General features: G+C 47.6%; 3 protein-coding genes and 2 long non-coding RNA genes across 15 annotated transcripts in view; 2 read left to right on the top strand and 3 right to left on the bottom strand.

The window, feature by feature from the left end:
• The window catches only part of Calb2 (calbindin 2), a 27010-nt gene extending 21102 nt beyond the window's left edge, over nucleotides 1-5908 (top strand). The window contains exons 8-11 of the mRNA NM_053988.2: nucleotides 61-100; nucleotides 369-422; nucleotides 2141-2212; nucleotides 5222-5908. Of these exons, the coding sequence (NP_446440.1) occupies nucleotides 61-100; nucleotides 369-422; nucleotides 2141-2212; nucleotides 5222-5338 (283 nt within the window). The 3' untranslated portion in view covers nucleotides 5339-5908. The remainder of the gene's footprint in view (nucleotides 1-60; nucleotides 101-368; nucleotides 423-2140; nucleotides 2213-5221) is intronic.
• A 17725-nt stretch (nucleotides 5909-23633) lies between these two features.
• Nucleotides 23634-30771, bottom strand: LOC102553877 (uncharacterized). The gene is made up of 3 exons (XR_361838.5): nucleotides 30600-30771; nucleotides 29594-29839; nucleotides 23634-24626 (listed from the first exon to the last, which is right to left on the bottom strand). It is a non-coding gene; the product is annotated as an uncharacterized LOC102553877 (long non-coding RNA).
• A 4899-nt stretch (nucleotides 30772-35670) lies between these two features.
• Tle7 (TLE family member 7) lies at nucleotides 35671-47458 on the bottom strand. 2 transcript variants are annotated; one of them, XM_003751880.6, is made up of 10 exons: nucleotides 47291-47458; nucleotides 38595-38704; nucleotides 38461-38483; nucleotides 38245-38303; nucleotides 37697-37909; nucleotides 37365-37606; nucleotides 37032-37173; nucleotides 36734-36887; nucleotides 36313-36386; nucleotides 35671-36025 (listed from the first exon to the last, which is right to left on the bottom strand). In XM_003751880.6, the coding sequence occupies exons 1-10, from the start codon at nucleotides 47456-47458 to the stop codon at nucleotides 35921-35923; spliced, it is 1290 nt and encodes a 429-aa protein (XP_003751928.1). In that variant the 3' UTR covers nucleotides 35671-35920. The 2 variants fall into 2 exon arrangements, with proteins under 2 accessions (XP_003751928.1, XP_017456929.1); XM_017601440.3 differs by lacking the exon at nucleotides 47291-47458 and having other exon boundaries at nucleotides 38595-39470.
• Nucleotides 47459-47871: 413 nt separating this feature from the next.
• Nucleotides 47872-50709, top strand: LOC120098624 (uncharacterized). Its single transcript, XR_005497020.2, has 3 exons — nucleotides 47872-48006; nucleotides 48192-48594; nucleotides 50580-50709. It is a non-coding gene; the product is annotated as an uncharacterized LOC120098624 (long non-coding RNA).
• A 2159-nt stretch (nucleotides 50710-52868) lies between these two features.
• Nucleotides 52869-66357, bottom strand: Zfp612 (zinc finger protein 612). Of its 10 annotated transcripts, none has more exons than XM_063278056.1 (6): nucleotides 66067-66357; nucleotides 64018-64210; nucleotides 62840-63007; nucleotides 61927-62053; nucleotides 61275-61382; nucleotides 52869-57208 (listed from the first exon to the last, which is right to left on the bottom strand). In XM_063278056.1, the coding sequence occupies exons 3-6, from the start codon at nucleotides 62855-62857 to the stop codon at nucleotides 55449-55451; spliced, it is 2013 nt and encodes a 670-aa protein (XP_063134126.1). In that variant the 5' UTR covers nucleotides 62858-63007; nucleotides 64018-64210; nucleotides 66067-66357; the 3' UTR covers nucleotides 52869-55448. The 10 variants fall into 10 exon arrangements, with proteins under 10 accessions (XP_063134126.1, XP_038953682.1, XP_063134125.1 ...); XM_039097754.2 differs by having other exon boundaries at nucleotides 62943-63007; XM_063278055.1 differs by having other exon boundaries at nucleotides 64018-64197.
• Nucleotides 66358-70612: the final 4255 nt, after the last annotated feature.

Raw genomic sequence — 70612 nt, 5'->3', positions numbered from 1 at the left:
GATGCTTCCTCTAGACCCATGGCATATCCTCTTATCTCTGTTCTAATATTTTCTTTCCAGACTCTTGCCTGTACAAGAAAACTTCCTGCTGAAATTTCAGGTACAAACGTCGCTTTGCTTTCTTTTGGCTCTCTCCATACCCCCTCATCTCATGGAGCTTCAGCCTCTGCGCGCACACACACACACACACACACACACACACACACACACACACACACACACACACAGGCATACACACACACACACACACACGCACGCATGTACCCACCGAAAGTCATGCAGACTTATACGGTTCCTTACACATTTACCCTCTCTCCCCCTCATTTATACTTTGGGGCTTCATTTCTTTAACTCTTTGGCCTTTCCAGGGTATGAAGCTGACCTCAGAAGAGTTCAATGCCATCTTCACATTCTATGACAAGGTGAGAGGGAACAGTGTGGTGGGAAGGAAGGAGCCCTGTCACCTGTGGTGACAATGGCCAGAGTTGCTTGGTCTGTAGGAAGAGGCCAGCTTTCCAGAAGGGGCACCCAGGGCCTGCAGTTTCTTTCTTCTGCTGTGTGAGAAAACAAATGGTGATCTTTGATTCCTGACCTACAGAGGCCCACAGGTTTTGCTCAGAGACATAAGTGTACATGATGGAGCCGGGTCATGATACAGCAGTAGGAACGGTCTTTTGTTTGGTTTTCTTTCCTTCTTTCTTTCCCTTCCTTCCTTCTTTTCCCTCCCTCCCTCCCTCCCTTCCTTCCTTCCTTTCCTTCCCTCCCTCCCTCCTTCCTTCCCTCCCTCCCTCCTTCCTTCCCTCCCTCCCTCCTTCCCTCCCTTCCTTCCTTCCTTTCTTTGGTTTCGGTTTTGAGACAGGTCTTGCTATGCAGCCTTAGATGCTATCAAATTCTTCACCCTCTGGTCTTGGCCTCTGGAGTGGGGGGACAACTGGCTTATGGTTCTTTATAGTGCCACACACAGCTCAGTCACTTGTTTTCTGGGTCTTTGGAAGTGAGACTCATATCCCAGCCCCACCCCAGTCTTAGCTGTCCCCTGCCTGTGTGGCTCAGACGGTCTCCTTTATAATGAAAGGGCTGGAGGTGGACCTAACAGCTATACTCAGTTACCACCAAGCTTCTGCAACCTCATTTATGTTTGTAATGCAAATAAGAAACAGCACAGGAAGGAAGCCAATTTGTACTGGAATGTCCGGTATTCACTGCTGTCGACAGAATTAAGTGCACTATTCTGTCCTACTATGGTCTGAACACTTCTCTTTGCACAGAAATGGAAAGGTTAGATCTTCCTTCTAAGCACACATGCACATACATAGGTGCACTCACACACATACATACACACACACACAAATACATATACTCTCTCACATACATACACACACACACTCACACATACACTTACACACATGCGTACACACTCATACACACAAATATTACATACTCACTCACACTCATACACATACATACAAATTCTCATACACACTCATACATTCACACACTCACACAACTAACACACACGTATACACTCACACACATACATATACATACTCACACTCACACATACACACACATGCATACACACTCATATTCACACACAAATCTTACATACACATACACACTCACATATACTCATACACATACATACACTCAATACACACACATATACACACATGCATACACACACATGCATACACACTGACACACACATAATATACTTAAACATACACCCACACTCACAAACATGCATACATATACATTCTCACATACACAACTCACACACTCCCATATATATATTTACACACACTCTCTCATACTCACACATACACATACACAGACATATACATAAACTGTCTTGCACACACAGGCACACACAGTCTCACACACATACATACACACTCATATACACACATACTCACAAACATACATACACATCTCGTGTCCACAACACTCTCTCTCTCTCTCTCTCTCTCTCTCTCTCTCTCTCACACACACACACACACACACACACACACACACACACACACACACACACACACACACCAGAGCTCTTGAAATTAGGTGGTTTAAAGAGCTCTGGTCAGGATGACTGGGGTCTGAATTCAAGAGCACTGCGCTGACGACTCTCTGCTGCCACCTTCAGGATGGAAGCGGCTACATCGATGAGAACGAGCTGGACGCCCTCCTGAAGGATCTGTATGAGAAGAACAAGAAGGTGAGGGTTGAGCCCAGGAGTGGGTTAGGGTCTCGGGGCTGGGAGAGGTGAGCACACTCAAAGAGAAAAAGAGGGGGAATGGATTCTTTTTTTCCCCCGATCTGCAACGACAACACAGTTGCAATTTGTGGGGTGGGTGTCTTTTTTGAGTTGACTTGAAATACGCATAACAAAATGTGTCATTGTAAAAGAATATGCCCTAGGGGTGTGGAACATATTCATCACACTGTGTAAGCACCGCCATCTCCACAAGTCTTGCCCTGAGAAGCTGAAACCTAATACCCTCCATCCCAGCTCGCCCATCTTCTTGTTCTGCAACCTTGCATCTAAATTCACTACTTCAGGTGCCGTGTAGAAGGGGAATTACGTGACCACTTCATGGTTGGTTAATTTCTCTCGGCATGCTGAACTCAAGGCTCATCCATGTTAGAGCATGATGGAATTCTCCTTTCAGAGCTGAATGGCAGTCGCCTTCCTGTGTAAACCGTCCTGTCCACCCACGCCGCCTTGTGTTGGCTGTTGTGAAAGGCGGTGAATAAGGTGATGTTGATATAGCCCATTCCAGAGGTGTGCCTGCCAAGTGGTCCTCATGAAAGACTTTTAACACAAAGAGAGATTTGGGAGGGTAGGAGCCGAGAGGGGTAAAGATTGTTCCAAATCCATTAACTGAAGAATCTAGGGCTGGGGAAGAGGCTGGAAGGGAATCATTGGTGAACCTGTTTCTTTCAAAGGCCAAGAAAACCAGCAATTTTGTGCCAGGTACTGCTTCTTGGGAATGTCCTCCCTTCCACATGCATGAGTGTGCGTGCATGCACGAACACACACACACACACACACACACACACACACACACACACACCCCTCAGTACCCTCAGTAGGATGGCGACCAGAAGACAGCATTTGCAGCTGTCTTCCTTCACCTGCCAGAAGATAGCTTTCACTGAGAAAATGACTGCTGCTTTCTTTAATTAAATAGCAAATGCTCTGTGACTTCTAGAGCTGTCTAACCGCCTTGGCTGCCAAAGAAGAACTAAATTTAATGCTCAATTTCAGGAGAAAAAAAATCGCTGCAGCCTCTGGGTCCATTTGTCTCTCTTTTCCAGGACTTTCTGGTCTTCCTGGCTTCACCCTGAGTATCAGCCTTCATTGATTAGAACCTACATTTACATTTTAATGTTACCTAACCTGTGCTTTGGATAAGATGGGTCTGGGAGTAATTGATAAGGATTCAAACAGTTCCTAGGAAGAAGAAAGCCTTTGGCAGAGCCAGTATTAGAACTCAGTAAACCTTTTTCCTGACACTGTATCCCAACAGAGAATCATTTATATAGCCATGTGTGCTCAAATGAATATTAGGGAGCTGAAAGGAAAATCATCACTGACTTGCATTGCATGAGTGAGGCATAATTAGTCTTTATAAGGCTGTGCCTAACACTTGGAGTTGGTTATGTCTGCACACATGCATACACTAAACCAGAGTGACCTGCATGTCCTGGTCATCAACTCACTGGGCTCTTTCTTAGTTGATATGAAGAACAGAGACTAGAGCTGTGCAGGTCAGCCCTGGGATGTGCATACAAAGGCAAGGGCTAGGATTCGGAGGTAACCCTGAAGGTTGAGGAACAGGGTTTTTACAAGGCTCTTTACATGGGAGCCTTCCACATGTGCCAGGCTCCAGACTTGACACGTGGGCATTAAGAGAGTGAATCAGCAAATGAAAAGAGTCCAGGTTTCTAAGCAGATTATTACTGGAGGCTCCTGAAGGGATGGGCTGATGGAACTGGACATCAGTAGTTCCCAACGTCTCTAAGGCTTTGGTAGATCCCTAAGGCCTTTCCCAAGTTTTGAACAGAATTCCAAAATATAAAATTAGGCTTTCTCTGCCACACTTCCCCCTAGAAATTTTTTTCAAGCTTGGGGTTGATATGACACTCTCCCCACCAAAGGAAGTCTTTTCCTTGGTTACATGTGAATGGTGCACAGTTAGGCTCATATCCTTCCCCAGTGTGTACAAATTATACGACCTTTTCAGGAATGTTACAACATTAGGAAAGATGTTCCTCAATGTTTGCAAAATGCCTTTGGGTGGGGACCCTGACATAAACCTAAGAATGACTGGTTTGAGAGGTTGTCTCCAAACTGTATTAAGAAAAACATTTGACAGTTGGGCCCTGGGGGGAAAAGGTGGGCCAGGTAACTAGGGGAAGTTTGGGGCTCTGGGGACAGAAGATATTTTTGATGAGGTAATCCTTTAAGTGGCTTAGCCTTTAGCCTCTGTTTTCTCATTGGAGTAATTGAGATAAGGAACCATCAACCTGAAAGGGGAAGCATATTTTTAGATATCTATCAATGTTTATCACAAGAAGAAGTAGAGGGGGAGGAAGAGGAGGAGGAGGGGGAGGGGGAAGAAGAAGAGGAGGAGGGGAGGGGGAGGAGGAAGAGGAGGAGGAGAGGAGGGAGAAGAGGAGGGGAGGGGGAGGAGGAAGAAAAGGAGGAGGGGAGGGAAGAGGAAGAGGAGGAGGAAGGGGGGAGGAAGAAGAGGAGGAGAGAGGGGAGGAGGGAGAAGAGGAGGGGAGGGGAGGAGGAGGGGAGGAGGAAGAGGAAGAGGGAGGAGGAAGAGGAGGAGATGGAGTTCTTGAAAGGTGGAGGAGTAGATTTGAGTCTTATAAAGACCACAACTGTCAACACAGTAGTCCCGAATCTTTAGACCGATGGCCACCACCACGCCTCCATGAAACAAGGGTTATCGATGCTCCCATTTTCAGCTAAGGCTGCTGAGCCCCAGAAAAGTTGACTGCTTTCCTCAAAATGATTCAACCAGCCAGTGAGAGGATTTTAACCCAGCTCTACCTGACTGTAAAACCCATGCCTTTTGTCCATCTAGACTCCTTACCTTAGGATCGGTTGAAAGGAAGGTTCCTTCAGTGTGTTCATGATTGTGTTGGGGCAGGAGACTCTTTTGGGCCAGGCCATGAGCTAAGCCCACCCTCACCTCCTTCTCCCTCCTAGGAGATGAATATCCAGCAGCTCACCACCTACAGGAAGAGCGTCATGTCCTTGGCCGAGGCAGGGAAACTCTACAGAAAGGACCTGGAGATTGTGCTTTGCAGTGAGCCCCCCATGTAAAGGGGTGAAGGGACAGGGGCTGCTTCTGCACCTCCCCTAAACCCTGCCCCCCACTGCCCTGACTCTCTTGAAACTCCTTCCCAGACCTCTCCACCCCTGCAACCTGCACACACCAGCCTGTGGGGCAGGAAAGGAGAGATGGAAAGAGGGTGGCTGGTAGCATTCCTTTGAGCTGCACCAGCCCAACCCTGGCCTGACAGACAGCTGTGCCTGTGGTGGGTGGGTCACACGGTTGGTGGGTAGGGGCACAGGTGGGGCTTCCCTAGTCTCTTTGCTGTGATGCATGAGCTCCTTCGCTGTATGATTTAGGCTTCCGAGTCCAACAGAGTGCACTCCTTCCTCTTGCTGCACCAGCCTCCTTCTCCCCAGGCCCCCCACTGACCCCCGCAATTTCCAGGTTCTGTCCACCGGCTTGCTAATGATATAACTGTCTTCTCAGAGCTACTGTGGAGGGTCATTGCCCTCTTCTTGTGTTCTTGACTTGTGTGTTCCTTTTATTTTGGGGTTTCCCTGTCTTCTCGTTTACCAAAGAAGAGTTTACAGAGAATAAAGTGGAAATGTCCTGCCGTGGACGCTTACCCATTTCTTGTCTCGGGCAATGTTTCTCTGTGACAAAGGGTGGGCTTTCCATAGGGACGGGAGGGCACCGAGGCTATGTGACTGGGGTTCAGGACACCCCACCCCAAGATTTCACTGGCATGTGCCTCACGGCCGGAGGAACACAACAGGATCCTTGGATATGCTGAGTTTGAGGCTAAGCCCCAAAACAGAAAGGAGGCTCTGGTGGTGAGGGCCCAGTTGGCAAAGCACTTGCCTTGCAAGCACAAGGACCTGCGAGTAACCCCAGAACCTGTGTCAAAATGGCGGGTGCTCAAGACTGCATCACAAGGGAGACAGACGGGAGGATCCCTGTGGGGTTGTGGTTAGCTACTCCAGACCAATCAGAGAGCCTGTCTAGAATGTAGTGGATGGCGTTTCTGAAGATGACACTTGAGGTTGTCCTCTGGCTCCATTGACACAGGGACACACACACACACACACACACACACACACACACACACAACCACACACAACCACACACACACAACCACACACACACAACCACACACACACTTGCACACCCAGGAACTTAAAAAAAGAGACTTCAAAACACTATGACTTTCATTTACTATCCCAGTTTGCTTTACTGTGATAAACACCACAACTAAAATCGACTTGGGGAGGAAATAGTTTGTTTGGATTGTATGTTACAGTTGAGGGAAGTCATGACAGGAACTCGAGGCGAGGGAACTGAAGGCAGGAACCGGAGGCAGGAACTGAAGCAGAGTTGCTAGGCTGCTTTTTATAGCTTGTTCAGCTGTAGTTCTCACACAGCCCAGGAGCACCTGCCCAGGGGTGACACCACCCACAGTGACCTGGCCCTTCCCACATTAATTTGTTTGTTCGCTCTGTGTTTTGTTGGTTTCTCTGTGTAGCTTTAGCTCAACTGGAGCTCGATTTGTAGACGAGCCTGGACCCAAACGCACACAGAGTAGATCCACCTGCCTCTTGGCCTCCCGGGTGCTGGGACTGAAGGCATGTACCGCCTGCAGCCCCACATCAATAATTAACCAGGGAAATGCCACAGGATTGCCCACGGGCCATTCTGATGGAGTCTCCCCGGGTGTCTCTAGTGTGTGTCAAGCTGACAGACACTAACCAGCATGCTTGGCATGGCTTGCTTGTTCCTGCAACGAGCTGAGTCATGGCTTGTTTTGTTCTGTGTTTGCTTTGTTTCTCTACCTCAGTTTCATGGAAGGATTTCTGAACTCTGGGTTATTATACAGAATGGGTTACTTGGACATCCCCCTTCATCCTTTAAGAGATGCTAGGATTCTAGGCTACAGTCAGGGCACCTGAAGAAGGGTACTAAGTGCTGAGTTTTACAGAGCCAGGGTGCGACTCTTAACAACCCGGACTCACACTCTAAAGCCTGCCTCCATACATACTGTGGTATTGTGGTAGAGATACCATAGTATGTGGCAAAGAATTTACCTCCCTCATCAAAGTGAGAATTGCCCAGCAACACTTCATCAGATGCCCCTACTGTAAGGGGGGATTGGCCTTGGGGTCCAAAGAGCTGTCAGAGATCCTAGAATAGAGAGAAAACTAATTTTTAAGACTATTATTGTTTTCCTAAAAGACTCACTTTAATATCGCTGCTTTATTTAATTCCCAACAATTCTGTGAGACAGATAATAGCAGATGAGCACATTAAGGCGCAAAGACACTGCCTCACTTGCTCAGGGCTCCTCAGCGGCAGTTAGAACAGACACTTGACTGATCATCTGTGGAAATGTCCTTCTGCCTAATGTCCGGAGAGCCCGTCTGGAGCAATAGACAAAGATTCTACCCATGCGAATCAGACAGAACACTCGTTTCTTTCTCAGCCATCCCCATTTCTGAGACAACCCAACCCTGCTTACAGGGCAGATGGCCCAGGGCTGTGCCACCTGACTTCTGCCCCCTTCCCGGTACCAGACTGGGCTTGGGCAGACATCTGATCCAAGCTGCTAGAATTGGAAGCTGAAACCCACGCTGCCAGGCAGGAGATGTCATCCTGAGCTTGACAAGTGTGTGGCTTTGAGACTAGAGCTGGTGCTGTGTTGGGTTTGGATGCTGGGAAGAACAGAAACTCAAACCTCAGGAATGGGGTGGAGTGTGGTGGTGGTGGGGATGTTGTGTCAGTCAGTTAAAAGTGAAGAAAAGAGTCGAGGAAGCCAAGGTGGGAAACCAAAGGCCAGAGACAGATGAAAGGGGAGAAAAAAACTGGAGGGAGGAGGGGGAAGGTGATGGAATGGAAAGAGGAGGGAAGAAGAGGGAGGGAGGTATAGAGAAGGAGAAGAAGAAGAGGGAGGAAGGGGAAGGAGGGAGGAAGAGGAAGGGAAGGAGGGAGGAAGGGCAGGAAGAAGATGGGGAAAGGAGGAAGGGAGAGAGAGGGAGAGAGGAATAGAGAAAGAGGGGAAGGAAAGAGGGAGGGAGGGAAGGAAAGAGGGAGGAAGGGAGGGAAAGAGAGAGAGAAGAAGGGAGGGAGGGAAGGAAAGAGAGGGAGGAAGGGAGGGAAGGAGAGAGAGGGAGGGAAGGAGAGAGGGAGGGTGGGAGGGACAGAGGGAGGGAAGGAAAGAAGAACATGGCATGAGGCAAGCTAGCGAACACTACCTGTACCCCTCTGATCTTCTGCTACTTTCTCCATGGATGAGAAGCCTCCACACTGTGACCTCAAGCACTCTTCACTCTGAGCTTCCGACCAAAACCCCAACCCTGGGCCAGATGATTAGAGCAGAAGCCATAGCATAGGATCTACGGGGCATAGAGCCGGGTCCTGTCCATTTGGCTGATGCACCTGGTTACTGGAGCCCTTTCCCTGGGCCTGCATTCTCCCCGGTCAGAGGGAAAAGCTGTGTGTGCTCTCCTGATGCTATGGTCTTTCTGAAATGAACTCTGTTGGTTAACCCTGTGCATCAGGACAAAAAAGAGGGGCAAGAAATCTCGCAGACACCCAGTGCCATCCACAGTGGTCTTCAGTCTCTTCTGTGTGGGGAAAACCACATCAAATGAACAGGGTCTGGGCTGGGATTCATTCGGACCATTTCTCTCCTTCCATGGCTGCCTGTCAGAAATCCTAGCTAATCCCCGCATCCTGGAAAGGCAACATCGCCACAGCCCTGCTCTAGAAGCTTCAAACCCCATATAGGAAATCGGCAGTAAGGAAGCCACTTTCAAACTCAGCCTTAAAGAAATCTCTCTCAGCAAGTCCCCCCTTTGAAAGCTTTTCAAAAGCCAGGCAGGCGCTGCTCCATATAACCCTATCACAGAGGGGAGCCCTAGAAGCAGGGCTCACCCTGGGACTCTCCCAGCCCCTGGGGCACTAAGGTTCTCTGGAATTGAGGGCAGAGCTCAGTAGCAGAGCAGCATATATTATAATGAGACCTTAGATCAATCCTCAGACAGGGATGGAACTGTGTGAGGGATGGTGGAGGGAAGGGGGGAGAGAGAGAGAGAGAGGAGAGAGAGAGAGAGAGAGAGAGAGAGAGAGAGAGAGAGAGAGAGGGAGAGAACAAACATTTTCCTATGTTTGGGGTGTGTGCCCCGGAACAGCTAATGTATTTACAGCAATGGTATTTTGAGGGAGGGTCTTCAGAGGTAATTAGGCTCACATAAAGCCATGAAAATGGAGCTGTGCTATCCAAGAAGAGGACAGAGGATGAGAGGGGTTAGGGTGATGGCTCAGTTGGTAAAATGTGACCCCACATGCATGAGATCCTGAGTTTGGACCTCCGACACCTATGCCAAAAGCCAAGCTCAAGTCTATAATCGGTGCTGGGGATGTGGAGACAGGCTGCCCCTTCAGGCTTGCTGGCCAGTCAGTCTAACTGAATTGACTCTGTCTCAAAAAATTAAGGTGGAGAGCAGTCAAGAAAATCAACCAATATTAATCTCTGACCTCCATGTGCACATACATGTTTACGCACATGAGTATATACGCCCCATATGTTAAAAAAAAAACCAAAATAAGCAAAAACTTACACAAAAAAGCCTAAGTTGGGATACTTGTGTCTCACCATTTGGAGCCCTCCACCATGTTATACAGTAAGGAGTCCTCCTCACCAGGTGCCTGCAGAGTCTCCAGTGGAATAAACCTTTTTTTCTTTATGAATTACCTAGTTAGTCTGTGGCATTCAGTTATAGCAACAGAAAATGGACTTAAATGTTTTCTAACGTCAACCAACTCCCAACTGCTCCCACTTCTAACACAGAAAGCAGGAGAAACCCCTTCCTAGGGGAAAGAAAAGAACCCAGATGCTCTGACTCTATTTAGGAAGGGAGGGAGGGAGGGAGGAAGGGAGGGAAAAGGAGGGAGAGGAAGAAGAAGAGAAGGAGGAGGAGGAGGGGAGGAGGAAGAGGAGGAAGACGATGAGAATAGTGCCTAGAATATCCCACGATTAGCTGAAGCTAGTTGCATCCTGTGGCACTCAAGACCAGGATGGGAGTGTTGCGAGAGGAAGCTGGTCCATTCACCTCATGCCAAATCATCAAAAACAATCCCCAGGATATGAATTCCACTGTAGTTCTTTGAAGAAAATGCTAACGATCTATTTCTCCGATGTGCTTTTGACCATGGGGAGATGGCAAGAAGACAAAGATATGGGGACAGGTCTTGTAGCTTGGAAAGCAAGGCTCTGAGCAGTCACGTCAGATGACCCTGTACTTAGGACCTCCGTTGATATGCTCTAGTGCCCTTGGATGTGTGGCCCATTGGCATGGGACACCACCACTTCCTCTGGGAACCCCACGCTGGCATTAGCAGTGTCTGGGTTGGGACATGCTTTATATATTTTGCTCCACTGCCATCATTCAATGAATCTTTATTGAGTCTCTTAGTGACGTCTATACTCAGAGACAGAATGGCTGGGAAGAATATGATAAAAACAAATAGGAGCCATAGGGTTTCAAGGAAAAGGTAAAATGGAAACAGGGGTGCTCTTTCTCTGTAAAGGGGAACATTAAAGATTCAAGCAGACACCTAACCAACATGAGGTTTGGCTCGGCAACGATATGGAAGCAAAGCAGCAGGAGGCACAGTGGTGCTGAGGTGGAGGACTTCTGTGTGTGCAGGAAGCTTGCTAGGTTGGTGAGATGAAGGGGAGGATGTGGAGGAGGAGGGAAAAATGGACACTAGATCACACTGTGGGAAACAGGCAAGGCCAGCTCGTGTGGCACCTTGGGGATGATGAAGAATGTCATCGGAAATGCCAAGGGCAGACAATGTCAGAGGTGGGGCAACTTATTTTGAGGGATGCTATGATTTCAGGAGGCCAGAGAGAAAACAGGGAGAGCAGGTAGAAATGAGGCTTTAGTACAGTCCTGTACTAGGTGCCAAGCCACCAGGAAAGGCTGATGACCTGAACCAACAAGATGGTAGAGGAAGTCACCGCAAACACCAGCTGCCTGGGACCAGAAGGATGACGGAGGGGTTCAGAGCTGGCACTGCTCTTACTGGAGACCCGCGTTCAGTCCCAGCACCCACATCCGGAGGCTCATGACCACTTTTAACTTTAGCTCCAGGGGAATCTAATGATGTCTTCTAGCCTCCGCCAGCACATGCACTTATCCACAGACATAGGCATATACAAATACTCATATTTCAAAATAAGGTAAGTTTTAAATACCAGCGACTGTCGCTGTATACGGTTGAATTGGAAGCACTTGCTAGGCAGAGGCTAGGAGAAAGACACAAATCTATGCTGAATGGAGGGCTGTCGACTTGAGTAACTGGGAGCCTATCACAGAGCCCAGCCTTGGAGGACACCTGGCTCAATGAAACAAGGAAAGGAATTCAGATTTAGAACATGCTGCCTAGCCTCCTGTTGACTCCCTCAGGAGTACAGACAGCAACCAGGTAGCACCTTTGCATTCGGGTGATTTGGGGAGGACACTTCCTTTACAGGGAACTATTTCCCAAGTGTGGGTGTGGCCTGGAGGCACCATATAGTGCAGGAACCAGGACCACTGCTAAGGAGGGCTGGTTCCCACATGTGGCACTGAGAAATAGGAAAAGGCTAACTCTGGCGGTAAAGTAGATAGGACTCAAGAGAAAATGATTCAAATGCCTCTTCCTTCTCTGTGTCTGCCTATACCTTCCTACCTTGTATATAAAGGAGGACTACTCTTCCTACAGTGTAGGTGTGGGGATTTGCCTCTGCAGTTGTTCAGGTCTAGTTCCCTCATTTTAGGCTTTGAAGAAAGGGTAAAAAAAAAGCTGGGCATTGTGGCTTATGACTTTAATCCCAGTACTCAGGAGGCAGAGGCAGGCAAATCTCTGAGTTCAAAGTCAGCCTGGTCTACAGAGCAAGTTCCAGGATGGCCAGAGCTACATAGAGAAACCCTGACTTGAAAACAAACAAACAACTGCCCTCCCCCAAAGAAAGGGTAAATAGGAAGTTTCACTTCAGTCATCTCTGCCCTTTGTCCCCTGGGAGATAAGAGTCCCTCTGAAACTATCCTAGATGGCTACTTCTCCCTGTGTTCTGAAATCCCTGTACTTTGAAAATTCTTTTTCCTTTGTGTGCTCTGTGAAGAATCCAGGTGACTCCAAAATCTTTAAACCCCCTTTTGTCACCATAGAAACCGTGGGTCGCAACCATTTGAAATCTGTTTTCCTTTCTACCTGCCTATTATTGCTGTCACCACTGCTGATAATTTTCTCTGCAGTTGTGATTGTCCCTGCCTGCAGTGGAGAATCCATGTTCCATTTCCCTCTGTCCTTCTTGAATAATGAATTGACCCAATCCCAGAATATTCAGGTTATTTCCCAGGGCCCGTCTCCAGTGACAATTACTAATTCAGCTCAGGTCCCATGAGACAACAGATGGTGTCTTCAAACTGCATCATTCAAGGGGGATTTGTTACAAAGGTCTTTTACAAACATGTGGATGAAATACAAGGGACTCATGAGGACCGTGAAGAACTGGGAACCATAACAATGGATTTGGCTGCTAGCCTTTTAGGCCACAGGGAGTAAGAATAAGAAGCAACCTGGAACAGGAGGGACTAGTCCTATAGAGCATGTCACATGTTTGGTTCAGACACAGTCCCCAGTTAAACTCTGTTTGAGGCAGCGGTCAAATCCTGGGTCCCTCCTGTGTTAGCAAGCATTCTACCACTATGTAACATCTCCCCCCACCCCCAAGTTAACTCTGTTAGGATAAATATTATATTCTCAGCCTACTGGTTCCCATCCATCTCCTTTTAAGTTATACATTTAGAACTGAATATTGAACACAAACCCTAACCAGTAGATGATGACAGGGGGATGGGAGGAGGGAGACAAGGAGAGGAAGAAGAGGAAGAGGAGAAAGAGGAGGAGGAGGAAGGGGAGGAGGAGAAGGAGAAGAAGGAGGAGGAGGAGGAAGAGAAGAAGAAGAAGAAGAAGAAGAAGAAGAAGAAGAAGAAGAAGAAGAAGAAGAAGAAGAAGAAGAAGAAGAAGAAGACGACGACGACAGGGGCCTATTGTGAAGTCCATACTCACCCAGCCTCAAGGACAAAAGGCAAGGCTGGGAAGGGCAGAGACCAAAGAAAACAGGACTTGGAAAATGGCTAGCACATTCGGACAAAGACAAGTATCCATGGGTACCTGGGTTATGGATTCAGAGGTCTGGAAGGAAATTGAGATGGGGATGAAAATCTGACAAACATCTGTGGGAAGATGGAGTCAGGGAGATAAGAATGCAAGGGAAGTCACAGGAGGGAAGTCAAAGACAGTTTCACTTGGCCTCTGTGACTTGAGAACTAGAAAAGAGTAGGGTTGGCTGGTGAGTGGAGAGAAACCAAGAACGATGGCTCGCTGAGAGGTTACCAAATGAGTGTCTAATAGAAAGTCTTAAATCTTGCTGAGACGAAAGGGATGAGACTGTAAGAGGCTCTCATTTCCTTGTCACATCCCCCAAAAGGTAACGGGAGCTCCTTGGAGTAGGGGGTGGGTCCTTAGGGTAGCAAATGGTGGTCACAAGAGTCAATGAGTGAATGAGTAAGACCATCTTCAGGTGAGAGGTCACCTGAGCCAGCCTGAGCTTAACTTGGAAAGTGCTTGTGGGAAATGATCCAAATGAGGCTCCAGCAGCCCCTGAGGCATCTGCCTCTCAGGGAGCTTTGAGGTGGGTCTTTGAGTGGTTCACGGACATTCAAGTCTTTCACCAACTCAGGCAAAACAAAGAGAATTGCTGGCCAAAAGCTACACTACTTTATCTAGCCTGGAGCTCTCCCAGGACACCCCGAACTGGCAATGGGTGCTCTTCCTGTCTCTTGTTTCTGCTCTAATTGGATAGCTTGATTTTTCTCAGACTAATACTCTCCATGCAGTAGGGAACATGTCCTCTACTGGCTGTATCCCCAGGGTCTAGACCATGCCAACACATAGCAGATACCCAATCAGCATTTGTTGACGGAACCAATGGGCTCCAAATAGGAAGAGACACGTTTCCTGCAGTTACAGACCAAAATGTCAAAGGTTTGACTTTTCTTAGATGCCAGTCGGCCATGGCCAGCAGGTTGTGATCCTCGCTGAACCCGAATGGATGGGATGAGAAAGGAATTTCCAAAGGAAGATTGAGAGAGTCCAGAGGAAGAAACCACAGGGGTCAGAATCACCCAGCAAATCCCCATATTGAAAAATATATTTTATGACTGCATTGATTTAAAAAGACATACCACCATCACCACCACCACCACCACCACCACCACCACCACCACCACCACCACCACCACCATCATCTACTGGTTAGAGTTTTCTTTCAATGTTCAGAAGTGGGCTTTAAGGGAGTGATTGGAACATGGGGGGATGCTAACGTAATCAATAGGTTCTCCCACTGATAGTCATGGTTGGTCTACTGGAAGCAGGTGGAAACTGAGGAAGATGGTGCCTGAGTGGAAGAAGGTTGTTTCTGGATGAGTAATTTGTCTCTGGTCCCCTCTCCTTTCTGCTTCTTGGCTACCTATGAAGTTAGTGGCTTTGCTCTACCACACATACCCTGCCATGCTCAGCTACAACAGGAGCCCATGGGGATGGGGCCAACTGGTCCAAAATGAACCCTTCCACCTGTTTCCCCCAGGTATTTTGTCATGACCTGTGGCATTCTGGCATGACATTAAAACATTTTCTTCAGCCTAAAAGATCCATCAGTTTTGTTCTTCAGATTTAAAACAAACTTCAGTCCTGCCCTAGTTGGCTTTCCGTTGCTGTGATGAAACACTGACCAGAAGCAACTTGGGGAGGAAAGGGTTGATTTCATCTTCCAGGCCCAGGCAACAGTTCATTACTAAGGGAAGTCAGGGCAGGAATTCAAGGTAGGTCCCCGGAAGGAACAACTGAAGCAGAGGTCATGGAGAAGTGCCGCTTACTGGCTTGCTCCTTGTGACTTGCTCAGTCTGCTTTGTTATAGAACCCAGGACTAGGACCTGACCAGAGATGGCCCTGCCCTCGTTATTAATCAGTAAAATGCCCCCCGGAGACATGTCCACAGGCCAAGCTGAGAGAGGCAATTTCTCCATTGAGAGCCACTCTTCCCTGATGATCCTAGTTAGTGTCAAACTAGGATCTAGTTTTTATACTAGGTTCTAGTTTGAGTTAAATTGACAAATGCTACCCAGTACATGGCAGTTTGGGGCCTTAAAGTAACCTGAGTCCTGGAGAAGAGGAGTAAGTGGTTGCCACTGGTGCTGTAGGATCTAACTCAGAGCTACACGGAGGCAGGGCCTCTTGGCATGCTGAAGGTATGTTGGAGAGGAGTGTCCCAGTGGCCGATCAGGAAAGCCACACAGGGCACAGAACATGACAGCACCGGGTACCATGAAACCTTCTAGAAGAAAGCCTTTAAAACTCACTCCAACCAAAGCCCTTCATAACCGGAAACCTTTTAACACAACCTCGAATATACAAAATAGACAGGCAAAGCAAAGCATTTGCTAGAAATGTAAGTTTTATGTTTAAACAGCTCTTTGGTATACATATTACCATTTATTAAAACTGAAAATTTGCCGTGCTGATGGGCGTGTTTAACGGCATACAATCAAAGGAATATTATTTAGGTACGTGCTGAGAAGTGACGGTTGGAAAATATTAAAAGTCTTGTTTCCCATATGTAAACTATCATGCTTCTTTTAGAGCAGATATCTTCATGGATGCAGTAAAAACAATACAATCTATAGCTTTCAGGAAGCTCAGATCTGAGCAGAGTTGCTTCAGGCGGGTTGGCTGGTGTTTCCTGGTGTGGCAGCATGTACAGTACAAAATAAAGTGTGTTCTATTATTTTTGTTTGGTTTTTGATCTTTTGAGACAGGGTCTCACCATGTAACCCTGCCTGGAGTGGAACTCACTACGTAGACCAGGCTGGCCTCAAACTCAGGGAGAAGTGCCTGTCTCTGCCTCTCTACCTCCCTGCCTCCCTGCCTCTCTCTGCCTCTCTGCCTCTCTGCCTCTCTCTGCCTCTCTCTGCCTCTCTCTGCCTCTCCCTGCCTCTCCCTGCCTCTCCCTGCCTCTCCCTGCCTCTCCCTGCCTCTCCCTGCCTCTCCCTGCCTCTCCCTGCCTCTCCTCCTCTCTCTCACCAGCCCATGTTACAGTTGATAATCCAAGTTTCACTGAAGACACCAGTCCTCCAGGACGTGATTACCTCGTACTAGGCCACAGCTCTTAAAGGCTCCAGCATCGCTCTGGGGAGCAACCTCCCTGTTACATGAACCTTTGGACCTTTGAGGGGCACACACACCTCACCTCAGAGGAGCCATAGCACTCCTGCTTAGAATATGGGGCTCCTCCTCCAAACCTGGCACGCTCCAAGAGCACACGTGTGTCTTTCAGGGTGGTGAACCTGAATGCACACACCCATCTGTGGTGAGCGCAATAGGGATGCTGAAGAGGGGCGGGCGGGGCCGAGGAGTTGCCCCAAGGCCTGCCTTTGTGTGCCAAGTCCCCCCACATCCGCCTTTCACTTCCATGCTAACACCATGCTCCTCTAGTCAGGCTTTCTTTCCTGGACCTCGAGTTCCCAACCCCACCACAGGACCCTTCAAAGTGCCATACCCTGACACGTCACTAAAGAGTACGTGAGGGTGACTTGCCATGAGAGGTGAGTGACACCCTGGACGCTGGGGAGAAGCAAGGTGAAACACACACTGAGACACACCCGTGCACACCCATGGAAAGCAATGACTTGCAAATGTTTTATTTCAGTTTACAGAAGCAGAGTCTGTTCATCACTGAAGTTTGCAGAGGACCAAACAGGGGGCCCGGGGGTGTGGAGTTCCCCCGAGGTAGCCTAAAACAAATAGGACATCAACAGTAGTTTAAATAAGAGACCTCACCCACACTCTATTACGTCATACAGTCCTCTGTACTGCTCAGCCTGCTGCGCTGTGTCACCTGCTTCTGGGATCAGTAAAGGTCATGGGATGATGAGGGAGATGCTCTTGTCAGTCTGAGGAACCTCACTAGGGGGTTGAATATCCTTTCTAATGAAAGTTACAGAGCAGAGCCACCTGCTGGCAGAGACCTCACAGGCTGTAGTGACATTCTTACCATCACCAACCATATCAGAAAGGGAGAGATGGGCAAAGAGACACAAGGAAGTCCCTTGGCACAGCACTGGGGAGTCTTGGCAAACACACACGATCCAAATGGGTTTCTTCACACCATTTTGTCTTCATAAGTGGTGCCTGAGGAACCCTGAGCAGATCCTCTTTGGACCTGGCAACTCTCCTTGTACAAATTTTATAGTGAGAGAACAAACTCTCTTTGCCTTTATAAGCCCCACCCCACCCTGGAAAATCCCCCAACATGAGTAGGTGCAAAAGACATACCAAGCCAGTCTCTCCCTGCTTAGTTTGGGAAGGCGAGAACTAGAGCGCCGTCCCAGCAAAGTTGGGGGCTAATACGTGGTCGCAGGAGCCTGGGAAGCAAGCTATGGTCATTCAAAAGCAAACAGAGCCAAGAGTGTCGAAGATGTGCGTCCACATAAAAACTCACGCAACAGGCATTTACAACCTCGTTTGTCACGGCTCTGAAGTGGAAGCAATATTAAATAGCCACCTGCGGTGAACAGGGAAACTGAATGCCTCCTATATCTCTATGGCGGAGGGCAATTCAGTCACAAATAAGCAGGGAGCCTGGCTGCAGGCACTGACACAGGGGAACCTCTAACTCAGCCTGCAGTGCGAAAGACACCAATCAGAAGGGGCCACACATACTGAAAAAAAATCAAATTTACACAAAACATCAAAAATAGGCAAATCCATACAGAAAGATGTAGAAAGAATATGAAGTCTCACTCTGGAAAATAAAGTCTCAGAATTAAAATAAGAGATAAGGTAGCAGTAATATTTAGCCACCTCAATAGTGTGCTAAAAACCATCAGCCTGCACTCTTTAGTGAGGCAGACTATCTCAGGATTTTTATAACAGCCTATGTGGTAAGAATTGCAAAATAAATAGTCAAATGAACATTTACCATTTTAAAATGGGGTGGGTTGTGTGGGACACTACAAACCCCACCTTCCCCCACCAGGAAGTATTTTGATAAGGCCCAGAACATCTGCTAAGCAGCATGGCCTCTTCAGTACAAGCAATGGTGTCGCTCAGAAGCTGAGGGTTTAGACCCATCAATCCTAAGCAGAGTTTGCTAAAATTTAATCCACCCCATGGCTTCTTTTCCAGCACATGTATTATAAGACCATGCAAACCAAACTCACTTTCTAAGTTTCCGTCCCTCATGGGGCCCCTTCACACTGAGGAACAAACTGTCATCTACCTAAAAGGGGGAGTCTGCTGGGACAAACCCATTTTCATTGCAACGCCAAAACATTGTCTGCATTAACGCACAGGGCGTTTCTCATTACGCTTTTCAAATGAGTCCGTGCATAGTTCAAGTGCCTCTGCTTTAGGCCTTAAGTATGGTGGCTGTCAATAGCTTTAACCCACATAAACAAAAGCTCTTTGGGTCATCTCAGAAAGTTTTCAGTGCGTGGAGAGACAGGCACATCTTAAAAACCCACTGCTGAGTAAGACGGGAGATGCGGACCTGTGTAAGACCTGTGTCTATTAAAGGCACTGGCACACAAAGGGAGGTCCTGTGATAAAGCACTGATTAGCCGCAGAGTGGCTAGCATTCCACGGGTGGGTAAGGCATAGCACTGAGAAACCCCACTCAAAGGTAAAAATCACAAGAGTAAGTCCTAGCTTAAACCATTGATGGTGAACTGCCAGGGACTGAAGCACATGCTCATTTCCGCCCCTCTGCACTAGAGCTCCCATGCCCTGGACCAAAGGGAAACACCATCAGCTCCTGATCCTGCTGTAGTTGCAGGTGACCATGGCAACAGTGACGCCAAGGACTACTCCTGGACCCCTAGCAACCTCACCTTCCTCAAGATGCCTGCCCTGCAGGATCTTCTCCAACAGATCCACCCAACGTGAGACATCAAGGGCAGTTGGCCTCGTTGACAAATGGACACAGAGGAAAATGAGACTTGGCAGAGATGCAAAGAATCCTGGGGTTGGGGCGGGGTCAGAAGCTTACAGGTAAGTGCCCAGTAGGAAGTTCAACCAGACCCAGAAGGTGGCTGGACCGACAAAGTGCTTGTATGACAAGCATGAGGACCTGAGTTTAATCCCTAGAACTCCCATAACAAAGCCAAACACAGAGGCATGCTCTTGAAATCCATCTCAGCACTGGGAAGGCAGAACCAGGTGGATCCCTGGTACTAACTCACCAACCAGCTTCACCTAAAGGATGAAGTCCAGGCCAGTAAGGGACCCCGTCTCAAAAGGACAACGACAACAACAACAAGGATGATGACAGCTCCTGAGGAACACTGTCTGACATTAACCTCTGGCCTCGATGATGCCACCTGGCCAACTGACTTCTACTCCCCTCCCTCAGGGGGGCGGGGTCTCAGAAAACCCGCTGCTTGTCAGAGAGACACACCACACATGCACTCAGAGTGAAGGTAGTAGCTGTTTGACAGGTATGCTGGGACTGTGTTTCAGGCTATGTATAGTAAGGCCAAGGACTGGGGTGGCCCTGCTATACAGATCTGTCTCACAAGCAGGCAGACCATCCTAATGGGGGGGGGGGTTCTCTTTTCCTGAATTCCCTATAATTCCCAGACTTGTTCCTCCTGTTTAGAAAGCCTTTCAGTCTTCCAACCCTGTCCTTTCTCCTCACCCTTCAATACCAGCCTCTAGCTGCCCGTCCCCTCCACTCAGGAGCCTTCTATGGGCACACCTCCACTCTGACACCAGCACACTTCCTTCTCTGACCTGACCCTTCTTCAGAACTGTGGGACTGATCTGTAGAGCCCAGTGCTAAAAAGCCAACTATTTCAAAAAGTTATCAAGAACTTCAAGATGGCAAGAACAGGGCCCTAAGCCAAACCCAAGGTCACGTGTGAGCACACTGGCACTGGCACACAAGCAGGCCCTTTGGACCAACTCCTCTTAAATACAGAGGGAAAAAGAAGCCTTCAACAGAGCCTGGGCCAGAGAGCATGGGCCATGTCACCTCCCAAGTGGTTGGGGAAGAACACAAAGTCTCACCGTCTTCTTGGTTGATCACTACAATCGTCCAGAGCACAAAAATGCAAACTGGTGGAAGGTTAAAGAACAAGAGGATTTCCAAATACTCACCTTAAAAACTAAAGTCACGTTTCTTAAGAGCCCTTCCCGAGCACAAAACCAAGCTCTGTCATAGTCACCCACGCCACCCCATCCACCCCACTCACCTCACCCACCCCCTCACTCCCTGGGGTGGGTGACTGCAGCCGTGGAAGACCTGGAGGCTTGGGAGCTCAAGGCAGGTATCATAAGGGTATATAGGGACTCCCTGTTGTTAGAAAGGCAAGAGGGTGTGAACCGCTGAGGAATCCCTTTCCAGTGTGACTTCCTTCAGCCCCTGGTTTCATGAGTCACTAAAGTCAAGTTCCTCAGATGACGGGAGGCGTCACTAAAGGCAGAAGGTGAAATCAGATCATTGGGAAGGAGCCAAGAGCCACAGGCAAAGGGTGTGGGGGCAGGAGGGAGAGGTAGACAGATAGATGGATGGACAGACAGATATGGATGGATGGATGGATAGATGGATGGATGGATGGATGGATGGATGGATGCCCAGAGTGAGGGATGGAGGGGCAGAGGGACAGAGGAACAGAGGAAAAAAATATCCAAAAGATTTGACACCACAAGTCCTGGAGTGTTGGGCCTTCCTCCCAGGGTGTTCCTGCAGGAGTTACACAAATGCCATAACTTCTTGGTGTCATTTGCCTTACATGTCTCGTGCCAGCCCAGCCGCATGCTAACCACCCACCCTTAGTATCCGTCCGATGCCCCAAGAGTCAGAAAGTTGCTGAATCCCACGGTGACAACCCAGAGACTCAGAGAAGCCAGAGCGTGATCTCCATTACAAAAGACTGCCGACCAGTCAAAAGGGGGAAAGGGGGTCACCAAAATGGCTCTGGAGGGTCAGGGAGGAACCTTCCGAAGGCTAGTGGCAGCAAGTTGCAGCTCTGCCGCCACCACCGTCAAAGTCAGGAAGAAAGAGGGTGGTTTGCGGGGGCGGGGTGGGGGGAGGAATCATCTGGAAGAGCAGGACAAGGGGCCCCAAATTCCCCGCACTTCTAGAAAATGAAGGCAAAAACCATGGGCAGCCCTCTCTGGGGGCAGCGGTGGCGGCGGTGGCAATGCTACGGAGACAGCTGATCAAAAAGGAGGAAGAGAAGAAGCTGCTTGAGGAGGTGAACACGAACCAACACCAAATCAAAGACCTGGATAAAAATCTAAAGACACAGGATGACCTTGGCAAAGGCCTGCCAGTCTGCAGACAAGCCTTCCTCCTAAGCCTAGAGGTTGAAAGAGTGCTTCCTGAATAGGAGTGGGAATCTGCCAGCCAGAAGCACAATCTCCTAATAGATATATATGGGGGGGGGGGCGGAGAGCGAGAGCGAGAGCGAGAGCGAGAGCGAGAGAGAGAGAGAGAGAGAGAGAGAGAAGCTCTTCAAACAGCTCAGAGCAGCAGCAATCAGCAGAGACGTCCTGAAGAGGCCACCCACCACCACGGAGCTCTCCTGACCACTGGAACGGGGCAATACTGTGTCACAAACAGCCTCCAACACCATATCCTAAGGTCACTGGAAGCCTTGCCATATCCTACAGTCACCGGAAGCCTCAGGCATGCACAGCACACAGCCTCTCCCTAACTTGGTCCAAGGTCCCCCACCACACACACACATCACACCACAGACATCCAACAAGTACAAGAGCCCATCTCTCCTGAAGAGCTAGCTACAGGACACAAGTAACTGGTGACTTCTGTGATAAAGAGGCCAACCCCACCAAGGAGGCCACCACTCTAGCCAGCAAGCATCTCTCTGAGCCCCACCAATGCTTGTTCCCTTGTTCTCCTTGAGAAGACATAACTTAAACTACATCTTTGTCCAAAAAGATGTGACAAATGCCATAATCCGAGGCTACCCTTTGACCTGCCGAGAAATACCCTTCAAAATTCTGATTCTTCCAACTGCCAGCAATGAGCCAAACTGCTTTGCCCATCCCAACACCTCTCCACCCACCTGACACTGGCAACTTCAGCCCTGCCTGAGGGTTGCCTGTTCAGGAAACACTATACCTTGTCCCCACCCGAAAGCTTCCCTAATCTTGGATCTGTGCTTGGATGGAAACCTTTCCTTCTTCAGGAAAGTGCAAAGGAACCACAACGTAAACGTGTCGAGGAGGGACATCCCCCTTTTCCTGAAATGGTGGAAACAACACCAGACCGTGAGAGGGGGGCACCAGATCCTGAGCTTCTTTGGTCCCCCAGCGTCCGCCAGACTCTTAGAGCCAGCGCCTGAGACGGCAAACAAGAAGCAGGCCACACCCCCTGCCTATGGATGGCAAATAAAAGGGCAGCCATCAAGGGCACCACAGGCTTTCGTCACAGTACTAAGTCCAGAACAGGGGTCTCCTCCGGGGATTTAGAAAGACCTAAATAACAGATTCCAGATGCTTCCATCCCGACTCCCATCCAACAGGTCAAAAGAGCATACATACTATTTGTTCTGATGCCTACCTGGAGGAGGAACAATGGGCTCTCAAGTTTGTGGTTAATAAAAAAGAGAACTATGTCCATCTACAAGAAGATCAGGTGTTTCTGTTCCCCGTACAGCACTCACTGTTTAACCTCGACCAATGTTTTACCCAGCAGGGAAGGACTGAAGACAGCTGTGCAGGCGCTTCAAACCTTTAGGTGTAAAGCAACAGGCACCACAAGAACCCAGCAGCAGGTGATCTGCTGTCGAGATCAGGACCCAGCCATTTGTTTCAAATACTGGGGCCGGGGATTCGGAAAGTCTCCAGTCCTTCAACTTTGAAAACACCTCCAGTCAGTGTGCAGACTCAGTTGGGGACCAGCAAGATTAAGAAATCTCAACAAACAACAACGCAGCTGGCTATAACCAGTTATAGACGTTCACCCCCAAAGGGAACATAGAAACGCTGTGGTTCTCTACCAGGGTGACCATTCATCACGGTCTAAAGACGGTTTCCTTTGTTAACACTGGGACAAGACGGGATGGAAGGTGCTTCTGGCATCTAATGAGTAGACAGTGCCAATCATCCTACAATGCATAAGACAGCCAGCACCCCCCTCGCCCTGTTGCCCCCTCCAAGCCCCATCACCCCCCCCACACACACACACACTACCACAAACAAATAATTCAGTTCCAATGTCAATAGTGCTGAGGCTGAGGAGGTCTGCCCTAAATACAGGCAAGTGAACCCCACACCAGGCATCCAATCGTAGCCAGGCCCTCTCTGAGCACCCAAACTAAAGCTGTAGGCGCCACTGCCGGGAACAAACAGTGTAGACTCTAGAAATGCAGGCACAAGACACGGAGAACCCCGGGGCTTGTGGGGGATCGGGCCCAGCAGCCCCTCATGCCCACTGACGAGCCCACCCGTCATAACCAAATGCTCAGCTATCAAGGTCGGGTACTCTTTTCTTTTCAAGTAATTCGACCTTTTAAAAGAGCCTTGGTAACTGAAAGGAAGGCTGCTTGAATGAATCGCTTCTACACACGACCTCATTTAAACCTCTCAGGTATCCGATCGGGACCATTATCACCATATGACAGAAAAGAGGACTGGGGGACAAAGATTTAGACAAGGTTCCTGTGATGACACAGCTGGTAAGTGGCAAAGCCGCAGCCATGCCCCGCCCCCCCGGAACTCTGAGTTCGGAGCCCATTTGTGGACCCCCCGAGGTGGGAATCCAGGCGCCCCGGGTTCCCTTCCGCTCTCCATCTGGCTCACACATGAAACATGAACGCTGAGACTAGCGAACCAAAAGACGTCATTTCAAGCAGATGACGTACTAAGGTCTGACGCGATGCAGCCGCGGAGGTGGATTCCAGGCATTAATCTTTGATGCTTATGGGAAGCTGGACAGCTCGCTGCTTCCCTAGTCTCTCCATGGGGCATGGTGGGCGGAGCAGGTGTCTCCAGGTTCAGCTCTAGCCAGCTCTCTGCTCCCAATATGATGCCTCGAGGACTCAGTTCCTTCTCTGCCCTGTCTTGGTAGATCAACAGCGCTGCTGGCTGATTTGTGACATTAGCAAACCAGCTCCAGGATTTACTTACTATCCCTGACTTGCCTGCTCACAGGCTACCAGGACTTTTTCTGTGCTCCGTCCAAGGCCGGAAATCTGCCATTCTCTAGAAATAACGAAAAGAAAATAACCATTAGTCCCAAGGTCGCCTTATTTATCTTTGCTGCTGCTACTGGGGTCCCTTGGCGCCTCTCTGCTTCTGTTTCATAGCAGAAGGCCATGCAGGTGACAGATTATGCGACAACCTTATCACACCAGGAATTGGTATTGAGCATGAGAATCCCAGCCCAAGGAGCTGGACCTTGTCCATTATGTCCCGACCGCCGCTCCTTCACCCCTTTGCTATTGAGACCCACGGGGCACATCACCTTTATGTCCACAGGAAGCCTGTGGCAGTCAGGAAGCTGCAATTTTCCAAATTGCTTTCAGAAGCATGTCTTTTTTTTTCCTGATAGTTTGGTGATACATCCAAATCTAATTTTTGTTTCTCATTTTTGTTTGTCTTGGAGTACAAAAGCGGGGCTGGCAAGATGGCTCAGTGGGTGAAGAAGCTTGCTGCCAAACCTGACGACCTAAGTTTAATTCTCAGATCCTATATGGTAGATGCAGACAGCTAACTCCTATGGTTAGTCCTCTGGCTCCCCATATGCACCATGGCGTGGGTGTGAGCATGTTCCCCCACCAAGTCTCACACACACACACACACACACACACACACACACACACACACACACACACAATGTAATTTAAAGAGCAGAAAAGAAAACATTCAGCCAGGCAGACACACCAAAGGGAACATACTTGTCAGAGTGACTTTTAAAATTTCGATTTAGGGGGGCTGGGGATTTAGCTCAGTGGTAGAGCGCTTACCTAGGAAGCGCAAGGCCCTGGGTTCGGTCCCCAGCTCCGAAAAAAAAAAGAACCAAAAAAAAAAATTTCGATTTAGGGACGGGTAAGATGGCTCAGCCAGGAAAGTCACTTGCCACAAGGCCTGAGGACCTGAGTTTGATCCCCAAGACCCACACTGTGAGAAGAATGACTCTTGAAAAGCTGTCCTCTGAGCTGCACACCTGGGCTCCGCATACATACACTCGTGACCACACTCGTGTCCACACACACCCAACCAATTGAGAAGGATAACTTTAAAGACAGTAGTGTCTGAGGTGGACTTACTTCGTGCATGTGTTAGATGCATGCATGCCTATGCATCCTGTGTGTGCGGTGCCCACGGACGCCTAAAACAGTGTCCAACACACTAGGACTGGAGTTACTAATGCTTGTCGGTGCTGGGGATCAAACCGGGGTGCTCTCAAACAGCGGTCAGTGCTTTTAACCTCTGAGCGATCATTTTTAAGACAAGTTTCATGTTGTGAAGCTAAACGTCCCGCCTGCCCAACACCTGCAGCGTTTAGCGGCCACCAGGCCCTGTCATGTAAGCAGAACCGACATAGAGCACTGTCTGGTGCATTTCATAGTTAACAGGCACTTCGCAGATCCCACCCCCACCCCCACCCCCACCCCCACCCCCGCCATCCTTAGCTGGGTGCTCTGGAGAGGTCTTTCTGGAAAGCAGCAATCTCTCCTGGACTGGCTGCTTTGTCACTGTCACTGCACATGGGTGGCCTTGGGAAGGGGATGGAAAATACCCACCTCAGGGCCTCCTTCTACATCAAAAGAGATTGGGTTCCTATGACTCTGATCCTTTCAGGGGGATGGAAGCCCCCCAAAGCTGGGGGGTTCACTAGTTTAAACAGTAGCATCTCAGCCCAGACTGGCTTAGAGTTGATATCTCTTACATCAGGCAGGGAAAGAGGAGCCCCACCATATGCTGATGACACAGCTGGTCGGAGAATGAAGCCACAACTAGATCTGTGTTCTTGACCCAGGGTGCTCTGCTTCTTTGGAACCTTCTCCGTTCCGCGTCCCACAGAGAGCAGGCTGTGCAGAGAAGATCCCCCTGCCCTTCCACCCTGACTGAGAGGAACCTGGCTGCTGCTACTACTAGGACTATCCATTTGCCATCAAGAGGTAGAGAACCAGAAACCCAAGAAACTGCAGCAGGAGCCTGGGCGCCCTCTGCTGGCTAGCTACTGAACAAGTCAAATCTTGGCTACAAGCAGGTGATGGATGGGTCCCAGGAGTGAGTAAGGGGTCCTAGAGAGAGGCTCCTTCCACTCTATATCACATCTGTCTTCTGAAGTCCCAGGAGCCCTGGTGGTGGACAAATTACATCCTGATTTCCTCTTACTGCATTTCTAAACATACCAGCATCTTTGGGGACTTGCTGTATGGCAGACACCAGGGATGGCACTACGGGGGCCAGGAATGACTTCTCAGCCCCCTGTAGAGTTTTTCTGAGCAAGGCAGATACAAAACCAACCAACCAATCAACAAAGTAAAAACAACCAGTGGCAGTATAGATTTGACAACGATCTCACAGTCTGCTGGTCTCAAATAGAAAAGCAAATGCCACAGAAATCTAAATGGTAGGGTCTGTTTGTGACATAGATCCCCCAGCTTTGATGAGAAAAGAGGCAGATGGGGATGGAGAAGGTAGTGCATTCTGGGAAAAGGAGCAGACTTGGCCCCCTTACTCCCTGTCCTTGCCTTTGGTGCTTCCTCTGTCTTGCTCCTGTGTGCTGATCAGATGTTGCTGAGGTCATCTTGAAAGAGAGAACCCCAGTTGAGAAAATGCCTCCATCAGATTGGTCTGGAGGCAAGTCTCTGGGACATTTTCTCTGTTAATGATGGATGCTGGAGGACCCCAGCATCCCACTGTGGGAGGTGCGGTCCCTGAGCAGGTAGGTGGCCCTGGGTTGTCTAAGAGAATGAACTGAGCAAGCCACAAGGATTAAGCCGGTCAGCAGCACTCCTCTGTGGACTCTACTTCAGTTCCTGCTTGGACTTCTTGCTTTGACTTCCCTTGGTGATAAGAGGGTGATTAGGGTATGTGAGCCTAAACCCTTTCTGTCCCCAGGTTGGTCTTGGTCATGGCAATCATCACAGTAATAGAAAGCACACTAAGAGACCTCCTCGCTCTCCAGGTGCCTCTCTGTCTCCCCTTTAGGCCAGGTATGTATCGGATGGGATTCCCACAATGTCCCCCAAGTACTTTATATTTTAACACCACCAATGAATGGGTCCCCCAAAGCCCACATCATCTATACCTGGGACCTCAACATATGGAATGTGCCCCTTACCTATCTGTGGTAGGAAATTCTGCACAGCCCAAACTACCCCTCAACTCTGATAAGGGAGCCAAGGGGATGTGCCTGGAGACATTTCTCAGACAGTTCCAGTGAGGTGGCGAAGAGGGATGCTCGCTCCGTGGGAACTGGTTCAGCTGTGTCTATGCTGGGTCAGAAGCAGATCCTAAGAGCAAATGCTCAACCGGAGGCTTGGGGGCGGGGCACGGCAAGTGTGATTGGGATGGGATGGGGGCTGCTTTGATCACAGTGAGGTCAAGGTTGAGAACAGCTTCAGGGCATGATTTTTAAAGGATGGGGACAAAGACTGGGGAGAGGCTTGCGGCAGAAGCATGAGGACCTGAGTTCAAACTTCCCCCTCCCGAGCCCTCAGAACTGCCTCCTGCAAACAGTCCTCTGACCCCTACTTGCATGCTTTCATTTGCAAGCGCATGCAAGACAGACACACACTTTTTTAAAAAAGTTAATGAAGAAAGAAATGAGCAGGGCAGTTCCCTGCCAGACTATTCTAGTCTTCAGCTAGGGTTGGGAACCAGGAGCAGACCCTCTACAGCTCCAAGCCTGGATCACTGAAAATCAGTTAGAAGTGCAAGCTCTCAGGCTGGGGAGCTAGCCCAGTTGGTAAAGTACAAACACGAGGACCTGTGTTTGGATCCCCAACATGTATCACGGGAATGGTGGTACAAGTCTGCAACCCTAGAACTGAAGAAGCCTGCTCTAACCTCCAGTGAGAGTGTGCTGCCTCAAAAGGGACGCAGAGAGTTATTGAGGAGGACACACACACACACACACACACACACACACACACACACACACATTGAACATTCCAAAGCCTCAGTTAAGAGACCACATTTTAACAGATTCTCCAGGGGATCCCTGTGCCCATTAAAGTTTGAGAAACGCGTGTCCTAGTTATCAAAAAGTCATTAGGGAGCATCTGGTCCTGTGTTATGCTGACGGTCAATAGATGCAGACATCCAGGCACCGTGGGAAGGAAAGGAAGGCACAAGCACCATCCAAACACCCTGACTTTCCATGCTCACGGTCATGGACACTACTGCCCATCCCCCCATCTCCCCAAGCTTGACTGGGCACAGGACATTGTTAAATGGTGCCTGGGCAGAGTCTTGGAAATCCCATGAGCCATTAGCCGGTTCCCTGCAGGCAAACCCAAAGAGATTCTGTGGTCATATATAGTCCAGGGCAGATATGTGGTATGAGCTAAATATAGTCTCTCACCTGGACTCATGCTATGAAATCACCCTGACACCTAGGGAAACAGAGTCAGCATGGGTGCGGGATGTGTAAGATTGCTGCTGGCTGGGTTTGTGCAAATGATTTAGATTTCAGTGGCCTGTGGAAGAGACCTAAAGAACAAGATAGAGGGACGGTACTAAGTCCTAAAGGCTGGGAGGGAATCAGTGTGAGCAAGGAACCAGATTAAGGGCAGCAGTGGGAGCGAAAGGCTTAGATCAGACTGGAGGCTCAGAGCTGACACACAGAGTTGATTTACATCCCGGGTTTCTTAGACTCCATGGGGGGAGTCATAGAAACTGGGACCATGGGGAATCAACCTGGGCCTTTGAATGACCTTCTGGTGTTGACTCTGTCCTTTCTCAGATGTTGCACCCTGGCAGAGTATGCAGGTGCCCTCATCCTGGTTCATCTCAAGGTCACCAGCTTTGGCCTCTGAAAGGGCCCCCACAGAATGGCCATCTCAGAGGGAAATCAGCCTTCAGGCCAAGGGTCATCCATAGCCAGATGACATAGTCCTCTGCTAACCACACGCCCGTTACATGGTAGAAGAATAAGGGCAGACACTCCTAGGATAGAATAAGAATGGTCCGTGGCCATGTGCACTACGTACCTGGCATTCAGAGGGTGCTCAGGCCACCATGCCTCTTCTCTGCTTGCTTCCCGCCCTTCCCAGACAGGATTTCAGTGAGCTTGCACCATGGTGGAATTCTCAGTGGCACCTTGAGCTGCCCCTTCAGTTTCTTCTTGCCCCTTATTAACGATAACGAGGTTTGAGTGCTTTTTTTTCTACATCACAGCCTCATACACAGGCGCTCATCTCGCCCTGCTGCGAGGCTTTGGTGTCAGCGTCTTCCCACTTTAGAGATGAGAGAACACAAAGCCAATCTTAGTACTAGGGAAACAGAAGGGGGATCAGGAGGCCAGTGTTATTCTTGGTCACATGGAGATTTAGAGGCTAGCCAGGGCTAGATGAGACTTTGTCCCATACATACATACATACATACATACATACATACATGCATACATACATACATAGCTCACAAGCACACAACTTGCATTTGAGAGCAAAGGTACCTGAATCAGATGCCAGCTTAAGCATGTCCCTTCACATACATACATACATACATACATACATACATACATACATACATACCTCATAGGCACACAACTCAACCTGCAAAGGTACCTGAACCAGATGCCAGCTTAAGCATGTCCCTTCTCCTGTAGCCTCCAACATGAGACTGTCTATGATTCTGTGACCCTCAGGGTACCCCATCTCCCTGCATAATTCATCCTCACACAGCTGTGAGGAAAATCTTATTGTGAGTCTTCTTCTTTGACCAGCAGGCCCACATCTCCAAAGCTCAGTGGGCTATGGACACACACATGCCTTTCTCCCAGAACCTCGAGCAGCCCCAACTCCCAGCCCCTAACCCTCATGAGCCTTGGACGGCTACTCTCTGCTTTCTTCATTGAGGAGCTAAGTTCGTGCCATCCAGAAGTCCGAGTTCCTCATGGCTCTGCTGCTCTAGTTCATAGGAGCCTTAAGGGGTCTCCTGCCCTGGTTTGTGTTAGTTTGGATCCTGTGGGATGGGAAGAACATCATTGTCTCTCACCAAGCCAGGCAGATCCAGGCCTTATCTCTTTCCAAAACCAGCATCTTTGACCAGTTGCCCTGTTGTGGTCATGAGACCGGTGTGTGTGCCTTGACTTCTCTCTCTCCAACTGTCTCGGTACCAACCGTGACCCTCTATCTCATAGCCACCTTCTAACTGCCTCTGGATTGTTCACTCCCAGCACATTCCAACAAACCAACTGCTCACCCTGCCCCACAGAGGCCTGCGCCAGGTCCCTCCCCATCGGGGCTGGACCATCGTTTGCCCTTTCTGGAGTTATTTTCCAGGAGGCATCTTTTCCGGTTACAGATTCCTTAGGTACAGGAACTGTCCTAACATTTCATCCCCACAACACTGATTACAATAACTGTGACCCAGGCTTACTAAATTCATTCCAAGTAAATTGATACAAAGAAATCATTAGACCCAAATGGCCTTGGAGCATTTAGGTTTCAAAAATTTAAATTTAATATGCCTCTTGACACAGAGTCTTAGAAACTCACTCACCCTTGCTGGGTGCTCTAGAGGAATCGAACATGTACGGGGATTTATCAGATTGACTTCCATGGCAGGAAAGAGCCAACAGTGCTCCCTCTACTGAAGAAGCAAAGGAGATGAGATGAACAGTCCAAGTCCAGGCAGGGTGCTAGAAGAGTCCTGAAGACACACTGACATGCTGAGTCCACACTGAAAGACCCCAGAAGCCAGAGTTTGAAACCAGCAGAGGATAAAAGAAGGCACCCAGAGAGAAGGGCGCCTCGATCCAGATGTGGTGACAAATATCTTTAATCCCAGCACTCAGGAGGCAGGAGTAGGTGGATCTCTGTTCAAAGCCAGCTTGTCTACATAGGGGATTCCAGGATGGTGTGGGGCTAAATAGAAAGACCCTGTATCAAAAATATTTTTCAAGATTAAAAAGGAAGGGAGAAAGAGAAGGGGGAGGGAAGAAGGGAGAGAGGGAAGGAAGAAGGGAGGGAGGAAAGGAGCAAGGATAACAGGGTCAGGCATATGCACCCACCATGCTTTTTTCCAGGGTCTTCTTTTGGCTGTTGCCCAGTGCAACCCACAGTGGGAACAATTTCTTCCCATCTCAGCTCCAACCCCGAGTCCCACATCGCAATTCTTTCAAGACACAGCCCCACAGAAACACCAGTGCGTTTCATTCATCTGATTATCTCTTCATGTAGTCAGGGTGACCACCAAGACTGAATCCTGGAAACTCCAATCGAGGCTGTTAAAGGATGGTCACGGCTTTGTTAGATTGATTCAGACTCTCTGGGGCAAGGCCTAAGCCGGAGGTTCTCAGCCTTCCTAATGTGACCCTTAATCCTGTCCTTCCTGTGGTGACCTCCTACTACAAAGCTGTTGCCATTACTACTTTATAACTGTAATTTTGCTACAGTTATGAACCGTAATATACATACCTGGTCTGCGGGAGCTATGATATGGGACCCCCACGGGGGTTGTGACCCATAGGTTGAGAACCACTGGCCAAAAGAAAATCCACTCTTTGGTGTTAGCATTTCCTTTAGTGTTCAGACTTACAAAACAGTGAAAAGTAGCGAAGGCTCTATGTCCCCTTCACCCAATCCCCCCCCTCCAACCATAACACAAAGTCAAAAAAATTCACGTCACAGTCCGGCCACAGGTTCCTCCATTGTCACCACTTGCTTTCTGCTGCTGTGCTAAAACGCTCACCAAGACCAACCTGGAGGGCCCTGAATTCAGTCTGGATGGCCCAAACAGGCCTTAAATGTACAATCCTCCTGCCTCTGCCTGCTAAATTGCTGAAATTACAGGCTTGGCGATGTCGGCCTTCCCTAACTGCTTCACTTTCTCGGTGACTTTTCTACCCAAGGCTTCCTCGATTGCATATTTTTAGCTTACAGTTCATAACCAAAAGGAGCTGAGGCGAACACTGGAAGCAGAGACCACAGAGGAGTGCTGCTCATCGGCTTACCTTCCACGGCTTGCTTAGCTCTGTCTAAAGCCTGGGACCTTGCCCAGTGACTGCACCTCCCACTCCCCACTGGCTGATTCCCATGGCTGATTCCCATTCGGTCCTTTTTGGTTTGGGAATGGTTGTGGTTGTGGTTTGGTTGTTCCTTTGCTGTTGTTTGGAGAGAAGTTCTAAGTTGTTCAAACAGGCCTTGAATTTACAATCCCCCTGCCTTATGAGCCTATGGGGGATAAATTTTCATTCAAGGTCCACACATGTTTACCAATATAATAGTACCATTGCTAACCAATGTAATCAGACCAGAAAAGCCAGAGCCTTAAGAAGTTTAAGAAGTTTTCCTTCCTTGCCTGGAGCAATTGGTAATCACTAGAATTACCTGGCTTGAAAGGGTGCAGTGTGTGTGTGTGTGTGTGTGTGTGTGTGTGTGTGTGTGTGTGTGTGTGTGGTGTGTGTCTGTGTCTCTGTATTTGTGTCTCTGTGTGTGTCTGTGTCTATGTGTATGTGTGTGTGTCTGTGTGGTGTGTGTGTGTGTGCGTGTGTCTGTGTGTGTGTGTGTGTGTGTGTGTGTGTGTGTGTGTGGTGTGTCTGTGTCAGGACAGGGGAAGGATGGACAAAGGTAACCTGGAAGATGCATTCTGTTCCCAGCCCTACCATGCTATTGCTAGATTTTGCTGCCAGAAGCCATGAGGTGAAGGGCTCTGCTCCATTACTTGCTCCCCACATGATGTTCTGCCTCCCTCTGCCTCACTTCAGGCCCAAAGTGATGGAGCTGGCTACTGAGTAGGGCCTGAAACTGTAAGCCAAAACCTTTCTTCCCTCAAGTTGTTTTTACTCGGTTACTTTGTCACAACACTGAAAGCTGACACCATAAACATGCTAGGAACTGAACTGTTCACGACCCTGGATGAGTCAGTCCTATGTGTGAATTTCCAAATGAGAAGGGTTTTTTTCTTTCAAGATCTCATCATCTTTGTGTTGTGTGTTGTGTTTTTGCCTGCATGTAACAGCACCACGTGTATGCAGTGCCCACGGCAGCCAGAGGAGAGCGTCAGATCCCCTGAACCTGTAGCTACAGGTGGCTGCGAGTCACCATGTGAGTGCTGGAAACCTCGTCACTGTTGCCCCGTGTCTGAGATCCCTTCTCTCATATATATTAGTTACTCTTCTCACTGCTGGGACAAAATCCCCAACAAAGGCAACTAAACTAAGGAAGAGTTTGTCCCATTCAGCTACCGGGGACATGCGTGTGATGGCGTCTAACTACCATCACTGCGCGATTCCAGGTTTTCCTGTTACAGAACTGAACATCTGAGGCCAAGCGTGATGGTGCTGTCTATAACTCAGCACACAGGTGGCTGTGGCTGGAGGATCAGGAGTTCAAGCCAGCCTCCGCCACAGGGCATGCTAACAAAGGTTTAGTGAGGACATGGAGAAAATGGAATCTGCATTCATTGCTGGTGGGATGGTAAGATGGTGCAGCCACTTTGAAAGGCAGTTAATCTCCAAGATGTTAGTCACCATCTTGGTGAGATCAAGACCAGCCTGGGCTGCATAAGACCCTGTCTCAAAACAAACAAAAACTCCGAACATCTATCCTCATTCAACAAGAAGCCCCCTCATGTCCCTCCCCTCAGCCCCAGGCAATGACAATTCTAGTTTCTGTCTCTGAATCACCGACTCTAAAGGCTTCAGGGAAGGAACAGTGCAGTGCTTGTCCTTTTATGGCTGTCCTGAAATTCATCCAGACTATGGTGTGTGTAAGAATTCTCTTCCATTTTAATGCAGCACAGTGTGTCCCCGTGACTGTGCCACAGTTGGCTTATTTGATGAACACGTTAATTTTAAAGCCTATGTGATCCTACAGCCTCGCTGAATGGCTTCACTGGCAACCTCTCTCCTGCCCCTGCCCCTGCCCCTGCTCCTGCCCCTGCCGTGTGTGTGTGTGTGTGTGTGTGTGTGTGTGTGTGTGTGTGTGTGTACACGTGGGTGTAGGTTTTTTTCCCAGACAGGGTTTCTGTGTTATACCAGTTGCCTTTGAACTTGCTCTGTAGACCAGGCTGGTCTTGAACTTAAAGATTTGCCTGCCTCTGCCTCCCATGTACTGGGATTAAAAGCAGGCACCATCACACCAAGCTAATTCTATACCTTTTGAATAGAGTTTTTAAAATTGCCTATATTATTGATAGGAGTTGATGACGTATGCTCAGAAGGACAATCGGTTCCCTGCTTGTTATCTATAAAGTTTCACTGATCAAATCCATACTCCCTTGTTTATCTACTATCTGTGGCTGTTTGCTTGGCACAGGAGCAAAACCGTAGAGCTGCAACATCAATTATAACAAGGCCTAAAATATTCACCACTTGGCCCTTTTAAGTAAATGCTTGCTCTTCCTAGGACTATAGTGACACACAGACCTCAACATAATAGTGAAAGCACACGTTTATTGTGCTCCACGGCATCTTTGTTGGGAGGTAATACCACTGTGAAGGGACACCGTGACTACAGCAACTCTCGGAAAAGAAAAACCTTTAATAGGGGCCGGTCGACAGGTTCAGAGGTTCAATCCATTATCGTCATAGCAGGAGGCATGGCGGCATGCAGGCAGACGTGTTAGAAAAGGCCCAAGGTTTATGTAGACTCAGAGCTTCACTGTGTCAATGGACAAAGATCAAAGTGAAGGTCATGGGTTCATAGGATCGGTCCTCACTCAGTCCCTCCCACTATAGAAGAAGGAGGAAGGATGCCACTGTGTTATCTATCATCTATCTATCGATCTATCATCTATCTATCTATCTATCTATCCATCTATCTATCTATAATTGATCTATTTATCTACCATCTGTCTATCAATCTATCATCTATCATCTATCTCCATCATTATCACCACCACCACCACCACCACCATCATCATCATCATTATCATCATCATCATCAGCATCATCATGAAATGGATGAGATGTGACCACTCAGCTTCCCAGTTTCCCATCTCCCCGCCACGCTTCTGCTACTATGACTTCCTTATCCCACCAGAACTGTAATCCAAAAATAAACCCTTTCTTCTCTAAGTTGCTTTTTGTCATTACTATAACAACTTCATACAGACGGTATTCTGAGTTTTCCTCTATTTTATTAATTCCAAAGCCGTATCTCATAAAGTTACCTGCCAGACACAGAAATCAGTGATAGGGGGTGAAACGAAAAGAAAAGCCCCCCAAGCCGTATGACCAAAGCCTGAGAGTGCAGCCAGCCAGCCATCAAGGCTCAAGTAGAGGGAGGCAGGTGTGGAAGATGTCCGGTAGTGTGAGCTCACACGGTCTGATCTTCCTGGTTCTTCACTGACAAGACCGCAGCCCACAGCCTTCAATATAAGAGCTGATATACTGTGGCACTCTCCTTGGAACCCGTGACCAGATACCGGTTATCAGAGGACACGTCACAGCACAGAATGTCATAGCATTCCTCTGCCTAGAAAGAGAGGAAGACATCACGGAGGGGTGGGCCACCAAGCCAGACATGAGGACCTCATGGTCCAAGGTTTACGTAGACCCAGGGTTTCACTGTGTCAGGAGCGAAGCTCAAAGTGAAGACCATGGGTTCACAGGACCAGCCCTCAACCCCTCCTACTACAGAAAGCCATCTCACTGGTATTTTCCAGTTCTTTCTGAGACCCATCAAGTAGAGATCTGGGGCCACAAACTCTGAGTGTTTCAGTGCATACACCCTCAGTGCCCCCTGACTCCCCACCTCTGTACCTGGAAAAGCCTTCTTAGAGAGGGTGCAGCTAAGCAGTGAATCATCTCATCCAGGGTGGCCATGAAATATGTCCCTGGCAAGAGAAAGAATGGGGGTGGGGCTCATAGACTGAGCCTCTGTTCTAGTTCCAGCTGTCCTCAAGTAGACTGGAGCGGTAGGGGGGAGAGCAACTATCTTCTCTTTCCCTGCCTTATAAGAACCAGACACATGGCCCAAGCCACCCCTTCCTCTGCTGCCACCCTCCTTCCATACCCAGGACATGGTGAGTTATTATTGAACAAGAGGCCCATGAGATGGAACTCCTGAAGCATCTGTCTCCCTGTACCCTCCTGCTTCTTTCTATATGGGAAGCCCCTGTGAGGGAGGCATGAGCGAGAAGGGAGATAGGGACCCACGGCCGTCACCTGGCGTCTAACTCACCGCAGGAGGCGAACTTGAGGTTGTGATGTTGTGTGTATCTCTGGACAACAGCTTTATACTTCTCCTCCCGGTGAGCATGCAGGATGACGATGTCGCTCATCTTCAAGCCAGCTAGCACCCATTCCTCACTGGGGTCGTGGGTAATGCTAAGGATCTGTGGGAAGATTTGGGTCAGCATTCAAGAATGCCAGTGCCACAACTCAAGGCCCTGCCTGAAATTCACACTCACCAGCCCTCACCCGTATCCAAACCCCCGCCCTTGGGTCAAGCTTTGTCCTGAAGGCACCCGAGCAGGCACCTCATGGCATAAGTTGTGTTGCTGCAGCTTCTGGTAGCTCCTCAGGTCCCAGGAATATAGGGTGGTGTCTTCACCACCTGTCCAGAACTTAAAGCCTGTGATGTCCACACAGCGGGAACCGTAGGGAGGGACTTCATGTTTCCTGGTGGGAAAATGACTCAGAGGTCTTCAGAAACTTTTTGCCCTTAACCTCAAAATTACAGGGTTAGGGAAGCCCCTGGATGCACCTTTCAGGCTGCTTGGCATAGTCCTACTGCCAAGAAGGGAAAGTGGGGTCACTTGTTCAAGCCTTTTCCCAAGAGAGACCTGATTGACTCTGGGGAGAAATCCTACCTGATCAAGATTTGGTTCTGCACATCCCAAATCTCCACGAATCCTTTGAAGGAAGCCAAGCAGATGTGAGCATCAGAGGAAAGAGCCAAGGAGTAACATATGGGGCCCGTGGAGGCCATCTGAGCCCTGATCTGGGGGGTGGGCGCCAGGTCCCAAAGAGTCAGAGCCCTGGCCATTCCCCCTGTGATGAGACTCTGCTCATCGGGGAACAGCTTGCAGGCGAGGACACGATTCCGAGGGTCCTGGGGGAAGAACACATTCGGTCAATACACTCGGCAGTGCTGGGGGTCGAGGCCCTGGCTGACCTCTCTAACCCTGATAGAGCCCCTCACCTGAAAGTCCAGCTGGGCCTGAGGTGCCCTGTCGGAGGCATGCAGCGCATCTTCATCCCACACCCTGATGTAGCCAGTGCCACACGTGTATACATGGCGGGGAGCGCTGCTGATAGCAATGGCGTTGACTCGCTTCCCATGGCGGAGCGTGCCAACCCTCCAGGAACCACGTGGGCACTTCCGCTTGACCACTGCCTCATCTGGAATGGGAGGCTGGAGAAAGGACAGGACAGGTCCACCAAGGGGGAAGCCTGCTGTGTCCCTTATCCCCAAGTTTCTAAGCTTTCTCATGAGAGTTTGGCTCAGGGACTCCCCTTCCCCCCAAGTCACACCTCCTGTAGAAATAACACTGTGGGCTAAAGGGCCTACTTATCAGAACACCTCATTAAGAAGGTGGCATACCAGATTGCTACTACCTAAGGGAAAGGGAAGAGGTGTGCAAACACACCACTTCTCCATTCAAGGATGGGTTGGAAAGAGGGATGATGCCTGGGTATTGAAAACACTGTATTAAGGTACTTACAATGACTTTGTATTAAGGTACTTACAATGGCTTTGAGGAATGACCAGACTTCTCTGTTGGGCAAGGATGAAGAAGAGAACTGGCCTGCAGAGAAACAGTCACATCCACCTCTCATGGACAGGGTATCACAGTAACAGAGATACAAACTCCCGTAACGCCAAACCGGGTACCTCATCCTCCATCTTGGATCCATCCTGGGCCACTCCCCCTCCCCACCCACACTGTCATAGCCAGAACTTACCAGTCGCATCTCCCAGTTGAAAGCTATGACAGAAGGGAAGAGAGGGAAGAGGGTGTGAGGTGCAGAGCTTGTCGCCTGGCCCTCTTTGCCCAGGACGGTCCATCACTGCCCAGCCTTGCTCGCTGCAGCCTTACCTTGAGCTGGCTCCTCCTTCTGGTTCGGCCTCTGAAAACCACATGGGCTGGAGCCCAGATGCGTCCTGGGCCTGAGGGTCCCACTGCTGCTGGGTCATACTGTGCATCTCCTGACAAACAGGGCCACGCTGTATTGAGGGACATGGGGGCAGCTGGAGCATTCCCTGTGCACTGTCCATTTGGTGTTGCTCTTGTTGCCCATGATGAGGAAAAATACCAGAGCTTTCTGGCATCTTCTGTATCTCCTCTGTTTCATCATAAATTCTGAGTGTCCTGAATGAGTCCTCTTTCTCTTCACTCATGTTCTTGGGTCAATCAAGTTAATGAACCATCTGGCTCTAGGGACCCAGCAAACAGATCCTGGGTTCCCAAGTCATCCTGATCTCCTGTACTACGGAAGAGAACAGAAAAGGGCTGGGACAGGAGCTCTGTTGGTAAACGCTTGTTGCACAAGCAGAAGAATCTGAGTGCAGATTCCCAGGCGGCCATGTGAGAAGCCAATCATGTATCTGTCATCCTAGTGCCGGGAAGTTGGAGACAGGGTCCCTGGGGCTTGTTGGCCAGCCACTCTGAACTACTAAGCTCTGGGTTTAATGAGAGACCCTGCCTCAAAAGAAGCAAGGATAAGGCAAGGGCCCAGGGAGATGCCTCCACTAGTCAGATGGCCTGACTTCAATCCTCAAGCCTGTGTAAAAATCCAGATGTGGTGGCACATGTCTATAATCTCAGCACTTCTCCAACAAGATGGAAAGAGGGAGCAGAACTGTTCAGAAGCCTGAAGACAGCTGCCCTGGAGTACGCAGCTTAGCAATAGACACAGAGAAACCCTGTCTCAAAATAAGACAGGAGAAGAGGACCAGCCGAGAAGCTGCCCTCTGGCCTCCTCTTGTGCTGTGTAGCATGTGCACACTCACGTTCACATGCACATTCATGCACATGCACTCACCCCACAAGCAATTTCAAAAGAGGCTGAGTACAGTTGAGGAAGACAGTGGATATCAACCTCTGGCCCACACACACATGCACACACAGGTACCCACACATATCTACACAGAAGAGCGCACACACACACACAGGTGCTCACCCATATCCACATAGAGGAACAAGACACACAGACACGCATGCACACACACACACACACATGCACACACACACACACACATACACATGCATACACAAGTGCCCATGCATATCCACACAGAGGAACACACACACACACACACACACACACACATATTCACACACAGAACAGAGGCAAAAAATCAGATATATTGCACAAAGTCTATTCCGAATATTCTGAGAACACCTCTTTTAATGTAGAGCCTCAAAACATTGCCAACCAACTTTTGCAGAAACTGACTGTGCTTCTGCATAGACAAAATCAAACTCACCCTTTAATTTGGACACACCCATTTCAAATGTGGTTCATCCCCAACATTACCCAAACCCTGAGGCAACAGACAATCCACATGCAGGCCATGGGGTGTCTCACCCACGACAGGAGACAGTGTGGAGGAGCTTGGTACCATGGACTCAAACATAAGACACTGTCTGGTGAGACAGGATGTAGATGTTGAAAACCTGGCCTGCCCGTAATTGACATTTGCTGTACCCTGAGATAATTCTAAGATGGGAATGGAGTCACCCTGAAGGCTGTGGAACATTGTAGAAGGCTAGCAGCAAATGATACATGGAAGAAAGTACACTGAACTGCAGCCTGTTCCGGAGAATCAGTGAATTTAAGACAAGCCAGTGCCCTATTTAGAAAGATTCCACTCCAACCTACCCAACAGCTAATCCTAGAAATGTCCCTGGGAAACTCCACGTTTTCTTTCTTTCTTTTTTGTTTTTAAAGATTTATTTATTTATTTGTTTGTTTGTTTGTTTGTTTGTTTACATGAGCACACTGTAGCTGTCTTCAGACACACCAGAAGAGGGCATCAGATCTCATTACAGATGGCTATAACCCATCAGGTGGTTGCTGGGAATTGAACTCAGGACCTCTGGAAGAGCAGTCAGTGCTCTTAACCACAGAGCCATCTCAGTGCCATGTTTTCTGTTAAGAGAACTTAAGAGAAACCTCAGGGACATGGGTAGCCATGGAGAGGGAATCTTCCATTCAGAACAATGGTTTTGTCAGCCAGGTTCAATCTATGTCTCTCATAGACGCCTCCTAGCAGGGCTTTAACAGAAACCCAGCAGTCTGCCAATGGTTAGTTGTATATTTGGCCCTAAACTAAATGTTTCACATAGATCCTTGCCACCATATGGTCTATGTTTATGGTTGGTTGATTGCTGTTTTAGGGGCGTGCAGATCAAACCCAAGGCCTTCCCTACGCATGCTAGGAATTCACTTTATTACTGAACTCTGAGCCTTTCTGAACCATTTTATAGGTATTGTTCTGAGACAAAATCTCATCCTGTGGCCCAGGCTGGACTCAAACTTCTGACTATCCTCCTGCCTCAGCCTCTCGAGTGTTAGGGCACACACCACAGATTTAGAAAGTGAAGTGTAGAACAAGTGAGTTCCGGGTCCCAGGCCAAGTGGTTAGAAAACACAGAACAGCCTCATACTGTGTTCCCTCTGGCTCCCTTTCCTACCTCTCAACAGAAGCCGTACCCATAAGACCAAGGCTAACATCCCCTCCTTCACAAGGCTATCCTGTAGGCACAATTCGATATGTACAAAATGGTATATGTATACATTGGATCAAACCCCTAACAGCACAGATAAAGATTGGTGATGTAAGCTATAGCCCATCCCCACAGTGGAATAGTACACAGTAGTTTAAAAAAAAAAACACAAGGACACATTCATTGACATGAAACATTTCATAGTATTGGGGTGGGGGGTTACAAAGCTCAGAACAATGTTCAACATATATTAACTTTGCATAAAAAGGGTGGACATTTATTTTCATATATGTTCACACATGTACAACAGATTAAGAAGAATAGCTGTGTTTCCAATATAGAAATTGAAAAATAGGAACAAGGAATGGGAGGGGGGGTTAGTCACAACAAGACCTGATATTGCTTTTTCTTCCGGGGGAATGCTTCAGGCCACGTTAGAAACTGTTGAGCCAGGGCCAAATGGCTTTTCGTCTTCCCCAAATCATCCTCCTTGTGCTTTCTGGTTAGGTCATTTGTTCAGTTAACATATTTTCTCTGAGAGGCAACAGGCTTCCTTTAACTAGGGACATGGGGTGGGGTGAGGATGACTAGTTTCAGCCCTGGTGAGGGCAGGCAGAGGGGAACAGACCGTATGCACCTTAAGGATCCCTAATAAGTGAAGCCACACTTGCAAGTCCTCTTATGGAAGTTAACTAAAGCATAAAGACAATGAGACTCCTTAGTCAGGGCTTCTGAATTCAAGGTAACTAGGCTTTCACCATAAACATAAGACAAGGCTTTGAAGGAGACAAGTCACGGTTTCTCCTCTCTTCTCTCCCAGAGCAAGCAACCCTGCACTCAAAATACTCTTGGGAACTCACCTCAGAAGGTAAGTCAAAGCCTAGAGATTGAAAGTGAGAGAGTAAAGACCCAGATAGGCCTGGATCCATCCTTCCATGCCTGGGGAGTCAGGGTGGTGGGCTGCCCAACACCTTTGGTAAACACCGGCCTAACAAATACTGAAGCCCTGGGTGAGAACCCAGTGAGATGCTGCATTCTGAATGGCTGGTAAAAATCAGGGCGTGGCCACACTCGCACAGAGCTCTTGTGTTTTTGGGTGGAGAATGAGGCAGGGATCTCTCCACATATGTTCGGCAGAGAGAGTGAGAAACTTCAGGGGTGTATTCTGGGTTTCTGCTCACCCATAAGAGCCAGGATTTGGTCAAAAGGTACTTGCTTCCCCACCTCTAGGTGAATTTCTTTTGCTCCTAGTGTCAATCTTCAGCAAGCCAGCATTAAGGAGTTAGCAAAAGGGGGGTCCATCCCTCTCCTGCACCCTGGTTTGTATTTATGCCTGTCATCTTTTACCAGAGTTTCTGAAGTTAACCACCTTGAATTTCTGTGGCTGTCTTTCTAGAGGTTCTTAAATTTGAGCATCCTTCAGAGTCCTCTAGAGGTCTTGATCTCTCACATCCCAGAAATTCTCATACAAGAGGTCCAAAGCTAAGAATCTGTACTTCTCACTGGGTGTTTGGGGATGAAGATCGGGGCTTAGGAGAAATGGTTGTGGTGGCTGGAACGGTAGTGATACTGGAGATGCTGGAGGTTGTCAAGATGGGGATGATGGAGAAGATTGGTGATGTCAGGATGGGAGTAGTGGTAGAAATGGGGTTGGTAATGGGGATGGGATGGGGATGGTGATGGGAATGTGGCAGAAGTGGCAGTTGTAGATGGTGATGCAGTGGTGCTTGTAGATGGTGATGACGTTACTATGGTAACAGTAATGGTGATGGTAGTGGGAGTAATGGTTGCAAGACTAGTAGTAATGATAGTGATTAATGTTACTGTGCTAGTTTTTAGTGATGTGGTGGTGGTAATGGTGATATCAGTGGTGTTGTGGTGAGCATATTAATGTGAGGTGCTGCTGCTGTTGCTGGTGGCAGTGGTGGCGGTGGTGGCAGTGGCTGCGGTGGTGGCAGTGGCGGTGATGTTGGTGGTAGTGGTTAGAGAACCATGTTTGAGAAGCTCTGCACAACCCTTCTGCTCCCTGGTTCCTTCCCACAAAAGGACAGTTGCTGGTGGGTCTGGACACTCCTATCCTCCTGCCTCATTTGCCCCATGCCTGACCTCTCCCCTTACCAAACTTTCTACTCTGGCTTCTTTTCCATCCCTTGACTTTCTTCTATCGAAGCAAAAATCTTGCAATGGCTGCTGCTTAGAAGTATTTTACCTCCCATCTCCAAAATCCCATCCCTTCCTCTCCCTCCTCTTCTTGTCCCCAAGACTTTGGAAGTCTGGTGCTTAAGATACGAGTACATTCGCTCTCTTCTATTTGCTCAATGTTTCTGCCATCCCCGACCCACAGTTTTCTAAGCAGCATGTTCCCACCCTCGGGCTTTGGCTCCTGCTTGTCCCTTATCTTGGAATGAAGTTCCCTGGTCACTTGTATATCAAACAGATACATAGATGCTCCCATGCACTATGAGCCAAGTCTGTGCCAAGGACCTAAGACCGGACCAAAGGACCTGAGACCAGGAGTCCTTGAGGAACTCCTGCATAAAAGGGGAGACAGTGCCTGAGGTCACTACAGCCCTTGGAGGAAAAAACTTCTCAAAGGGGTCACTGGATTTTCCATGAAGTGGTTAACTGTTTATTGAAGCCTACTGTGTAACTACCCAGGAGGGAACTTCACATAAATCCCTGTCCTGACACAATCCATCTTTTCGTGAATATCTCTTTATTGGTTCTCACAGGGAATACATAGTGAGGGACACAGGGCCTGGGTTTTGTCCCTAATTTGGAACCACAAGAATTAAAGTGGGATCGGGGGATACAATCCCCGTTTCTTGTCTAAGACCAGAATACAAATCCAAGCCCAGATGACTATTTTTACTGTTGTAAGAAGTAATAAATAGGAGGGGTTTTTTTCCTATCAAATACTACAAAACTTGTGTTTAGGACAAGAAAATAAAATCTTTTTTCAGCTTGTTTTGTTTCTTTGAGACAGGGTCTCACTGTACAGCCCTGGTTGACGTGGCCATTCTTGAACTCAAGAGATCCACTTGCCTCTGTTTACTGAGTGTTTTGATTAAATATGGGTGCCCACCGTGCCTGGCTATAGTTGCATTTCTTATTAAAGGACATTGGAGTGATTCTCAACTTGTGAGACAAGGTCTTCCCGTGTAGCCTTGGTTGGTCCAGAACTCCCTAGTAGACCAAGCTGGCTTTGAACTCATAAAAATCCACTTGTCTTTGCCTTCCGAGTGCTGGAATTCAAGGTTCATCTCTACTACCCTCTAAGACTTTTATGCCAATGTTTTGATCACCCCCCCCCAAAAAAAAAAACTTGGTTAAAAACCTTTGTTTACACAAAGACCCTGCTGCATTCTCAAATTAAATAAACTGATTCTCTTCCCCTTTGTTTCCTTTGTACTGTTTAAAACTAGCCAGTCTCAGAGTACTGTGAGATCAAACCCTAGCCAACAGGGGAAAGATGCAATCACTTCCGCATTAGAATAAAAACTAATCGTGCTTCCTCTTTAAGGCTCTTGCTCTTCCAAGCATACCATCTTGATCAAGAGCAAAGATTTGCCTCGTTGAGGCACTTCCGTTGGACTGGCAATCTAGTTCTTGCCCCGTGAGCTATTTTTAACAATGTGTTTGGGTATTTTGGCTGCATATGTGCCTGTGTATCACATGTATACAGTGCCCAAAGGCCAGAAGAGGGCATCAGATCCTCTGAGACTGAAGTTATTAGATGGTTGCGAGCCCCCATATGGTTGATGGGAATCAAGCCTAAGTCCTGTGGAAGAAATCAGCCAGCGTCCTTAACTACTGAGCCATCTCTTCAGTCCTCCCCTCTCCTTACATACGACTTTCTATAATATTTGAAAGAGCTTTACTGAGTACTTCCGGGTTTGTGATAGTGAGCAGGTTCAGCTCCTTCTGGAGCCTCAGTTTCCTGACACATAAGCTTCCCCACAAGGTGGCTATAAGAGTGGGCTGGGACAGCGGATAGAGCATCATGCCCTCTCTGGAAATCCTCACCTCAAGGCTGCACTCGATGACCACAGGGGACCTCCCCAACACTGGCCTCTGTGTCTCAGAGTCCCCTAAGGATCACTGAGCCCCAAATGAACATTTATTTACTTGCCATCTGGCACCACTGTTGCTCTCACTGATCTCGGGGCTTTGTCCACGTCCCTCAATATCCACTAAAAGGCAAGCCAATTCCTACTACGGAAACAGAAGTTTGATGACATCTCCTCCAGTCTTAGGAAAGCTGTTTATTATTAGCTTTATTTTCAGATGGGGAAGCTGAGGTCCAACCTGGAAACACATGACGACAAAGATGTTCTAAAACTGGAAAATGATCGTAGTTGCTCAACGCTGTGACGTCACTGAATTGTACATTTTATAGAGTTAAAATGGTGGATTTTGGGTCATTATTTATGTGTAAGTTTCAAGGGATTAAAAAAAGCAATAAAGAGTTAAAGGCCTGAAAGTCCCAGTATCATGAGCCTTCTTTCTCTCCATCTGGTGAACTCTGGGTAGTTTACCCTGTGCTTTCTTACCTTTGCAAACCTAGGAGGGCTAGTCAGCTGTAGATGTCCCCTTCCAAGGGAATACAGTTAAATGAGGTACGTGGAGGCAAAGATGTGCCCCAGCTGGTGGGTCAACACCTAGGTGATACTAGAATCAAGAGCATTGACCTGCAGACCTTTATTTGAGACTGTGCTCTCTGGTGGGTAAGTGTGGAGCAGCTTAGATCTAATTTCCACCTATGAGGCCCTTGTCGTTCCTAGGTAGTTCACTAGAGAGCTACCCCCACCTCTTCTATCGCCCACTCCAGAAGCTTCTCTTTTAACAAAGTGCTCCAGAGAGAGTCAGCTAGACATCTGTTGATGAAAATGTATAAACGATAATATCCGCAGGTGCCAAACACTTCCTGTCTTCCTTATGCGGTGCAAACGCCTGCAGTTTCAAGTCCAAAGGGCAGAGGGCGGTAAAGAGTAGGCTGAGGTCACAGAATGGGGGGTGGGGAGGGTTAGGGAGACGCAAAAGAGAGGTGACTTTTGCTCTGAACAGTATACAGGAGGGTCGTTCCAGGAAGAAGGGACGACAATGGGCCAGGCCACTTTTCACTATTCGTCTCCTCAGTATTCATCTGGTCCTTTGATGTCACGGGGAATGTCCAACTCTCCAAGCCTTATCGGGTCTCCTTTTAGACAAGCGTGATGATGGCGGTCGCCTCACACAAGGCGCTGTCCTTACCCACCCCGAGACTGAACACTTGCATTCCGAATCCTACAATCCAGTTTCTGTCCAGAATTCTCCGTTTTCTTCCTAGGGAGCTTTGACCTAAGCCTTTGTCATTATCAGGGTCTTGGGGCGACATGCTTCACCACAGCTGCTCTCGTGAGCTCCTTTGACTGGGAGCTGGTTCGTCACTGGACTGCTTAGCCCTCTTTAAAGAGGATGTGGTGGGCTAACGGGAGCGCTCCCCTCTGCCACTCTTGCAGCCCTCTGGTCTCCACCATCTCTTCAGGCTCCCCTAGGAGACTCCGGGGGCATTTTCCCACCAACACCTCAGCCCCAGCTGCTGAGGTGGGGTCCTGGATCTGAGGCAGTTGGCGAAGGGCTTCTCCTCAGGTTCAGAACAGAGAAAGAGCCTTCGTGTGGCCGAGGAGACCAGGTGGCCTCACGCTGGTGACTTGGCGAGGACTTGTTTCCCGCCTTGCTGGAAGCGGCCAGGAGAGTTGCTCCACAAGATGCAGCAGGAGCCGGAGGACTCCTAATGGCTGCTTTGCCCTCCCTCCTCCCCATGCAAGGCACCCCCAGACCCGTATATAGCGCTCATGTCCCTGTCCCCTTGCACCAGATGCCAGCAGCAGGCCCAGACAGCCCTGCACGAGGCCCCCGAGAATGGCGGGATCTTGTGCAGCTGGGTGCATGAGGCTCGGGCCTGCGCTGGGAGGAGCCCTCGGAGGCCCACGCCCTGGTGACAAATGGGCGGCTCCAGCCCGCGTGAGGGAAAGACTGGAGGACACACAGGGGTCGACGGCGACAGATTAGTCTCTTACCGTGACTGGCTGCGAGTCTCTGGTGGGACCCGGAGGCCGCCACAGGAGACACTTGGCGCAGTGTGCAGTTGAGGGAGGCTTCCTGGAGGCTGGGCTTGGACGGTGGGTGGGTGGGATTTCCGCGGCCGATAGGGGGTGGGAGCCACACCTCAAGAACATGGCAGCCATTTGAAGACCCGCCCTGCTATGGTAGATGAAACTGGAGCAGGAAGGAGGCAGACGAAAGAGTAGGCCGATGACTCCCGCCTACCCAACTGGTTCAGGCCTTAGCAGGGAGCCCCCAGGAGGCCTGGAAGGTGCTTCACCTGAGCTGTAGTGTGTGGAACTAAAGGAAACTGGGACCTTGCCCAACCCTATGGCTGCGTGCTTATCCCTGAAAAGGCCAAGATCAGCTCATCTCCGGTTGTCCGATTCTTGACTAAGCGGAAGGGGCTGGCAGGCATTCTGGAATAGAACGGAATGCTCCTCAGTTCCTGGTCAGGCAGGACAACAACAGACAAAAGTGGGAAAGTGGTCTGGAGGGTGCCGGGATTTCCGAGGCAGAGAGGCCGAAGAGAGTCTTCTCAGAAACCCCTCTCAGACTCAGGTATGCCCAGGTGTTTTCTGAGGGTACGCGACGGGTTTTGGAGGGTACCCTCCACTCCTGAGACAGATGTACCGATCCAGACTGAAGGAAAAAGATTGTAACCGGTGCCCATCTGGGCCTAGAGCTCCAGGTGAGAAATGTTACAGTGTAGAAAAAAATAGTCTTTGGGGCTGAGGCTCCTCCTCTGTCACTCTAAGGCACAAGGCTTGGGCAGCGGTGCCTGGGTTACTCTGTCTGGGGATGAGGCTTAAAGGCTTGAGGTTTGGCAGGTGTCAAATAGCTTTCTTCGCCTGCGGGTCTTTGGGGTCTGAGCAGAGAGACAAGTCCTGGACGGTAACAGTCCTACAGAGACGGAGAAAACACCACTGACTGCCAAAACACAGCCTTCCAGAGGCCCTGGATCAGCCACTTCCTCATCTTCGCCAAGACTCTGAGCCAGCGTTTACACAAGTTCCCACTGGTGACAGATCTGGAACATTAGACCTTCTGATTTCAATGCCCTTGGACTTGTGCCTCAATACTACATCTTCATTGAGGGAACAGGAAGTAGAGCATCCCAGACAGCAACAGCTTACTGTGGGCTAAGACGGGTGGAACAGACCCTGACCATCTGTTGTGAGGCAGAATGTTTCCTGTGGACTCAGCTCTGCTTCTGCCTTTGGGGTGTTCAGACACTGTCTAACACCAGGCCCAAGAGAAAGGAACAAAGTTTGCTCGGGTGAGTGGGTTTGCAGGAGGTTGGGGGAGATGGGAGGAGAAAGAAGCCGTCTCCAAGAGGTTTTCAGTGTTACCGTACTCTTTATTCAGGGCTGATAGTAGCTATATAAACCTTGTGGAGTGGGTAGGAGTTTTTGAGGTGAGTGTACATTATTGACTTGTGCTGGGTGCTGAGAATTCTTCCTTTGCATGAATAGGATTCCAGGTGATGCTGGAAAAGTTGTTGTAGGGAGAGAGGAAGTCAAACCTGTAATTTGGCCATCAGGGCTACGTGACTACCTCAACAGTTGTGAAGGGGGGGGGGGGGTCATAGGGCTACATGCCCCAGGGTGTGTAGGCCCAGAACAAGGACAGCGTGATCCTTATTCCTCAAGATGAGATTCTCAGGCTTTGGACATGCCTTGACCTTACTCTTGCTCCTGACCTGCTTCTCTCCAATCCCCAGTCACAATTGTCCCACAGTTACCTGAGGAGATGAAGCACACACCAGATAGGGGGCCCAAGGTAACCCAAAGTATGAATACCACCAAAGTTCAACCTGGTGAGCCAGTGAGTTTTATTGGGGTTAGTTACAGAAATATGGGTGAAGAGTTACTTACAGGAGCAGAAATAACTCAGAGACAGCTGCATCACCAAAGCACACACCAGTATCCATCACAGCTCATAAAGCTGGGAACCTTGGGGCACAGTGTACAACTGCAGGCAGGTTAAAGTGTCCTTTCCAGGTACCTCTGTTGTTCTTAGCCTCTTCCAGACAACTTAGTTCTGCTTCTTCCAGACAACTAGTCTGGTCTCAGAACCTTCTTTGCAGCTCAGTTTCCTTCTATCTAAAGGGGACTCTCGGCTATTATTGCTTTCTCTGGCAGAAGAGGCCTAGTGAATCTGCTCAGTTTTAGGGACTTCCTAAATGTACTTTGACTTGTTGACCTTCCTGTTTAAGGAGCTTCTTGCAAAATCTGACTTCTTCCCTGCCTGGCATTACAGACAAGTGAGCCATTGATTTGCTGTGTGACAAGAGCATGTCCCATACATCCCTGCACCTCAGTTTCTCTATAAGTAAACTAGGGACTTGGACCCAATGGCTAGGGACTTCTCTGGGTCCCGTACATTATGGTTTGAAACTACTTAGACAGCACCACATGTAGCCAAGAGAAGGAATGGGTTTTTCTCCTTTCTCTCTCCAAGAGGGGGTAAGACTTACCTCTATCTATGCTTAGCTCCCAGAAGCCCCAGGAAAGGGTCAATTTATGCAATAGGATCTCTGGGGTCCACTGAGGTCCTACACATGTCACCAGCTTACAAGGATGGCTTCTTTGAAGTGCTCAGTGCTGTACTCCTGGCCAATACTGATGACTGAAGTTCTAAGAGCAGAATAGGCTTGCTTTGGGGCTATGATGTGTTTTATGGGTGCATTAATGTATGCCTCTGAGAGTCTGTGGGAGAGGGATCTGAGGAGGACATTGTCGATGGCAGAGTTTGTATGCACACCTCTATATCATTAGGAGAGACTTGGATGCTTGACTTTGCACGAGTGCACACGTATGTGTGTGTACATACACATCTGTGTGCATGCACAACTGGCATAACAGATAATCGGTCTTCACTCCACACTTGGGAAGTAGATCCTACCACCACCCCATTTTGCACATGTTAAAATGAGAGCCTGAAGACAGGGAGACACTTCTCTAACCTCAGCTGTGTACAAAGAAATTAGATGTCCAAAAGTTAAGATATAGGTCAAACAATGCTTTTGTGGGTTTTTTTTTAAGTTTTTCCCTAATTGTCCTCTGACTCTCTTGGGGGATAAATTCTACAACTGTCTAGAACCAGTTGGAACTCAATCTTTTCACAGTCCTACACACTTGAAGCTAACATGGAGAGTGGTTCCACATAGTCTGCCCAGTTTAGACAATGCCTACATGATGGCAGCCCCTGGTGACAACCACCAACCTGCTATCTAGAACAGCCTTTGATCTTCCCTTACAGCTGAGTAATGGTGTTTACTGGTGTTTATGCTCCTACAACCATGTCTTTCTGCTGAATCGCCCCTACTCCTTGCTTCTGTCAGAATATTTGTCTACGTGCCTACTCCAGAATTAAAAAGATGCTAACAGTGGTTCTGAGAAATTATCTTACAAATAAGAAACCAATGCAGTTCCTATCTTTGCCACCATCAGACAGGGCTCAAATCACACTATGGGATGTAAAAGGTATTGTTTCCTGTGTGCTAGGAGGTATCTTTATTACCTTTCCTTGGATTGACTCCCTTACAACTTTTCTGCTACAGCCCCATACCGTCCTTAGTGGGGACATATAAAGACTGGTAAATTGCCTGAGTTGTGCTGGGATCCCAGTGGCTGGGGACTCATTTAGAACATATCCTCTAGCTCTCACCTATTTGGACATGGTGCAGAAGAGGCCCTGGGACGCAAGAGAGCAAAGCAACATCCAAATAAGTCACAGGGCCAGGAATCCAGGGAAGGCCCTCAGTGCTGGGGACAGATGATCCTCCCACAGCCCCTATTTGTCCAGTCCACATTGGAGAATCCAGGTGATTCTGTTAGAGGCCAGTCATGAACTATTAGTGGCCTCCCAAAGAACGGACAACTCATCCGGGGTCAGTGTAACAATGATGAACTATGGCTCCTCCAGAGGGGAGATTCTTTGGTTGCTGTATGAGTGGGGGGAAGCTACCATCTGGCTTGAGCCTGGGGTCAAGATATGTGGTAGATAATCAAACAGGGCTGGGGCAGAAGAGAGAGTCTTGACTAGGGACCATGGACAAGGCTTAGAGCTGGGATATTCAATATTGTAGAGAAATTGTTGGGGGTGACATAAAGAATTGTCTGGGGGTAGGGGATGGGGTCTGAAGTTCTCTGTCTGAAAGCAATGTGGCTAAGAAACAGATTGGGTTTCCTCTCCTAAGCTGGGCTCTGGGCCATAAGAGGCCAAGGGAACTTAGACTCTATCCTGTCCAGATGCCTGTCCAGCAAGGCACAAGGGACATTTCTCAAGACCCTCAGGTTTCTCCAGTAGCTGGCAGGAAGAGAAATCCTCGAGACACTCCTAGAGTCTCTGGAACTCTTCACAGTAGTATTTGGTACACCCCGACCCCAGGCAGGGGTCACATGTGGATTCACACACCTGCTCCACTCCAGTGACTGCACATTCTGCTCATTGTCCAAATTTGTAGCACCAGGCTGTTTTGCTCCTGACCTCCCTACTCTGTTTAAGTAAGCTACCAATGACACAGGCCACACAATTTCTTAACATCGGGTTTAGTCATTTGAATGAAAAGACCCCCATATATGCATGCTTAGTCTCCAGTTGGGTGAACCATGTGAGAAAGATTAGATGTGACCTTGTTGGAGGAAGTGTGACACTGCAAGGAGTGGGAGCTTTGAGGTTTCAGAAGCCCATTCCAGGCCCAGTGTCTCAATCAGGACACAAAGCTCTCAGTTACTTGTCTAGCACCATGCCTGCCTATATGCTGCCACATTCCCCACCATAACTAACCATCTAAAACTGTAATTAAGCCCTCAATTAAATGCTAAAGAGAGTAAATAATATGAGTTGCCTTGCTTATGGTGTCACTTCACAGCAATAGAACAGTAACTAAGAATGTAATATGAATTCCTTTGGAAAGATCCACACCCAAACAAGGGAATGTGTTAGGAATGCTGTCTGCCCTCACTTCGTGCTATACAAACATGGCAGGTGTCCTAGTATACTTATTAACGTGGCTTTTCTTTCTACATCACTGCCAACATAGACTTTGTCTGAGACATATGCAACCTGCACAGTAGATGTTGCATAGACTGTCAGTTCTTCCCCAGGGTAATTTTATAAAGTTCATGCTTCTTGTGCTGTGTGAACAAGAAATGCTAGGGCTAAGCTTCCTCATTAAAAATCCAAGATCATAGACATCTGGGTATTGCTTTTCCCACTGCTCTCTTCCCTATAAAGAACTGTTCCTGAGTACCCAAAACCTGCTAGGCTATATTCTATCTCAGCTCAGTGAAGTCAGATCTGCATTTGTACCTAAAAACATAAAAAATAAGCCAAACCATTTCACCTCAGTCTATTTTGAATGTCACCTTTATTTTCTTATAACCCTATGTCTAGATTAAGGAGCAACTATCACACTAGAACTTGATTCCCCAACCCCAACCCTCCGATATTTAAACCCAGGTACTTCCTCAGGCTAACTGTAGTCTCAAAATAAAAATGATCATGATAGCATATAGTCTCATTATAGAAAGCAAGTCTCAGCAATTCAGCAGATTATTAGATTTATTTGAATAGACGAATTGCACACTTCAAGATGATCAATATGCTTAATTTCAGTATAGGTATTTTAGGTTTTTTTTAAATGACATTATTATTTTCATGCATGCACAGAGGCCAGAGGACAACTGTGTGTCAATCTGTCCTTCCCATCATGTGGGCTCTAGAGATTGAAACTTGGGTCGAGTTTAGCCTTTACCTGTGAGCCATGTCACTAGCCATTACACAACTCTTAAATGAAGACATTTTGGAAAGAACTGCTATATGGAAAAGCACTAATAGTCTACACTGCCCAGGGTTCATCTTTGCTCCTAGAGCTAATGGCTTCCCCAGAGCTGGGTTTTCATTTTATCCTATTTACTACTGAACTAAAGACAAACAAACCCAAAATTCCCCAGACTTAAGGGGATTTGAACCAAGTAAATGGGTTTTTGCCTGTGACTTAAGCATGTTTGGTCTCTCTCCAGTTTCCAGCACCACACACACAAAGAAAACCTAAAACCTTTTGTTACTCCTAAGGTCTCTTGCCGTCATCTGTTTATGCTAAAGCGACTTGTCGCTAGACTCCTTGCTAGCTCCAGGATTGGGGCTAGTTGTCAAAGGAGCCAACTATGTGCTAAGAGAGTTGGAACTTTTAACAACCCCTGCTGACTTCTGGAAGGGGAAACCTATCTAACAGCCAAGGCCTTCATCAGTCATGGGCACGCACTGTAATCTTCATACAAACACTAAACAGCAAGGCTCAACAGGTGAAGCACTCGACTCTGGGGACAAACACACCTTCACATGGGGAACCCTTTGGATCTTGTTCATCTCTTCATCTGGCTGCTCCTGTGACATTCACGATATAATTTAGAGTAAATGGTAACTTTAAATTGTCTCTTTAAGTTTGATGAGTTACCATAGAAAATTACTGAACCCAGAGGGTTCAATTTGTAACCAAATCAGTAATGTAGGACTCATCATTAGTGTCTGAATATAGGGGGAGGAGACTGGCAGTCTTCTCAGACTGAGCCCACTTCACCAGTAGGATGTTTATTATGGCAAAATTGATAGAAATTGGAGGACATCCAGTTGGTGTCTGCAAACAACTAAATTGGTGTGGAAACCTGAATGTTTGGTACTAGAGGTGTTGTTAAGTAGGAAACCTTTTCCTTTCTTACCCATTACCAGTTGACAACAGAGAAATAACTGCTGATTGTCAGCTTTTTGGCAGCTCAAGTGATCTTATTAATGGCTTACAGTGTTTTGTTTTGGTTTTTGTTTTAAAAGGGGGAAAGAGATTTCAAAAAGTATCTTAAGAATTCCAACATTTTCATGGAGCCCAATTATCACAAAGCATCGAAGTCAATGCAGATACCTTTCTTCAGGGCATAGTCATGTTTGCTGAGTTCAGTCACTACAAAATAGGAACTCTAACATGCTATTTTGTTAATATAATTTGTGCTTGTATGGCAGGCATCTGTAGCAAATATAGCACCTACAATCACTGAGGGCTGCAGAGTATTGGGGGAGGGGTAATGCATATCATATACTCAATGTGACATGCAAGTCTTCACTAATTTCTACCCCTTGGGGTACTGAGAAGGGACACTTCTTTAGAACACTGGTGATCCGAAAGCACTGTTAATGTCACTGTTGATTTTTATCTTTTGTTAAAATCTGAGTACTAGATATTACACTATATCACAAATTTTACAAAGGTCATTCCATTTGAGTGTGTGTGTGTGTGTGTGTGTGTCTGTGCTTTACAACTCAAACTTATTTGGAAGTATTTACAACAAAACACACGGGTTTAGAGTGGTCATTTGCCAACACTCTCTTTAGTGTTCATCTCTATTTTGGATCTGATGTTTTTAAAGGCTTCTTCTAACAATTTTTTAATGTTTACTTTCCCCCATTTTAAAGGATGTGTAATGCATTCTTGTTGTCAAAACGAAGCAGAAATACATTAATTTCTCTCCTCCTTCTTGTATTTGTTTTCTTTAGTCTCCCTCAGTTGAGAATCCTTAATTTTCTTCAGCCCCAGAAAATTTTCCTAGAAAATCTACTTTTTATGGTGCTGCTGGGAATAGGATGTTTCCCTTCATTATATTTCCTGACTGGTTACTGGATAAATCAAGTGGATAAGTAGATTCAGGCTGCTGGGAATAGGATGTTTCCCTTCATTATATTCCCTGACTAATACTGGATAAATCAAGTTATTATTTGGGCAGTGCTGAGGCGCACCTTTAACACCAGTACTCGGGAGGCAGAGGCTGGTGAATCTCAGTTGGAGGCCTGACCAGTCTACACAGCGAGTTCCAGGATAGCCAGAGCTGCACAGAGAAACGCTATCTTGAAACACAAAACAAAAATTCATTAAAAAAAAGTATTTTAGATATCTTTCCAGCTGCTCATCTTGATTAAAAATAAGAGAAAAATTGTTTTCGAGTGAAGACTGCCATATTCATTTCCTTCTAATGGTTTTCCTCCAAGTAATAATTGATGAGCCATGATCCCCTTCTTATTAAACATAGGTCTGGTTTTAGGGTTTTGCTTGCTTGTTTAGTTTTGTTTTTGTCTTCATTAGGATTTGTCTTCATTGTGAACATCTTGGTGCTGACTAAGTTGGAAGCTAAACCTGAAAGTTTTCCCACATATGTTACATACATAGGGTTTCTTCCAAGTATGGACAGTCTGATGTATAATACAATCAGAACTAAGGCTGAAGCCCTTGCCACACTCCATGCATCGGAAAGGCTTTTCCCCAGTATGGCTTCTCTGGTGTCTAATTAAATGAGCATTGACATGGAAGGCTTTACCACACTCGCTGCACTGAAAGGGTTTCTCTCCAGTATGGATTCTCTGATGCACAATATAGTCAGAACTACAGCTGAATGCTTTCTCACATTCCATACACTTGAAAGGTTTCTCCCTGGTGTGTATTTGCTGATGTCTAGTTAACTTCGCATTGATACTGAAAGCTTTCCCACACTCCTTACACTGATATGGCTTCTCTCCAGTATGGGTTCGCTGGTGATCAAGCAGGTTCCTTTTAGATGTAAAGCACTTCCCACATTCATTGCATTCAAACGGCTTCTCCCCAGTGTGAGTTCTCCGGTGCTGCATTAGCTTTGCATTAACGTTGAAGGCCTTTCCACACTCATTGCATTTATATGGCTTCTCCCCAGTATGGATTCTCAGATGCTGCCGAAGCTGGGAGTTACACCTAAAGGATTTCCCACACTCACTACATTCATAAGGTCTCTCACCTGTGTGGATTCTCTGGTGCTGGATTAACTTCCCTTTGGCACTAAAAGTCTTTCCACAGTCACTGCACGCATAGGGTTTCTCACCCGTGTGCACTCTTTGGTGTTGAATGAGCTTTGCATTTTTAGTGAAGCCTTTCCCACACTCACTACAGCGATGCGGCTTCTCTCCAGTGTGTATACTCTGATGCTGCCTAAGCTGGGTGCTGCACCTGAAGCCCTTTCCGCACACATCACATTCATAAGGCTTCTCTCCAGTATGGATTCTTTGATGCTGAATCAATTTGGCGTTAACATTGAAAGCTTTCCCACAGTCACTGCACTCGTAAGGTTTCTCCCCAGTGTGGGTTCTCTGGTGAGTAATGTATGCAGAACTACAACCGAAGCCAGTCCCACACTCCTTGCACTGATAGGGCTTCTCTCCTGTGTGTATCCTCTGATGTCTAACGAGACTTCCGTTAACACTGAAGGCTTTGCCACACACCTTACACTGGTACGGCTTTTCTCCACTGTGGATTGTCTGATGTGTGATATAGTGTGAACTGTAGCTAAAGCATTTCCCACACTCCACACATTTGAAAGGTTTCTCTCCATTATGAAGTCTTTGATGCCAAACAAACTTGGCTTTAACACTGAAGGCTTTGCCACATTCTGTACACTGATAGGGCTTCTCCACATCACAGCTTTCTGGAAGCTGATTAACTTGAGAGCTACCCTGAGAAGCCTCTGCTAATTCTTTGTGTTTCAAAGGTGTTTCCTGTGCAGTAATTTTCTCATTCTTAGTAAGTTTGGTGTCAGAGTACTGCTCTCCAGCAGAGCTGGCATGGTCCTGAGACAAGTGTGGCATGGGACTAGGTAAATGCCCTTCCACGGGGCTTGTCTTAGCTCTTCCATTGGAGGCGCTGACACTCTCCCTCTCACTTCCTGCTGACTGCGTTTCCTGCTGTTGGCCAACAATATAAGTTTTTGAAAAGTGTGTTTCCTGAGAAAAGTCCTTCTGAAGTTCAAATAATGTATTCTTTTTCTCTTCATACACGTCTTTTGTCAAATTAATGCCAGTCTGGATAGCAGTACATTCTACCAAAAGAAGTAAAAAATAATAAAATATGTCATATAATCATGTTGGAAGAGAATATAATAATTAGAAAGCTATTTTTTACATATAGTCTCAATATGTTGCCTAGGCTGGCTTTGAACTACTGATTCTCCTGTACCTACTTCATAAGGGGTAGAATTACATGTGTATGTCAACATGCCATGCTCTAAAAGGCTCTATAAATCACTAGGCTAGGTCAAATAACCAAAGGTTCATCCATAAGGTGTAATTGTCATTGGTAAAGAAAGGAAATAGATCCAGGTATGTAGACCATGAGAAGATGACCAAGATATACTTTAAAGTAAAAAAAAAAAAAATAAGAAATAGAAACCAAAGGAGATTCCAACTGTGAAGAATGAGAAGAGTGGACAAGAACATGTATATCTGTGTCAGAAAACTTCTGAGTAAGAACAGCTATGAGACCACCTCACCCCACCGACCCCCATTCATACTCTCGCAGGGCAAGGGCCCTGCAAGGTAACAGCAGTAACAAAGGTTAAACAAATGTGGCAGTGGGGAAGAAAACTCATGGTCTTGTCCATCAGATCAGTCTTTCCCATTATCTCACACTTTCCTACACTCTACAGTTCCCTCTTGGTTGTCCTGAGGGATCCAGCTCCTTATAAAAGCAGGAAATGATTAACAAAGGAAAGGTAGAGGGTCTAAGGACATGCTGCAGGCCTGGGTCTGACAGACATCAGCAGAGGAAACAGAAGAACTGGGCTTGTTTCCCTAGAGCTTAACTTCAGCCTTCTTTTTTTTTTTTTTTTTTTTTTTTTGGTTCTTTTTTTCGGAGCTGGGGACCGAACCCAGGGCCTTGCGCTTCCTAGGTAAGCGCTCTACCACTGAGCTAAATCCCCAGCCCCAACTTCAGCCTTCTTGAAAAGCTCTGTTAAAGCCCACCCGACCACACCTCTTCCTATCTCCTCTAAAATAACTGTTGTACAAAATTTATTTCCATCGATCCTAAAAACTGATCATCTCTAAACATTCTTTTATAATCATAATTTTACAGACCTGACCTCTCCACTTCTCAAATCCCTCCCCCAAAAGCATCCTTTATTTTTCCATCTCTCATTTCCTCCTGACCACATAAAACATGCCCTTCCACCATCTGTAACCAGAAAAGGTTTCCAGCGGAGGGACGGGGACACCAATCCAGCCACAAAACCTTCAACCCACACCTATCCTGCCTGTAAGATGTACTGGGGCAGTGGTGGCTCAGAGTTGTGGGAGTGGCCAACCAATGACTGGTCTAAGTTGAGGCCCAAGCCTCAAAACGGAGCCCATACCCAACACTACAGTTCCAGGATGGCCAGGAACTGGAAGTTGGATGGCTCAGAGACTTAGGGTAGAACCAAACATGACTGAGGAAAAAAAAAAAGTCAACGAAGTAATTTCTAATAATATTCTGCTATACTCATAGGTGTTGCCTAGCCCCATTGGCATCACAGAGGCTTACTCTGGCAGATGCAGAGACCCATAGCCAAATATTAGGCAGAGCTGGGGGTTGGGGGACCCAGCAAAAGAGGGAGGATTATAGGAACCAGAATGGTGGGGACACCAGAAGAACACAGCCCACAGAATCAACTAAGCATGGCTCCTAGGGGCTCAGAGACTAAAGTGGCAATCACAGAGCCTGCATGGGTCTGCACTGGGTCCTCTGCATACATGCTATGGTCTTTTAGCTTGGGGATTTTGTGGGACTCCTAACAGTGGGAATAGGGGTCTCTAATTCTATTGCTTGCTCTTAGGACCCTTTTCCTCCTACTGGGTTGCCTCATCCAGCCTTGATGTGAGGGTTTGTGTTTACTGTTAGTGCATCTTGCTACACCATGTTCACTCACTATCACTGGGAGGCCTGCTCTCTTCTGAAGAGGAACAAGGGAACAGTGGATCTGGGGGAGGAGCTGGGAGGAGTGGAGGAAGGGGAAGCTACAATTGGGATGTATTGTATAAGAACAAATAAAAAGAAAAAAAAAAGGAACGTGCCTTACTACTTCACTAAAATTATTCTCAACAACATAAGTAACCTGGGCTCCTCTAGAAAGGATTTAAAACAACATGAGCCTTTTCAAAGTTAAAAATAATGTTGCTCTAGATCCAACGTTTGTTGCTGTCCATCCCCACCACTCACTATTAGGAGGGAGAACTCTGGCAGAATGCTTATGATGAACTTAATGTGTTAAGAGATCTGGTAAAGTTCTTTCCCCTTCTCCTTATGAGGGCTTAGCAAGAGGACAAATAGCTGTCTATTCATCTGCAAACAGGTCCTGGTCGAGCACTCAGTCCATCTGCACCTTCACCTTGGACTTCCAACCTCCAAAACTGGAAGAATAAATTTATGTTCTTAAAAGCCATCCAAGGTACTGTTATAGCAGCCCAAACTAAGGCATATGAAAGATGCAGACTATGTTGTTTATAAACCACTCAAGCTATGCTCTGTTCCAACAGTTCAGAAGACATCCACAGTTACCAGAAACTTAGCAATTCAGTTCTCCTTTCCAAAACGTGAGCTACCGGGTGCCTGAAATGAACATATGCTAATCTTTTAAACACCTTTTTCTTTTTACTTTTTCAAAACTAGATTTTTTCCTTCCTTTAGTGATAAACATTTTCTAATATTTTTTAAAGACTGCAAAAATAGCTTAATCTCTAAATACTCTTCCAGCCCGCAGGAGTACCTGAACTTAGCCATTCTCATTATACAGAAAACAGATTGTTTCCACTGACTTGGTGCTCAAGTGCATCAAGGCATCTCTGAGAAGAGCCTCATTACTTATGCATCCTCAGCTATAGAAGCTGGTATGCAGGTTACCAGGCAGCAACTTTTCTTGTAGAAAGGCTACCAATTTACCTCCCTCCACCAGTCCTGTCTGTCTTGCTACCTCGATAACATTTGACTGTACTGGGTCTCTGACAGGTGAGTATTCTCTCACCAGCACAGCCTTTCACAGTAAAGATCAACCCAGGCCCTCATGCATTCTAAGGAAACACTCTTCCACTATGCTGCACCCCGCACCTTCTTGCATTAGTAGGAATCGTTTCTCTTTAGTTTCTAGGGATAGATATTTTTCAGATTGATTTACATTTGTATGTGTCACGGAGATCAACGACGACTCTTTTACCAATTTTTATTAGCAACCTTCCAAACCCTATGGTATAGCACACGTTAATATCAGTGTCCACTTCGTCTTTACTAACATGCCTTCCATTTAACTTCTTGAAGTACTGAGCTGCCCACCCAAATCTTATTTTCCAGCTTCTCTTTCATAAAGGATCTAAGGTCCTACAAGTAAGAGTTCATAGAAACCACGGGTTGAGCTATGAAAAAGGCCTTTTGTTTTGTTCTGTAGAGTTCTCCTGCTACCACAGTCCTTATGCGCCCACCTCCTTCTGCTACCCACAGCCTGTCTCATTTTTTGCCAACAAATGAGATTAGCTGTGGCGTACAGAATGAGAACTGAACTGATTAAGGGCCTTACAGTATGAATGCAAGCGCAGACACTTGGCTGGCCCAAGACCTACTGACAGTCTGCACCTCTAAGTATTGCAAGTAATCACGTACACATCATTGAATGTACATAACACTCAAGATGTGTGGAATAGGGGCACGTTTATGTATGCACAATGATAATCTAACTAAGCTAGACCCCTGATGTAGGTTATCACGCTGGCCTTGTGCCCAGAGTGGCACCACTGTTTCCCTTCATTGTTACCACGGTTTCAGAGATTAATTCACTGGACACTGAGACCTCAAATAACTGACCTGCAGTTCCTCACAAAAACACATGGCATCATAGCACAGCAAAGCCTGTAGCTTTAGGTATTTCTGCCCCTGTGTAAAAAGGTTGTTAAAGCTATATCCTCCACTTTTAGTGGCAATGCTCAAAAACGTTAAGGACTTCCACCCCCCAAATCACGAAATCCATAGTCTTGTTTGAGAATGATGGGGTTGGAGACAGAATTCGGCATCTGGGAACACGCATCGCTGTAATGTGGAAATGCGGCACACACGTATGTTGTTGGGCAGTGGGCCTCCCTTACCAGTCCAGAGGCCCTGGGAGTCTGTTCCAGTGGCCAGCTGAGACAGGCTTTCCAGATCCTCTCCTTCCTCTAGCTGTGAGATCACAGCAGGTTTGAGAAGTGGAAATCCTGATTTGGGAAAAGGAAACAGAAGAGAATGAAAATTCTCCCACATGTACATTCCTAACTTCTCCTGAGATTGCCTCAGCCATGAGGGAAGAAGGTTAGATCCCCAGAAAGGAAGTGGACAGGGATAAGAAGGGTCCGAATGTGGGCCAGGGAACACATGCGGAGAAAGCCAGAGTCTGCCCAAAAGGGATACCACATCTTGATCTTACCCTGAAATACCCAGAGCTCACTGAAATTCTTAAAAAGCCTTGATAGTGAGGTGGGGCAGTCTGAAGGCACCTCTGGAGGACAGCAGGTTCCTAATTTTCAAGCCATATCCGATACACAGCAGCTTCTCAGGGTTGATCAGAAGCATGCCTGGGTCTTAGCAAAGTTCTATGTTGGCCCCAAACAGCTTGAGATTTGCTCTTCCGGCAATCTCCGTAAGGAGATTAGAAAAAGCCCATGCATAAAGGATTACCACATCCCCACCATCACTTCTTAGGAAGACAGGAGCTAAGAAACACAAAATGGCAGAGTCTGAGTCCAGGGGGAGAAGCCTTACCCACAGAGGCCAAGTTCCTATAATTCTCCAGCATGACATCCCTGTACAATGCTCTCTGTTCAGGGGACAGACCATCCCACTCCGTCTGCGTGAAGTACACAGCCACATCCTCAAAGGTCACCGACTTCTGAAACAACAGGTTCTTGCTGCCCTAGGGCCAATTCCATGGCTCAGGCCCTAAGTGAGGGGTAGAGGGCAAAGTAAGGGCTTGGGGAGGGGGCGTGTGAAGATCACAAAGTTAATAACAAGAGAAAGTGGAGAAAAAAGACACCGGGAAAGTAAACTATGGAATATCCTCCTTCTCTTACAGCAGAGAAACCGCATGTCATTTTCACACTGGGCTGAAAGAAAAAGAATTCCCATGAGCAAATTCTACTGCACAACCCTGCCTTAGACGGGCTGCTCCCTCACTGACACACGGTTGGAAGCATCTGCAGTTCCCACTGTATCCCTGCCAGGTCTTAGCCCCTCTATGGTTTACCTCAGCCCCCAGCTCCACTCCCCAATCCTCATATGGTAAAACACGTGTCCCTCATCCTCCCGAGGGACATCTAACTCATCTGCCACCCGATTCCCCAGAGACCCCCAACCAAGGACTCGCAGGTCTGCTGCCTTTCCCTTGCTTGCTCCCACTTCCTACCACAGCCCCTCATCCCTCCTAGCCAGAGGCAGAGCTTCCTTCCTACTACTCCGCAGTCTCTTCTTTTCCCACCCCAGCTATCAATTATCCCAAACTCTGCAGCTCCTCAAAGTACCACATGGGTGGTTTCCATGGCAACATCTTTCCAGAAGCCCTCTGCTAGGGTGCTCAAGTGCAGAGCCATACAGACCCTCGTGTGACTCCGTCTGCTGAGTTCACTGTCCTGCCACCTTCACTTGTCACTGCCCGAGTCTCTGCCACCTGTGTGCCCACCTTTCTCACGAGATCCATCCGGCAGGTAGAAGCGCTTTTCCTTCCAAGTCTCACCAGCTCTCAATCTGAACTGCACAGAAGGGATGAGGGACCAACAGCTCACCTGGGGCCAAACCGATGGGATCATGGCTGTCATCACCTGGTCTCCCTCTCAAGGAAAGACTGGAGCTGAGGAGAAACAGAGGGTGGGGGTGGGGTATGAGGCAAAGCACCCCAATCAGGAGCACAGTTTCGATCTGAGGCACAGGCAGCTGGTTTCCAGACAGAACAGGAGCTGCCACAGAAGACGAGTGACCCCCTCACTGGTTCAAGTGCCTAGTATTCTTCCCAGGAGGCTGATGTTCTGTTCTGACGTTGGCTGCCAAGAAGCCTGTGTGTGGTGTGGCAATTCAATTCTTACAAGCATCACATAAAAATATTTCTAAAACTTAGGCCGAGCTTCAAGAATAACAGGCCAGGAATGGAGGATTCAGTTCGAGAGATAACATTATCAAACCTAGCTCATTCCTCTTTCTGCAACTGCGTGTTATCTGCAATTACACTGTAAGAAAAGGCCTGCGAGGCGGCAGCCTCGTCACAGATCTGAGAGTCAGGCTGCAGGAAGACACCACATGGACAGTGGCAGCTGCTCCCCTACCTCCTGTCAGTTCCCTCATTCTTGGTGACAAGAATTCTCAGGCTTGCCAGGAGTGACGGTGCTTACCCATAATCCCAGTACCTGGGAGCTGGGGCAGGAGGATCAGAATTTGAGGCCTGGGCTGCAAAAGACCACAGCTCAATAGAAGGATCTTCATGAGTCCCAGTCATAGTAATGCATACTTATAACCCCAGCATTCAGGAGGCCAAGTCCTGAATTCAAAGTTCAAGGCTACCTTGAGCCATTCAGGAATCCTGTCTCAACCATGGGGGATGGGGTGGGAGTGGGGGAATGCACACAAACAAATGAACCCTCTGGTTTTTGTGGAGGTCTCAGCAGGCTCACTGGCTTCCATGGCCTAAGCTAACCTTGAGAAAGCTGGGCCAAAAGTGAGGTATCAGTCTGCCATTCAGTTCTCAACCTGAACTAGCCACTTTTGGATCACAGACAGGCCAAGTGGAGGCTTTCTGCAGTTCTCCTAGGCAGAGACCAGATTTACAAAGCTGTAACCAACCTTCCCAAGGACTTATACCATATATACCTCATTCCTGCAGTCCGGCTTCTCCCATATTCTGAGTGAGATGCCCGCTGCGGCAGACTGCAGGCACAAAAGCATCTGTGAGGCCACCCTTGACCATCAGGGGGCAGAATTTGATAGGTAAGTGCTTTTCCCATTAACCCTAGAAGGACATCTTTGAGATTCCAAGGCTCCTCAGAGACCCTGCAAGACAGAACTTGTTGAGGGCCAAACCTGGTAAGGCAACCTTGTAAGTACTTTATTAAAGCAAACTAAATTAGCCTAAGAAAGCTTTCCTACTCACACACCTGAGCCCTCACCTGTAGAGAATTGCAACCTGTCTCAGTAAACAAACAAAATTCAAGACCTAACTTCAGAACCGAGTCTTAGCCAATCAGAGTGGCCAACTTGATCAAACTAGGTTCAAATAAGGCACTTACCAGGCACAAACCAACTGGGATTACTCTTCAGTAAGGCACATGCCTTCTCCTGTCTATAAATATCCAGCCCCATGGCATCCCCACTCTCACAAATTGTTGTGGTGTCAAATCATTCTTTGCTCAACTGAACAGTTATATTTAATTTGTCTATGTATTTTTTTCTATTTTGCTATCTTTGTCCTTCATTCTGTCCAAGTGACTATTTTCACAGTTAAATTCCCCCCCCCAAAAAAAACCAAACAAACAAACAAAACAAAACTCTTTGTCCTATGTTCTATGGCTGGAAAAACCTAGACTACAAAAGGATTTTACATTTTTCTACCTCTTCAAATTACAGGAGTTTTTCAGCTATTTTCATTGTCCTATCTGGTAATCAAAAACTATCTGGCCACAAATTTCCCTCTGGCTCAGAATGCTCGACCAAGAATGCTCAGAGGTTCTCATGTTCTACATTTTAATTTCTATTTTAGAGCTCAGTAACTCTGACTTGTCTCTGATGTAATAACTTTAAAATATATTGGTGCTGCTCACACTCTGCTACTAATAAGCTCTGGGTTCGTTACTGTATGTTTAAATGCCCTGATCTATTATTCTTTACAGAGTTTGTTTTTTTTTTTTTAAGAGTTTTGCTTTGCTTTGTTTTGTGTATGGGATTAATACCTATCTTTTCTTTAAAATATCCTTTGGTATTTAAAAAAACATATTCAACAATGAAGAATATGTAATTCAATTTGAAGACAGCAAGTCAACTTATAGTCCACCTCGATGCCAAAGGTGTTTGAAAAATGCAATACTCACATCTAATTTTAAAAATGTCTGGCAAGGGGGTGCCCAGGAGAAGGGTGAAATGAATCAAATGCATTCTATATTTGTATGAAACTCTCAATGAATTTTTAAAAACTTAAAAAATGTATTCCTTTGAATATTCTCATGTATAGGAGACAAAACATTAATCATCAGTACTATTTTTGGTACATAATCAGCCTGAAAACAACCTAACCGTCCACTGAAAATACAAGTTCCCATATTGTTTTTAGAGCTGTATATGACCCAGCTGGCATATACACTCCTTAGAAATTAACCTAGTACATGAAGATGCTCAAAAACAACACAGAAAGGTTAAACTGTTTATGTATCAGTGCATATGGATACACTTAAAAATAGGCTGTGATTAACACAACGTTCAAAACATCCCTCTGAGGATGGGAGTCTTGACATCAGATGAAGAAGGGATATACTAATGGATGCGGCAGTAAGGACCAGATTCTTTCTTAACTGGCTGCTCATAGGTAAGCATTTGTTACTTTTGTTTCTCTTAAAACTTTTTCTCTGTGTCTGTCTGTCCCTCCCAGCTCCCTTCTTGTCAAAATAGTGTTTTGACTTCGGTAAGGCTATAACCAAAGAGACCTACATGCATTCCAAATGTCGTACTGTCTTCTACGGGGTATGAAATATCAATCCTAAAACATTCTGTCTGTACTCATGCTGTGTCGTAATCATGTGTGAATGTGTGGGGCCTGACATCAATGCAGCAGACCAGGCCTCAAGCCGTCTGTCCCCAGTAGCTGAGAGGTGGCCCTGCGGTGCCCCGCGCCCCTCACCCCGTCTGGAGCTCAGGACAAGCTGTACACACCTGAAGCACCTGCAGGACCACAGCGGGTCAATGGACTTGCGATGTCACCTCGAGCCGCTTCGCCCCCTCACGCAGTCACCCTCTGTGAAGTGACACAGCTTCCCCGATCCGCCACCTGCTAAGCTCTGTGGGCCTGACGGTAGTTGCCACTCAAGCGTCACCGCTGTGGGCACCGAGACGTGGTGGGCCGCGAGGCTGGCTGCGAGGGACCCTGCGTGCTGACCGCCAGGACACCGCGAACCGCAACGAGTCCGCACTCACCTGCGCAGCACGGTCCGCGGCGCGACCGGAAGTGCGTCACCGGCCCGGCCCGCCCCCTCTAGGAGTATTGCCCTCCCTCTCGGGGTGCCCCGCCCGGCCTCTGCGGTTCCCCTCTGCCCCCTAGGGCTCAAGCCCTTTGTCACAGGCGGTGGGATTTGACGCCTGAGGACCATTATTTCTGGGGTCCTGGATAGGCCCACTTGAGAAGAACGTCCGAGCTTGTGTCTTGGTAAAGCTACAGGTGCCAGCAGGTGGACTGTGCCAGTGCGTCACAGGCTGGAGGACCCAGGGTCCACTTTAAAAATAAATGTGACGTAATGTCATGCAGGCCTGCTGGGCCGTGATTGCAGCTGTTCTGGAAGCTGAGGCTGGAGGTGGAGCTTAGTAATACACTGCTTGCCTGGCACTCTGGATTTAAAAAACCAAGGCAAATGATGATGATGATGATGATGATGATGATGATGATGATGATGATGATGATGATGATGATGACGACGACGACGATGACGATGACGACGATGATGATGATGACGACGACGACGACGACGACGACAACAGCAACCACCACCACCACCACTACCACCTTATTCTTACCATGAAATGCCTAACTACCTGCTGTTGACACCAGAAAACAACTCTGACCTTAAGGGGAATAGGAGATACTTTCTTCTCAAACCAAACTTAAGTGATTATAGCCCAGGAGCTCAGATTAAGGTAACCCCAAATTCCACATTCCAACGAGGAATCAGTTTTATAGTTTTACAGATTAAAAAAGTCCTAAATCAAAGTTTAAAATACATTGGTTGGGTGCATCCGGGAGGTGGTCACAGCAAGATAGGGGACACTTTTCTATAGGTCAGATGGATGCTATATGATAACCTTCTTGGCTTTTGTGTTGATGGAAGTTAGTGGCCTGTTGCAAAATCTCCACAGGTGTTCATTCTACTACTACAGGATGTTAGTTCTTATAGAAAACATGAGCAAGGAGTGCTCATTTAAAGTAGTAATGCTAGCCAAAAATAAGGTAATTTGCCCCGGTACCCGTAGCGTTCCAGTGTCTCAGTACCGCTATCTTTCTAATAAGTCAGTCTTTGTAGACAAGGCTTCTGTTCAGGAATTGAAAGTTGGCACTTGCTAGAGACCCACAAATAATACTATACATCGTAGAGGATACATGAATGCAATTTATAGTAACAATACTACTTTGATTTAATGGCATACATATTTGCCATTGTCACACATGGAATTCCGATGTCACAGCCACAGAGCTGCTGTCTTTTGCTGGTGTTTCCAAAAACCACAAGAGCGTGATCTAAAATGTTGCATGCTTTTTTGACAAAGTGCTGAGTGAAACACGGGATGGTTCTTCTCTTCATGATGCTAGAATTCCTAGTAATTCCTAATAATTCCTAGGATTACTACATGTTAAAACGTGTGAGCATGCATTGTGTAAGTCCTGGATTCTGGTCAGGGTTTTCGTTTACATGAATGGTCAGTCACACACTAGGAAGTCTTCCTCTGTAGCCAGGAGTGCCCCACATTGCAGGCTTCCTGGCACTTCTGGCTTTCATCCAAAATGCTACCCATCAATCACCATCACCATCAAATGTGAAAATTACCTCACATAAAGTCCCAGAATGAACTCTGGGGGTGAGTAGACAGTAGGACCCTCACTCCAGGGACCTGGATAGGCACACCTAAGAAAGGCTGCCTGAGCTTGTGTCTTGGTAAAGGAGAAGGGGACTGTGCCAGTGTGTCACAGGCTGGAGGACCCTCTTTAAAAATTCTCCTTCCCACCCCTCACTGAGGAGCTATTGGGAATTGATGGCTCCTGGTGGAATGGGAGTCTATTTTCCTCAGGGAATAGGATGTGGTCCCTGAGAGGCTACCCATGCTCCAGGACTAGCAGCACTAAGAGAATTCAGTGAGTTCTAAAAAGAACACATGAAGTTGGAGGGAAAGGGTAGGAGGGGGAGGGGAGAACTGAAGGGAAGGGGAGCAGGTGTCAAAACCATTACATATGTGTGTGAAATTCTCAAGTGTTGAAAATAAATCCCCTTCCTGACTCTGGTAACATAGTTCTTCCTTCCTTCCAGCCTGGCTAACCCCCGCCCTGCTGTACTTGAGGGCACTGGTTGGCCTGGCTCTCAACACACCCATTTGCTTTGTTCTTTCTGCACTTGGACACCTGCTCTTCTCTAAATAAACACCATTCTCAGAATGCTTTCCCCTTACCAGCCCTAACATCCATCTTGGCTGTTATGTGAACTGTCAATTGGAATCCCATTTCTCACAGAAGGTGAGACTTCTCTAACTACCCAGAATAAGGACGGAGCCCCCACTTAGGTGCCATTACGGCACAACTCTCAGCATTTGGCACATTTTTGCTGAGTTGGCAGAGCATAAATACACATATATATACTACAGAGGAAGACTGGCTAGTGCGTGGCTGGTCATTCATGTAAGTGAAAACCTTGACCCGAATCTAGGGCTTACACAATGCATGCTCACACGTTTTAACATGTGGTAATTCTAGAAATCTAACTACAGCATCAGGAAGAGAAGAACCACCCTGTGTTTCACTCAGAACTTTGTCAAAAGAGAATTCAACATTTTAGATCATGCTCTTGTCGTTTTTGGAAACACCAGCAAAAGACAGTGTGTGCCCATGCACATGCACATCCTTAATTTAGTATCACTATCCTCAACTAAAGACAGAGCCAAGCGGAAAAAGAGAAATAAGAATCATTAATTAACATGACCCCCAAATCTCCAGCCCCAATACCTAGATACACTCTTCTTTTATTTCTATGCTACCAAATGTTGCAGTGACCTCAATTCTCACTGTTTTCAGAATGGGCACTACATGTGGCTTCTCTCATTCAGATAGGACACTGGACTCCTTGATGGGCCAAAATTATTCATGCTGATCAGACACCACGACCAAGACAACTTTTATAAGAACAACATTTAACTGGGGGCTGGCTTACAGGTTCAGAGGTGCAGTCCATTATCATCAAGCCAGGAGCGTGGCAGCATCCAGGCAGGCGTGGTGCAGGGGGAGCTGAGAGTTCTACGTCTTCATCTGAAGGCTGCTAGTGGAAGGCAGACTTCCAGGCAGCTAGGGTGAGGGCTTTGCGTCTTTTTTCTGCCTTTCCTATCTTTAATCCTCACTGCCCCCTCAGAGTCTGTCCTACTCATGCTAGTAGGCCTGGAACAATCGACCAATCAGGGAATAATTGGGGCACCATGTTTATACAACACGGAGAGAGGAGATTCTTAGAATAAGGATTGCAACCAGATATGGGGGCGCAGAAATCAACATTTGATAACATTTGATAATGCAAGGATAATCTTTACACAAGAAACAATAGCATTGTGCCTACGACCCCCTCTCAAGAAAACCAAAGAACCCCAACCCACATTGTCATAAAGAGTCTTGGAAAAAGAGTCTTGGCTTTAAGGGATTGCAGTCACCAGGCACACCAAAAATCCAAAGTCCCAAGAAAACATCAGTGACTTCTACACTGTGTGTCTTGTATTCCACACAGGCTAGCCTTGTGTTCCCAATCCTCCTGCCTCAGCTTCCTAAGTGTTGAGCAGGTATGTTCCACTCTGCACGCCTAGCTATAAATTTGTCTTTGGCGATATCTTTAGAGGGAACCAGAGACTATCTGTTACGCTGATAAGGTTCTGCATATGTCAAAATACTGTCTCAAGGTGAAAAACTTGAATAATTTAAATTATTGGTTACTGGGATTGAAGCACTCACATGCACACATACTTCTAGCTTCATGTATGACTTAATGTTGGTGTTCAACGCTCTCTCTAAGATCTGACTGCTCTTTATTTTCATCCTCCAAGGCATCCAGAAGGGGCCTCTTAGCTTGACCCGTAGGTGTGGCTGGTGGGCAGGAATGTGCAGCAGAAGCAGACTTCTGAGTGGAAAGTTGGCTTCAAAACTGAGCACACTGTTACTGGGAGGGGAGTGAGACAACTTCGAGGGGCCAAATGGCAAATGTTCAGCCACATGTCTCCACGGAACAGGTATGCTTGTAAAGACCTAGGGGCAAGGGGGCCTGGAGCGAGGATTCCCAAGTCTGATGAGAGATGGTAGAGCACTACCTATGCCCTGGACAGTTCTCAGGGAGCACGGCAGGAGTGGGGCTGTTCCCCCACGCAAATCAGGTTTGTGACTACTGAACTCCATAGCAACAAAGGGCAATGCCATGATAAAGCCAGTTAGGCTTCCGCTTCCCTTCTCAGAAATCATGTGATCTGCAGT

This window comes from Rattus norvegicus, chromosome 19, assembly GCF_036323735.1.
Source record: "Rattus norvegicus strain BN/NHsdMcwi chromosome 19, GRCr8, whole genome shotgun sequence".
Taxonomy (NCBI): Eukaryota; Metazoa; Chordata; class Mammalia; order Rodentia; family Muridae; genus Rattus; species Rattus norvegicus.
Note: the sequence above shows the minus strand (reverse complement) of the source record. Positions and strands in the feature narration are given on the sequence as shown.

Bases quoted from the DNA above. Each gene is read 5' to 3' on its own strand.
- Tle7 (XM_017601440.3), bottom strand. From the start codon at position 38,896: ATGAGTGAAGAGAAAGAGGACTCATTCAGGACACTCAGAATTTATGAT. The intron at 37,910-38,244 runs GTAAGTACCTTA...TCCTTTCTCCAG, and splicing joins GGTCATTCCTCAAAGCCATT to CCTCCCATTCCAGATGAGGC. The intron at 37,174-37,364 runs GTAGGATTTCTC...TTTTCCCACCAG, and splicing joins CAGAACCAAATCTTGATCAG to GAAACATGAAGTCCCTCCCT.
- Zfp612 (XM_039097754.2), bottom strand. From the start codon at position 62,975: ATGACAGCCATGATCCCATCGGTTTGGCCCCAG. The intron at 62,054-62,942 runs GTGAGCTGTTGG...CTGTTGTTTCAG, and splicing joins TCCCATCGGTTTGGCCCCAG to AAGTCGGTGACCTTTGAGGA. The intron at 57,209-61,274 runs GTAAGGGAGGCC...TTCTTTTGGTAG, and splicing joins CTCCCAGGGCCTCTGGACTG to AATGTACTGCTATCCAGACT.